At 37.4% G+C, this 50,475-nt stretch overlaps 1 protein-coding gene across 1 annotated transcript; it reads left to right on the top strand.

The window, feature by feature from the left end:
• Positions 1-4,368: 4,368 nt before the first annotated feature.
• LOC146164321 (ciliary microtubule inner protein 2B-like) lies at positions 4,369-36,858 on the top strand. Its single transcript, XM_083382066.1, has 8 exons — positions 4,369-4,474; positions 4,655-4,761; positions 9,972-10,143; positions 14,632-14,731; positions 26,841-27,016; positions 29,790-29,928; positions 32,436-32,678; positions 36,454-36,858. Exons 2-8 carry the CDS (start codon positions 4,679-4,681, stop codon positions 36,534-36,536), a joined length of 996 nt encoding a protein of 331 aa, XP_083238192.1. The 5' UTR covers positions 4,369-4,474; positions 4,655-4,678; the 3' UTR covers positions 36,537-36,858.
• The last annotated feature ends 13,617 nt before the right edge of the window (positions 36,859-50,475 follow it).

The raw sequence follows: 50,475 nt of genomic DNA, 5'->3' as shown, positions 1-50,475 counted from the left end.
ACCCCAACCCTAACCCTAACAGCTTCGTTCATCTCATTCCGACAGTTCATTCTGTTCCCACAGCTTTCATTCATTTCATTCCGACAGTTCATTCTGTTCCTATAGCTTCGTTCATTTCATTCCGACAGTTCATTCTGCTCCTACAGCGTCATTCATTCCATCCCGACAGTTCATTCTATTCCGACAGTTCATTCTGTTCCTACAGCTTCGTTCATTTCATTCCGACAGTTCATTCTGCTCCTACAGCGTCATTCATTCCATTCCGACAGTTCATTCTATTCCGACAGTTCATTCTGTTCCTACAGCTTCGTTCATTTCATTCCGAGAGTTCATTCTGCTTCTACAGCGTCATTCATTCCATTCCGACAGTTCATTCCGTTCCGACCATTCATCAAATTAGTTTTGGCCCTATTCATTCCATTCCGACAATTCCGACCATTCCGTAAATTAGTGAGCGTTCCGACTATTCCGACCATTCATCATTCCGTAAATTAGTGTTACCCGATGTGCTTTAGTTTCCTTGTATGATTCTAGTCTGATGAGAAAACAATAACTGCATGTATGAAATAAATCCAGCAATGTCGTTCGATAATGAAATGAGAGAGAGAGAGAGAGAGAGAGAGAGAGAGAGAGAGAGAGAGAGAGAGAGAGAGAGAGAGAGAGAGAGAGAGAGAGAAAGAGGGAAAGAGAAAGAGAGACTATCCACTTTATATATAATTTTATATCTATGATAAGGTACATGTGCTACAATTGACCCAGTCTTAAAGTATTTTGCACCAAAACATCCCCTTAAGACTTACCATTCCTGTTACAGGGGCATATAAAGTTTCTTTCACCCAGTTTCATTAATGTACTCGAAAGGATATTTAAACGTGACATGGTGACCCCATAAAGGGTGGTCTTAAATGGGTTTTGCACCATTTCCCGCACTTAAGACGAGCCATTTATTGACCACTGATATGTGGCGCAACATTTAAGATAGGTTTGATCGATGTACTCGACATGATATTTAAACCGAAATTTTGGGTTTTTTTCCACAGCCTCCCATTCTAAACGCACCAAATTCATAACTTACACTGGCCTTTTGGGGGTCCATGTGGGACCCTTAAATGCTCCAAACAGTCAAACCTTTTGTACTCGACATGCTATTTAAATCTCTGCTAGCTCCCGGACTATTACTGCACCTAAGTGTCCGTCGGTGAACTGACTTTTGCTTCTTCACACCAATAGCTATTTAAAATTTTAAATATGTGAATGGTAGCCTTCACTACAGTAGGCTATAATACTATAATATCAGAAGTAATTGTTAGTTGTAGTAATTTTTGGTTTGTTGTTTTTGTGTCAGTTTTTGTAACTTTTGATTTAAACTACCAAGGTAATGTGAAATATCATCAGACTCAAACTGTTCTACTTTCGTTTTACTTGCTGGCAAAAAAAGTCACATTTTGGGTGCTGAAAATATGGTAGCCCTAATTTTAACTGTTTACAGAACATTTTTCTAAAATACCAGTGTTTTGTCTTTCGTGGGCCTGGTGCATAGTATAACCAACTAGACGGGTTTGCGTGCGTTGTATATTTGCCAGAGGTTATATTTTAAGTGTTTTGTTTTTCTTTTGCATTTTTAAAGTTGTTTGTTATTTTAAAATTACAAAAGTATTAACTGATTATTTTATGAGTCTTGCATAATACCGTAAAAAACTGATTTGTGTCCCACCGTGTGGTTAACGACTTTAAACAACAATATATTGTTTAAATTTAAATCAATGTATTTCTAATTGGTCAATATTTGTCAAAAAAATATTTTATATACCGGTATGCTTTTTTTTAAATATTTTTTTAGGTCAAAATTTGTAAAAATTTTAATTTGTTATGTAAAAATTTTTCATTTTTAAGGTAAAAAAATAATCGCCCTAGTAATGAGACATCTAACCAAAAAAAGATTAAGCCACGAGGACAAACTTAAGGAAAGACAAAGCCGCAACATACCACTTTATGTATTTAAATGAGAAGTATTTGTTAGGCAAAAACGCATTTTTTTTATTCATTTTTTTTTATAACTTTAGAAAAAAGAAATATTAGAAGAAGAAATCTGCAGTAATAACCTGAACAGTTTGAAGACCCTGCAGACCAGGGGTGGACAACTTACGGCCAGCGGGCCAGATCTAGCCCACCAACGCAAATTATCCAGACCGTGGATTTAAGTAAGGCTTCTCAGCTTGCCGAAAGCTTGTAAAAAGCGCAGCACCCTTCTGCTTTTATGGGCAAAACGTTTACCTCTGTCGCATCTGTTCCTAAAGGTAAAGACCTGAAAGGAGGCGGGAAAGAAAGTTTCTCCACTTCTGCCGAATCTATTTCTTTAGCAGCTGTCGACAGAAGCTTGAAAGCTAGAGGTAACCTGTGCTATTTCTGCGGAGGTGGACAGCACAGCAGCCGCGCGACGTGTCCTGCACGTAACGATACTTGTTACAAATGTGGAAAATAGGGACATTTTTCGCGAATCTGCCAAAGGCGCTCTCCTATAATTTCTCTAGCCGAGTAAATCCAAAATCCACGTCTCCGACCGCCGTTGGTTCTTCCATGATTTCCGGTCAACTTCCGCCCTCATTTCTGGCGGGTGGTCCTTCCTGTCTGGGTCGTGCGTTAGTCGATGCGACTCTAAAATCGGCTCCGGTCCAAGTTTTGTTCACTGCGGGGCTTCCACTTTGTCAACAAAAAGTTAGCCACAAAGCTTCGTCTGAAGACTTTCGGACCCCAACATGCACAACAGGTGGTAACAGAGAGGCGCACACTGCCTCCAGATTTCGCATTTAAATTTGCGGCGGTAAATATGTTGTGTTGTAAGAACAATAAATGTTTATACTAAGAGAAGCCTCTTTCTAAAAGGCAAGTCGCGCGCGTGGCTTATTTCCCCAGTCACAATAAAACACGCAGCATGGTGCCAAGTCGTTTCGCGAGCTGAACAAAGCAATCGAATGTGGACGAATTCTGTATTGAAATTTTTCAACCGCTAGATGGGAGTCGATAGCTACAGCGAAAAACGATGACGTCACAGTATTTTAGGTTTTTTGTCCCCTAATCGAAGGTTCATAGGGGTATAGACTCATAAACCTCTTATGTACACTTACATACCACTCTATGTCTTGTCTGAAATTTTGATAATTCTATACGATGTATACTTTTTCTATAAAGCTTCGGACAAAAATCGGTCTGAAACATTTTTGGGCAAAAACAAGATATGTCCCGAAAACAAATTTTTGGCTCATATAATACGAGGAAAAACAAGATATGTCCCGAAAATAAATTTTCGGCCCATATAACAAGATAGGTCCCAAAAATAAATTTTCGACAGAAATAGTTTGAAGGCAAATGGCAGCATGTTAAAAGTAAACAAACAAACAAATATAAATCAAAAAAACAATATCAGTAGCTAGTTTTAAACAGGGAGTCGAACCGTTTGACTTTTCCAGTTAGGAATACGGTTCAGTTCCGGTTTCGGTTCGGAGCAATTCAAAAGTTCCTGCTGCGGTTCGAACATTGTTTTTTCGAAACCGGTTTATAAAGGGGGTTGAAATACAATTAAGGTTGCGTTAAATCCAAAAATGTGGGTCCATAAATGTAAAAAATATATAAATTATTGAATTGTACCTTGTATGGAATCAAGTTTTGTAAAATATTAAAAAGCAAAAGTTCGAAGATGGCATAAGCCTATATGACCTGACTCTGTAAAATATAAGTTGTTACGTAATGCTGGAGTGAACCGATTTAGAGGTTTGGTTAAGGTTCAGGCTCTTTCAAAATATTCGGTTCAGTTCCGGTTCAGTTCTTCAAAATTTTAGAAAAAACGGTCCAGGTTCGGTAACAGCTCGGGAAAATATAGCCCAAAACCAGTTTATAAAGTTCCGGTTCGGGTTTGGTTCGACTCCCTGGTTTTAACGCATTATTTATTTTGAGGTACAATACGAACTTGTTTAAAAGGCGCTACATAATCGTTAACCGTAATAACAATTCCACTTGGCGCCAGCCTCCTATGGGATTAGGATTATCGACATATCTGTCTTCTGTAATCCTTTGGCAATACCAACATTCTCTTCTCTTCGTGGTGTTTGTTCTTTTGATAGAATGTTATACCAAATTTATGTTTAAATTGAGAAATGGCCTAACGCTGGAATAAATTCGAATATGGTTAGAGATTTACGTGATGTGGTTATAGTTGCGTTTCCAAGGTACATGAATTGAACAATAGAACAACACATAAAAGGCGGAGTGTACACTGAATAGGCGGAGAAATTGTTAATTGAGAACCTTTCAGGCGTGAAAGAGTATCGTCTAACGCGGACAGTAGTTATTTAAGAAACAAAGGGGGCGAAATAACAATGAAATGCCGTGTCTGGGTCAGCAGCTTCGCAATAGCGCCACAAAACAGGTTTCGTAACGTTTTATAGACAAGCATAGTATTTCGTCAATAAAATACCAGGTTTGTTTACTTTCAAGGGTGACGAGGTCGCTCGCATAGTGTATCAACAGTTTTTTTTATAATTATAAACTTTATTGTCAACCAGCTGTGTACAGTTTTTTAATTTGGAACCCAATGTCATAGCTTGTCCTTTGGAATACTTAGCCCTCCATGCGTATAGCCCTTATTTTTGGTTCCTAGTGATCACTGCATAACCTGTCGAAGATGCCGGCTTTACTACCAGAAAACTCTCAACCGGATATAAGAAACAGCAATCTGTCACCAAAGGAGCCGTACCACATTCCAGGGTGAGTTTATTACCAACCTCTATTACATTTACCACAGGATGAAGCTTGTGCAACATTGTAACGAACAAGCAAAGCTACGGTTACTGGATTGTCAGTATATGTTGGCACAAAGCGTATCAACTGGACTTTTTTGTTTTTCTTTTTTTATCAAAATTACAGGTTACTGAAGATAAATACCATAGATTCGCCAAACACCAACGAGGAATCCGTTTTTAACCTATAATAAAAACAGATTCGGACCCTATTGTAGGAACAAAAAATAGCATAGAATAGTTTAGATCTTTAAATAAAATACAAAGGCCGTATAAGATTTGAGCGGACCACATATAGGTCCACCCTTAGATTACGTCCACGCTTAAATTAACAAAACAGCCTAATTTTGAAGCATGAAACTATGGCGAGGACCGTGGTTGTTTTTTGTGCAAAGCGTGTAAATTGTTTATAAGAAATGAACTGTTCGCAGTAGCCTAATATGGATCTGGGGAAGTATGACCACCTAACAGGGCTGTAACTTGGTCAGCAGGGCCTGGGCAAACTTCACTATCCGGTTTTATTTTTTCAGCATAATATCAATTAAGTACAATCTTCCCATCACGAAAACAAAGTTTTTGTTACTAAATATGTTTCAGAAAATACAGTTAATTGGTATTACAAGTTAACCGCAAAAAGTAATAATTACGAAGACTAAAAATTATACATTTTTGTTAAAGCCATGTGTTTTTAAAGAAGTGTAAACATTTGATTTTGCCAATTTAACTTTCATGTTAACGAAAATTAGCTAATATTATGTATAGCATAATCACTTCATTATAGTGTGATAAATAATGCGAAGATGTAAAATGATATTGTACTTTTATTTTTCCTAAACATTGCATTAACCTATACGTGGCGCTACACGAGCGGTAAAAATGCATTTTATATTTGACTCCTTTCTTTTCGTAAGTGATATTATCGTTTTTTGTTTGCTTTTTTTCAGGGTTTAACTTACCGTCCGAAGCGGCAATGTTTCTAATGTAATTGGGTCACGCGCAGTACGTTGCCTTCAAGGTGCGCAATTGCGCGGCCACACCACACAATTTGCGCAGTAAAATTTGCTTTAGCGCATTTACATGATTTTCAAATTAACGCGCATTACGTTGCCTTCACGGTGCGCAATTGCGCAGGCACACCAGACAAATTGCGCAGTAAAATTTGCTTTAGCGCAATTACATGATTCTCAAATTAAAATTAAAATATATTCACTTTTTTGCTACAACAGTTTGAGCTTTCCGCATGGCCTTTTTTCGTTGATGTTTGTAGCTAAAAGCAAGTAAACAAATCAAATCCGAATTGACGATTGTGACCTAATAAATTACTTTGTCTAATCCAGGGGTTCCCCAACTTTTTTTGGCTGTGGCCCAAGAGTCTATTTAATAACGATTCGTGGTTCACCACGTGCTATAAATTAGGACACAAACATTTTCTATGAAAATTTAACTCAAAAACAGGCGAAATAGTTTCTATCCATTTATTTTTTAATGAGATACATGCTTCTGGAATCTCCCACACAGCAGCTAAAACCCTTTGTTAGGAGACAATGACCTTTCTTGCTAAATAATTATTGCTTTTTAAAACAAAGCGCATAATATCTACACTCTACAGCAGAGGTTCCCAACGTGGGCGGTACCGCCCCCTTGTGGGCGTTGGCGAGTTGCAAGGGGGCGTTTTCAGTCTTTTCATGATTTGGGGGGCGCTGAACGCACATAATGGGGGCGTTAAATGAAAGTACTTATATCAAAATTTTATAAAAAGTTCACATAAAAATAGTAACAAACAGCATTGTAGGACGTAGGTAACTTTTAACCTTAAATGGCAACTTCCGTACTGCGAACTTGTAGTAGTTTCCCGACCATTGTTACCTAATAATTGGCTTTCGTATGTAAAGCTGTTAGTTGCTGTTGCGTTTCACCGTTTTATACGCGGCAAAATGTTTGTAGATTTAAAGCAGGGGTCGCCAACCTACGGCCCTCGACCCGACGCCTCTTTGACAGCTAGACATAAGTCCATTTTAAATACTTTTTGACTATTTTAACTCAGTACGGGCAAACAATTTTCGCGCTTGGCGCGAATGATCTTTCTACGTCCAGTTTGTTTACGTTTTGATGCTGTCTTTGAACTAGATCAGCGCTTCTCTACCGTTGGGACGTGGAAGGCTACCAAGTGTGTCGCGGACAAACGGAAAACGTATTCAAAAATATTAGATATATATATTTTTTTGAAATTTTTTATTTTTTTCGCCAATGTAATAAAAACTAGCAGGAAATTTAAAAGAAATGCCGTTATATACCCCCCAAAAAATCGCGCTCGTTTCGCTCGCCAGGTGGGCCCGGACTTAACAAGATTAACAAACACGGCCTAGTTTATCGCATTAGATTAGGCCCCGCTCGAACTTCGTTTTTGCTTTTTATAGTTGTGTATCTCTGATTTGGACAAATGTTTGAACAGTATTTACTTTTTATTTCTCGTGCGATTTGCCATTAACCGATTTCCTATTTCGATAACTAAAAATCTTCTGCAAATATTTTTACATCGTATTTTACCACCAATCGTCAGTAGAAAATCTAAAACGTGTGGTCGACACGGCTAGACATTAATACGGTACTTCAAACAACATCATGTTGTTTAAAACTTCTGCCAAAGTATCTAGTTATCGCAATGTTTGCTGTTTGCGCAAATCCGTGTTTGCCATGTGGCCATTATATCACGAGTAGCACCTTTCCAAAATTCTGAAACAAGATTAACACAATGGATGCCTTTTTCGATTCGTGCATACTTTTACGTGATTTCGGTGCAGCCATTTAGTTGTTCAGCCAACATATTATTAATCATTATCTGTTCTTAATGCGCCAAGTCTCCCATAAAACCTCTTGCCTTGCCATCGAAAAAAAACTGCGCGATTTACTTTACTTCAGTTGCAATTACAAACTAACTTTTCAAAAACAGCCTAAGAGCTTAAGATTAATCTATTGCTTTAAGAAGATTTACCATTTTACCATAACTTAAGTTTAAATTGCCTAATTGCAAAACGCTAAAATTTATGACACAAATTCATATTATCTCATCATCTAGTACAGGCTAGTATAGCCTATTATTATTAGGGCGCCAGACTACGGAAGTCTCTAAAAAGGGGCTCAAGGGAAAAAAAGGTTAAAACCACTGGTGTAATCCAACCAAGTTTTCTGTTGGGAAAATGGGAAGAAAAAGGCAGCTTGTAACAACTTTGGTGCAGTGGGTTTAAATGAACAATAGCGTTATTTTAAACTCATAAGGTTGATAAGTCTATATAATAGTGATCTTAGCGTTTTTATTTGTTTCTCGAAACTAAAAAAATAGGCTGCTCTAAAATACAAAAAATAATTGAAAGGCATACGATTTTGTATGTTAGATTACACATTTTCGCACTAAATCTGCAGTAAAAAAATGATTCTTCTATTCACAAACGCTTAAAAAAATTACACAAGTTTTCGGTTGTTTCTAGAGTCTAGACCTATCCAATCAGGACACTTATAAGCTGGGAACAAACTATGAAACAAACTCCAGCCATCAGTCCGAAATAAGAACAACATCAATTCGGAATATAACACAGTTCAGAATAAGATTAAAATAGGACTAATAATACCTAACAGTCGCAATGACGTCTAAATAGAAATAAGTCCAACATACGTCGAAATAAGGCCTAAGCAAAAATAATAAGGCCCATAAAACATTTTACATAACCCCCAAAACCACCCCTACTTTCATCACTTACTGCCATAAAATTTTTACCCTTACCCAATTTCTTAACCCACCCATTACCCGAGCCTAACCCCCAAAAGGGGCAAATTATCCGGTACCAAAACAGCGGCGCTTCAATAGCGTCGTTCAACCTAGGGCGCCTAAACGTCCGCTCCAAAACGACCGACAGGTGTCCCCCACTAGCCACAACCCTCTCCCCACAGTTTTAGAATTTACTTTGTCCATTTAGGCCTTATTCCAACAGGTGTAGGTCTCATTCACACGATTTTAATTTAACTTTATTATTAAGTTGGTCTTAATACTATGATATTATAGATTATAGTACTTAGATCTTTTCAGAGCGATTGAAGACCCACTACGTAAAACCACCACAAAACTGTGGCGGATTCAGGATATTTGATTTTAATTTGAATATTAGACGGCGCCTTGATGCCCAAAACACTCTCATGGCATCAAACGAAGAATATACTCGGTTACATAAAGTTAAAGTTGGCAAAAAATATAGCTCGACAGGCACTCTCAGGGTCACATTGACACGTGGGCCTTTACAAGCTGAGCAAATTTAACATTTTTTTGCCACATCAACTGTTAAAAGTACATCGAATATACCGCCAACACGCGGCCCCAACTACCGAGCATGATAACACTAAGCTATTCAAAAGTAACTCGCGGCCAACTAAAAATGGCTCTGCGGCCCACATTTGGGCCGCGGCCCACAGTTTGCCGACCACTTCTTTATAGATGTTAAGCTTCGTAGGTTTTACTGTGTGTTCCCCCTTTAACGAACTTATGTACAAATATGCAGAAAAACACATGACGTATGAGCACATGAAAAAGATTGCACATTGCTAGGTTAAAGACATTTATCAAAAGGATTTGTCAAATATTTTATGTGGGCTATAAGTTTGGGCGAAGCCTAAAAAGTATATTTTCGGGATAGCAGGACATCTCGCCCTCCCTTGATCCTAATTTGGTATTGTATTTTATTAGTTTTGCAATTGCTTATCATTGGTCAAAATAAATGTTTATAGGTGTAGGCTGCTGAGTGAAATTGATTGTGCAGGGCGTACAAATTTGTTTGAGAGGACATAGCCCCGACTAAGTTTTTTCACATATCCCTAACTATCTTTTTTTACCTCGGTTTATGTGGTGGATTAACTAATTTCATTTGTTGTCTAGTCAGAAAATTCTACCTAAACCATATTGCCTATTACTATTCCAGTGGGTCCATATTTTGGCTATCACGCACAGATGTAATCATAGTACAAGTGCCAATTTAAATTATTTGTATATTGTATGCCATTTTTGTACGAGAAAGATTTTTACGGAGCACGTCTAATATATGACATTATTGTTGAACAAAAACTAAAATACGCAGGTATGACATGATTAACAAGCTTCGTCCCACGGGAGTTTATATATACTTTACTTTTTAGCTATGCAGGCAACAAGCCGCAATTCAAGTATCAGTGTAGCGAAACTTTTGGACAGTGCACCCATCGCCTGCTGAGCTCATCGGAAATCAATCAGTCAGGGAACACAGTTTTGCGGCCCATCGTAATCCCACGTTCCCAAACTGTCCCTTTGGGATATCACGACATTCCGAAGGTTTGTACAATGCTCAGTGTTTAACATATTGCATTTTGTATTAGTTCATTTCAATGTGTTAAATATACAAAAATATCGCTAACAAAGAATGTGCTAGAGGTAGAAAAACGTAAAGTTTATTGCAACGAAAGGCTTTTTAGCACTACATGCACAGATTAGTAAATGTGCTGGAAAATAATTACCAAAGCCAAATAGGTCAAGTAAGTCGACATCATCTTAAAATACAAGAATTGCGTTCCATCTTTTACAAGTGACCTTTGAATTGATCTCAGTTATTCCAACTGAAAATGATGCAAGTAGGCCTACATACGAAAACGAAGTCGATTAACGCGACATATTTAGTTTTGTTGAGTATATTTAAAAGGTCTTTTTTATTCCAGGTAAATGCACGGAACTTCCAAAGTTTTGGGAAATGTTTTGTGTCTAACACGTTATAATAGGATATCCGATACTTGTAATTTATTACCATACTTGATATTTTTTTACTCAAAAGTAAAGCCGTACTTTCTAATGCCAAAATATCGTTATTGTAACAAATTTACTCATCTCAGCCTTTTTGTCTCGAACTATAAAATGTAAGGTTTGATGGTGTGAAGATCGGTCGCCCGCCGACTTCTTTAACTGCGGATATCGTGTTGTTAGGATTTTCTAACCTCGGTTTTTGGGAGCTGCGTTATATATTTGTGCGCGGTTCAGCTGCTTTTACATTTTGTTGTTGGCCTTAGTCTGGTTGATATCTATCCAATCGGACGCATTCGAGCATAGCTTGCAATCTTGTGGTTACAGACAAGCTGTGGCCTAGCCCTAATGCAATTAGTTGATGTGTATTTGTCTTTACTGTTAACTGACTGTTCTCTTGTCCAATAAACGTCTTACTCAAAAAGTAACGTCAAACCTTACCCTTAGCAGCATTTGGGGACAGTTTACCGAGTAGCCTGCGATATTTGGGGCTCGTCCTAGAAAAAGTATTGTTTCCGAGAGCTCAAGACACAGACGTTTAGATAGTCGAGGCAGGAAAGAGTATTGACATTTCGTGCAGCTGCAGCAGACCAAACGCTATCGTTTGGCTGGCGAGGTGGTAGACGAAAAAACAAAGTAAAGACATCGTTGCAGCGGTAGCCCACAAGAAAAGGTGAACCGAAGATGCACAGAAATAGGGGTAATATCAGCATGAATTGAAGAGTTGAAGTTAATTGGCTATACTTCACTATCGGAGATCAATCGAAACAAACTGACCCGAGTTGTTAAATATACTAAATTGTTGAACTACTTTCGACGACAGTCAAGAGGGACGAAAGTGGCAAGATTGACCAAGATTGACAAACGATGTGGTGGCAAGATTTAACAACCGATGTGAATTAACGCACCAAGCATGGAAATCTCCGATAGCTTAAGTGAAATATTAGTTTAAGTGACTGTACATGCTACTTTAAATTGTGTCTTGTAGAACCAAACGCACTTTTTTGTTTATTTGTGCTCTATCTCAGATCGGCCGCCTTCCGTTCCCTGGTGCTGTTTGGCTTTTTAAACCTTTGTAAGTGTTAGGGTCAGGAAATTTATCAGAGTTCACAAAATATTGTAGCGGGTTTACCAGTAAGCAATTCTCACGGCAAACAAGTAACGATTTTTTTTCGGACGCCTTTTGGTACCGGTATTCCGTGTTGATTCAAAATCATGCAACTACAATTACTGCTACCAGACGGACCGTATCCTTATCAGCAGGATTGCTATCTGCTAGGACTTAAAAATAAGCAAACTGCTCTGTGATGACGAGGTAGTTTACTAACAGTAATTATATTTAACGCAAGCTTTTAAGATTGACTTATATGGGCGTATTTATGCTACACATCAAGCCGAGGCGCAACCATGATTTTTTTTAACTAGAAGTAAATGCCAAACTTTTTGGCGTTTCTAGCGAATCGAGGTTCGGTTTATAGTATGGTTTAGTCCATTTTAATAAAATCGTTTTTGCCGAACGGCGTCGTGCGTCTCGCAGAACCTCTAAAATGCAAGCTTGGCCGACCTAAACAATAACAGAAATTTTGCGCTTTGAGCGAATCGATATCATTAATCGTAATGTAACTTTTGTTTCAAAAGTAACACCTCACCGACCTTAAACATTACCAAAATAAACCACTTGTGTATAGTGTCTTATAAGGTTAGTTTTTAAAAACGTCACGATTATATGTTACGTAGTGACGTCAAATTTTGACAAAACTTTGTGACGTCACGATAACGTAACTTTGTTACGTCTAACAAATTTCATGGCGTCATAAGTGGTTTTCCCGGAGTTTTTGTTGGCAGCGCAGCTATAATACTAACCTGGGCTTAATTAACCAAATAGTTGCTAAACTAAGACAAGATTTGTTGAGTAGGCAAGTATAAAGCTGAAGAGTTCAGTAAATAGGTTAGTAGAGTATCACAGCTGCTAATAAAGCTTGATAGTAGCATGAGAGTCCAGCTACGTAGAAATAAATTGTTGAAACATAATGTGAAGTAAACTTTAAAATTGATCAAGAAGTGTTTTAGTTTATTGCACAATAGCAAATTACAAGGAATGCAGTACTTTTTTAAACTGACGCTGAAGGCTCTGAACCAGCCAATCTGCGCGTAAATTAGCATGGAATTACTCAGTAACGTTGTTCTTCTCCCACACTAACTAATGTAGCTATTGGAATGCTGTGGGTGCGGAATATCCACTTAATTCAGTTTATATTAACCACTCAATACCAAGAGATTTTTTGATGTAATTTCCATAGTGCAACATCTCTTCTAAAAAACAACATTAACGACTCAGATGCTCAGCGAAATAAATATGTCCGACTTCAACTAGAGGCCGACTCAATTGTTTATCTTTATCACAATACTGGATGCGCTAGACCAGTGGTTCTCAACATTTTATGCTTCGTGGCCCCTTTGAAATGTTCTCAACCCTCGTGGCCCCCTGCTTAAAAATGCCTAGCATTGTGTTTAACGTCTTTTCACGTGTTTTACTTCTTCACGTTATTAGCCAATACAGCCATTTATCAACAAACGCATGCACTTACTTGCTAAAAATTTAACAAATGAGTCATTTTAATTTTAATTAACTTAGTTAGTAATTACAAAGCTTGGTCTTACAATGACATTTTTTTAATTCGGCTCTATTTTGTACTGAGCCAAGCTTTACTATTCTTGGCAAATAAGCTGTGCATAACCTAGCTGAATATTGGCCTAAAATTGACCTTGAGTACCCTGTAGCTTATACTTCATGCGTTTTACGGTGAATTGTTTCAGCTTTTGCCGGACATTTAATGCTTAGGCGAAGGGTATCGGGCTATCGGCAAGTAACATGCCACTAGAAAACACGATGACGCCGCACTACATGACTACGTATAAAGCAGCCCAGTAATTGTTTCACCACAGCGACAGACCTTTAACCAAACTTGCCACTCGCCTACGTGCGGCGTAACTTTAAGCGATAAAACGAATAAAATGATCCAATATTCTACTTTGAACATCCCTACTGACGAGTTAAAGCAGGTATCAGAAAAATGTGTTACATAACGTTACAAGAAAGTTTTACAGTCATAATAAAAGTTATATGACATATTAAAAAAATTACACTTTGTTTTCGCAATATCTATAGCTAGAGAGTTATGCCCGTGGCCCCCCAATGACCGCTCCGTGGCCCCCAGAGGGTGGCGAAGGCCACGGTTGAGAAACCCTGCGCTAGACTAAACATATCAGTTGTGCAATGGACCAATGGTGTATCTTAAGGGAGTGAAATAATTGGCCTTAAGGTCGTTGAAGTTCAATTAAATTTGTCACAGATTAACATTTTAAGGCTGCCGATAGGTCATATAACAACAATGAATGTAACACTCGCTAGTCGGGCGGAGTGGGTGTCAATCAGCACACACCCGAAGCGAATTGCGAATTGCACTTGCATAGTAAATTTTTTTGACATATTTTGGGAGCAAAGTCTGTCCTCATGTCCACATGGATTCGCCTCTGGTAGGTAAAGGGTACCTTACCCTTGCAGTTGAAATCTTATTCTGATGAGTTTAGTCTTGCCAGTACTCGAACTAAGTTGTTATTGTAATTTTTGTTTTTTATGTCTAATTGCCTTTGTTGTGACCTTGATATTATTCCGCTTTCTATTTTTAAACCTTGGTAGAATGTAATACAATTTATCGCGTTCGAAAGTTTTTTAGTACACATTTCTATTTGAATATCGAGTTATACTTCCTTAAAATTAAAAATTAAAATAAGTAGTTATTGCATTTTGTTCACGCTTTGCATGAATCGAATATAGCCATTTTATAATCATCAACATTTGCCCAACTTATAAAAGAATTTAGCAAGATAAAACATTGTAAGTTTTTTTGGCGCTTTTGGAGGAAACTTCGCCTTGTACTAAACGCTTTGCCTTTTTGGTCGTAATTGCGCACGGCCGACCGAGGATAATTTTCACATTTCGAATTATAACGAACGGTTATCTTATAGATTAACATCGATGCGTGCAATGTTGAAAAGTTGTTGGAAGAACGGTGTCTACAGAGTGGAGATCAACTCTACAAACGAAATATGAGATCTGGATATATGGGTGATATATTCAATAGATTTTGCAAACGTTATTTTTTTACAGTTGTCTAGTTTTAGTGAGTCAATTACTACCAAGTACTACTATATTATTGTTTTTAACATCAATAAACAATAAGGTGAAATCATAAACTACAGTCTAAGGTTAAAAATTTTTCTATTACTTTTGTAATATACTCTCAAAACAAGCAGTTTTTAAAGTGAGATCCGGAGTTTTCGATCGAAAGTGGTTGGATTCCATTTAGTTATCAGTCGGATAATTCCTTTACCAAGTTTTAAGGTAAACTTTGCACGGGTTTAAAGATTATATGATTTAGGTAACATTCGATGCATGTAGATTGGCCCATTTGCGTACAAGCCGTACAACAAACTACACCTCGTAAGACTACATAAAGTGACCATGTTAGCATAATTCGGTGACTCTGAAAAAGTTGACCCAGAAACCACATCGGCAAACTTTTTCTCTTTTAGGAATGGTTTGTGCGAAGCGGTGCGATTAAGTCCCACTACTGCCCTAAGGGGGTTCCAACCTGTGTAACGAAGGGGAACTTCCCAGTCATTCTTTATAGATACGCTTGAAACCATTGAATACCTCTTACGTCGCCCGATACTTAATGGCGTGGCTTAATGGCACCGCCAACCTTACAATTTTTATGATTGTTGACTCAAAGCTATGAGCTAGAACTGTTAGCCCTACCAGCTACTACAGCAATTGTTCCAAGGTTGCTTAAAAACAAAAGAACAACGAAAAGCTATCGTTTAAGGCTAATTTAATGGTGGAAGAATTTTTTTACGTTCAAAATGACCGTTGGCGGTAATTTAAAGTAAGTCGCTTCCTACCTCATACTGTGGTTATTTTATTCAACTAATGAATTACATGCTAAATTTTGACCTAGACTTGAGAAAAAATTAATAAGTTTCAATATTCTAATAATTACCTAAGCGGAGATATAAACCATTAAAACTCAAAAAACGTCAAAATGGCCGCACCGGTAATTTTAGTGTTTAAAAGTGCATATATGTGAAGAAATGGATTACGTCATTCACAAAATGGTTGTTTAGCAAAACCTGGCCTCAGTGGCCTGGTTAGGGGCCAATTGTCAACATCATACGAGATTGAATGGCCTAACAAACGTCAAACGTTAAGCAAACCACAGCGTAAGCGTTTACAGGCCATCGCCCTAATACGCGCCTCTTGGCCATTACAACCTCATGCGTTTAGGCTTGGGACTTCTAACATACGGTGCATATTAAGCATCAGATTTCAACAGCTTCTCGTCAACTCCAATCCCGTCTTGGCATTTGGCGTGACCGCCAGTGGCTTGCCATTCCCAGATCGATGTTCTGGTGAAATTTTTCTCTGCATATTATCGAACGTCATTGATCACTATAAGCAACATCGTGACTTTGGTCACCAGTAAGCTTGTAAAGCAGTAAAAGCGAATTTGCCTGATCACAAACGACATTCAGAATCATTTAGGCACAAACTTGGCAACAGCACCGACTCGAATCAGGCTTAACAGGACATCGGTGACCTTATTATAGGGTCGACTAAAAGCATCATTTTACGTAACTGAGATCTATACGCCATTTAGAATAAAAAGTGTACCAGCCTCTACAGCGCCTATTTGGCGCCACCCCTTGTGTTCCGAACAAACCCCTACCCCCCACCCATCCCCTTGTGGTCAGAACAAGAATTCAGCACCCAGACTACTACTCGTTCATCTTGAAGCAGGCGTTGTTGATTACAAGTCTCAGTAAACTAATTTGCCTCGACCAATTAACCACACTATTGCTTCAATAAGTATTGTTGTAGTCTGATTACAAATCCACACAGTTTTTGTTGGCTGGTGTTGAGCTGGCCAGCCAGAAGCCGGCAATCAACACAACCGCTTACTGTATTAACTAGGCAAGACTGGTTATATATTGATATAAGTTTCGCATATAAAAATTGAAAGTTTGCATGAAAGAGAGAAGGCGACACGAAAAAGCGGAAATGATTTACAACCCGAAGCCTTTTTGGCAGCCGGGAACTGCAACAATAACGCGTTCACACAGGTGAAATACTTTTATCTATAACGGAAATATGTGTCACGATATAACATTATTCATGTGGAAACAGCCGAATGCTCTGTTCTCAGAATGACAGCGAGTGTTTGGTAAAAGGAGTGAAAAAGTAACAAATCATAAATCGTAAAATATTTGATAAATACACAATACAATAAATTCCAAATTATCCACTAATTATTACTTATGACGCTACAATCTCAACCAACAACTCTATACCCGATAGAAAAAGGCATCGACTCCGCCATCTCAAATCGTGGCCAAGGATGTGTTGGCAAGACCTTAAACATCTTAAGATAGATAAAGCTTCATATCCGACCTTTTTTTGGTTCATGCAGGCACAGCACGACAGTGATCACGATAGGTACTTAAATAAATCCATTATTTACACTATCTTCTAGGCCAGTGTTTCCCAAACTTTTTTTCTCGCGTACCATTTTGAGCTTTTGTACAGTGTTCATGTACCACCTAAGTTACATCTGACTAGAATATCTCAAACTATACCTATTTTAGCATATAGATAAGAAAATGAGCATGTAGCTGTATTAGAGTTTAACAACTATCATTCCAGGAAGACTTAAAAGCCATAAATTAAGCAAAACACAGCAAATAGTTTTAATGCGATGGATGTAGTTGTTTTTTTCGCGACCAGCTGGTTGAGATGTCTTTGGGAGTATGCTTGGTTTCATAGCTGAATTAGCAAGCGCCTTCATACAAACAACATATTGCGGAACAGCTTCTCTATTGTGTTCAATAGCTATAAACCCGTAGTTTATGTAGCCTAAGTCTGGCTGTACTTTCGTTTAGACATGTTCCTAGTATAGTTAAATTAAACAAAATTAAATTCTCACACTATTCCTCTATTTTAAAAGAAATTACAGTAGTTCAATATGATTGAAATATCATTATACATATGGCAATACTACACTGCTGCTCTTCAGTTTATTACTACATACATATTAAACCAGCTAACAATTAACGTTTTATTATCTTCAACAAGCTAAGTGTTACGTCATAAACGTGCGAAACCTCAAATTAAAGGTAATTAAAACGCAACATTGCAAATACCCAATCTGAAAGTTTTAAAAGTTGAAAGTTTTCGCAAGTTTATACATATGCTTCAAATTTTTTTTTTTTTTAAGTTTTCGCAGATTTATACGTAGTCGCGTACCACCTGAAAGACTCTCGCGTACCACCGGTGGTACGCGTACCACAGTTTGGGAACCACTGTTCTAGGCGGACCACATAATCTTTTTTAAATTCTGTATGAACACACCCCAAGATTAGATACTGTTTTATTACTAATTTTAACAAAAAAATAAGAGTCTGTCCATTCGTTCTGGAACAACATATAGGCCTACCTTCATCAAAAAACTATCTTTTTTTAAAGACATTTTCTAAGATTGCATTTAAATAACAATATAAGGATCTAACAAATTTGAAATTTCAAGGAAATATTTGTAGATAAACATTTTTTGATGCCTTGTTCTTAACTTAAACCAAATTGTGACGGTAAACACATTAAGTTGGCAAGAGGGACCCCATCGCTGCTTTAGTACGCCGGCGTCTATCCAGTATTTGACAAATGCTACCGTTGATCAAGGCACTCTTTTCACTGAAGATCCCAAAAATCGCTTTGAGGCACTGTCTACGTTTCCCTCAGGTGAAAGAACTACTCATTATTGCAACCATCAAGCCACTGAGCTTCGTTACATGGGAGCCTCATTATCTATAGGTCGTCTATAGCAGTGGTTCTCAACCTTTTTTAGCTTACGGACCGGTGAAATTTCAAAACAAATTTTGCGGACCGAATCAAAATCAACCCAAAATGCAATTAGGACAAATGTATGCAACTTAAAAGCAAAGACTGGAAACACCAATTAAATTAGCAATTTTCTGCTGTCTTTCTTATATCATACGTGGTATACCAAAGTTTTTCACGTACAACTATCTTAAAGAAGAAGACTTCAACGACGTGTAGCCTACTTATAAACAGCTGGGCACAACACTGCTCATTGTAACGTACGGTAAGTCCTAAGTAGACAATTAACTTTATGTTACGTCACAATGCTGCAAATTACGGAACTGGCGAAGTTCTTAATTTGGTGAACAAGCTTTTAACATCTTGCATTTCGCAATTGAGATATAACATTGTAAATATTTGGCGGACCGGCACCGGCGGTTGAGAACCACTAATCTATAGGTCGAGCAACAATCGAGGAAATAATTATAGCCTAAGCTTTTGCCAGATTTGTCAACATTTCATAAACTTAAATGCAACATAAGCTACTGTATAGCAAGCAAATTGTTTTACGTGCAAATTTTTTTTTAATTTAAAAAGATTATAAAAGAAAATTGCTTGAGGAACAACTTTATTTTAACCCGAGTCATTTGTCGAAAGATTTAAGACAAGTCAAGTCATTTGAACATTTGACTGAAGTTCACTTAAGTCAAGTCATTGAAGTCGTAACAGCTTTGTTGCGATTTAAGTAAGAGTCATACGTTTGTGTTTTATTCTCTAATATTTAAAATATCATGTACAAAATTTGTTAAAGTTGCCCTTGCTTTACATTGACACTCAACTGTATTGAGTTGAGTTTTTAATTTGACATTTCACCCTATTGAGCACTCGTCCTACAAGAGAATGTCGATTCAGCTTATGGTGTTGACCCATAAGTTTAGATTTGTTAGCTTAACAGTTGTCGCTAACTTAAAAAAACAAAAAAAATGGAAGCATTTTGTTCAGAATGTTTACACATTTCAAACTGCCTTAAAAAATGAGGTCTCATTAAAGTCTTTGCCTCGGTGAATTACCTAACTTCTTCTAGATGGGGGCAGATTGTAGAAAATTGTTCATTCGGCTGTTTTTCTTATTCTGACATAGATTCAGTCGAGTTTTGTTGGCTATATGTGAGCAAGCAAGCAAGCAAGCAACCCTATAAGCGATATGTTAGCCTCTGAACGATCCGAGCTATCTGTTTTATTCATATAAAGTTCTTGCTTACATAGAAGTTGAGAATTTGCATGAAAAAAGCAACACGGAAATATATTTCTATCCTAATGTGGTAACAGTATACAGCGGCCTACTTTTCAAGGTGCGGATATTTGACATAGCGATTACTCATATCGCTTGTTTACAGTAAATCTTGGATGACAGCAAAATCTCAAAGCAAAATGAACTAAGTCAGCTTTTTAGCTCAGTGGATGTGAATTATCATCAAACGGCGCATTCAAAGTGGCATACAGCGCCAAAGGGAAAACAGCAACACATCAGAAATTACGCAATACAATAAATATTCCATTACATGTGAAATTATTAATCAATTATTGCCTATGATGCTACAGATTCGCAGAAAGAGTTGGTTGGAGAGTCGGAGTCGGAGGAAGGGTTGGTGGAATAGGCTGAGAAAGAGGTGAAGGAAAAGTTAGAAGAAGAGTTAGAAGGAGAGTTTAGAGGAAGAAGTTAGAAGAAACGAGAAAAAGATTTAAATGGATAATTCCGGGAAGAGATAGAGAAGAAGATTTAACGACGAAGAATTGAGAAAAAGAGTTATAAAGGACTAAACTTAGAAGAGAATAGTTAGAGTACCGGTGGAAGAATAAAAGAAGAATATTTAGAAAGAAGAATTAGTGGAGAATAGTTAAGAGAAAAGAGCTAGTTAGAGTGTTCTTACCATCTCTTAATGTGTTTTTCGTACTCCAGCCGTAAGACCGGAATAAGAAATAAAACACAGTTTAATAAGACTAAAATAGGACTAATATAGGCTAATAGTTGTAATAGTTTGGGGAGGGCCATGCAATTTTTGAGATATGACGTCACAATTTTTTTAGATATGACGTCACAAAGTATGTCATTGACGTCATAATTCAGGTAAAAATAACATCGGCTGTCCGAACAAATGAACTCGTGCAAAATAACATTATTCAGGTTGTTAAACAAATCGTCCGCGTAGCGCGAAAAACAGACCTTTTGAAAGAACGAAAAAGTAATTAGGTTAACCTGCACAGTTGGCCGGTTTCCTAGTGTGACCCGGTATGAGGAATATCGCTGAAAGACGCTACCATGTCTATTGTCTACACATCCTGCTTTTTCTCGAAAGGAGAGCAACCTCACATGCCTTATGGCGAATTTGACAGGAAAAAGGGGCCATCTTCCCGTCGCCAACAGAGCTAAGCCTGGTTGCGAGGAAGACATTCGGTCATTTATTGATAACAAAAACAGGATAAACAAAAACAGGAGACAAGAAGAAATTTCTAAAAACAGAGCAGCATTAAAACCTATTATTGTTACGATACTTACATGCGTCAGGCAAAATATCGCAATCAAAATATCGGTCATCAGGACGTTGGCCCTATAGATTGTAAAGGAACAGAACCATCACAAAATGATGGAAACTTTAAAGCATTATTTTGCTTCAGGCTGAGAGGAGGGGATAACGAATTGCAAAATCACGTAAATAATTGCACAAGTAACTCTACCTTAGTAAGCAAAACCACACAAAATGATTTAATTACGTGTGCAGGAGAAATTGTCCAAACAAAAAGAGTGATGTAAAACAAGCGAAATTCTGAACAATTATGGCGGACGAAACACAGGATGGTGCCAAAAAAGAACAGCTTGGTATTGTCATCCGCTATGTTGAAACAAGTTCTGCTACAACAATTAATAAAGAAGACCCAGTTGCCATTTTAGATTTGGTGAGTGATATCGCAATTAAAGATGATATGTGTTAATCACAACGAAATAAAACTCAATGGAAAGGCAATAGGAGAGGCTATAGTTTGTAATGTACACAAGCTTGGGCTAGAACTACGATATCTTATCGGACAATGTCCAGTTAGCGAGTTGGCGTCTGTTCTGTAGTAAAAAATATCGCTCCTCTTGCCGATTACTTTTATTGCTGTATGCATGCCCTTAATCTGAGTCTTTGCAAATGCCACCAAGATAACTGCGATCCAAAACTGCATGGATGATATAAAAGACCTTTAATTATTTTTTTGCTAAGAGAAACATCAGTCACCTAAAACGAATAATTGAAAAAGAATCCCCTAACAAAGGGCTGGGCAACCTTTTTAACACAAGGGCCAGTTAGGAATTGTAGGCCTAATGCTTACAAGAGGGCGCATATCAAATAAACACCAATTCATATTTATAGCTTTTACTAGAAAAACTAATGAGCTACTAGGTTGCAACTAAGGCAGTTTTGTCAGTGCTGTCTACTTTCGGAAAATAAAATTTTGAATTCGGAAATAAATTTAATTCCAATGACGCCTTTCTCGTACGGATCGGCTCAGTACAATTTAATTAACAGCCTTAATTCAAAACCAGCTGTTAAACATAACATCTCCGTCAATATGCGTGCCAAAAGTCTGTTACACCTTGACCGTACTAGACAAGTGTAAATGTTGCAAAAAAACTCTTTATCATGACACAAATACCGGTAAAACTTCAAGAATGAAGATTGTTTTGTAATAGATGGTTCCAATTATAGTTCAATGCATTAGTGTAGCTGTGCAGCCTATGGGTTACATCGCACTTCAAACAGGAAACTGATAGAGCAAAAGTTCCAACATGTTGCACGCTCATAGCCTTATTTAGGTAAAAATAGCTGGAAGAAGGTGAAAGGCCGCACAAAAAATTAAAAAGGGCCGCATGCGGCCCGCACGTTGCCCACCCCCTGCCCTAACAGTATGCAACACAAGCAATTGGCAGGCTTTGTGAAACTCGGTTCGTAGAAAGGCACAAATCTCTACTTGTTACAAGAGAGCTGCTACCACATATCGTTCCTTGTCTTTCTGAAATGCTCACCTGGTACTCAACTGAAACAAGAACATGTGCTAGAAAATTGTTAAAAAATTTGCAGGACCCACAATTTATAATTTCTCTCACTACAGCCGAAAGGGTGTCTGCTATCCTACAGCCAGTCTCTCGTTCTTTGCAGCATGTCGGGAACGATCTTGCCAATGCGATGTCAACTATTGGAACAACACAGTCAACCATTGAAATGTAACGCAATGACGATGGCCACGCATTTACATCAATTGAAGCGGAAGTTCTTGCAGAAAAACTTGGCGTATGTGAGAATGAGGTGAATATACGACATACGTCCACGCGCTGCTGGCAGTTCAACGTTCCGACCAAATGCTGGCGAATCACGTCAGAGTGCTGCAGATTATTATCGCGCGTAAACGTATACTTTTTATTTTTGGATAAAATACTGCAGGATATGCGAGCAAGGTTTGGCTCACACCAAAAAAGATGAGCACTCTTCCACGGTTAATGTCGTGTTTTGTATTAGGGTCCACTTGGCCTGATGTTTTACCTGCGGCAACTAAATACGCAAGTTTTCTACATCCAGTAATTATTGTCGAGGGAGAGTATATAGTGCGGAAACGGAAGTGGACAGAAAGCAAGCATTTCGAGAAATAAAATCGGCCATCGATCTATCAATGTTTTAAAGAAACTGCCCGCAAACCCTTTTTCCAAATGTTTATCAACTCCTTAACGTTCTCTGTACTTTACCTGTTTCCACTGCTGAGCCTGAAAGGGTATTTTCAAAGTTAAATACCGTACCACTTTGACAGCAAATAATTCGTTCCACAATGTTAGAGGAAAGGCTGGAATCCTTGTTGTTGCTACAAACACACCGCATTAGAGTTCCAAAGCCGGAAGAAATTATTAATGCATTTACGAATAAGTCAAGAAGAAAGAATCTTTTCTTGTGAAAGGCGACTTAATTCTCTTTTTGGGCATTGCTTCTCATTGTATAACACCTAAATATGTTTATTTCCTAATATTTGCATACGTTTCGTTCATCAATTTAATTAAAAGCATTTATTATTCAATGTTTTGGTGTCTTTTAATTGACATTGGATTTAAGTTCGTTTATTATATAGTCGAGGTCAGCGTATACCACTTAAGCCGTCGCTGCAAAATCTGAAAAACGCCGCTTTGCGCGAAACGAATATTACCATTTTAAAAAAAATATATACTATATGGCGCCTTAACCACTAAAATGGCCATATCGCGCCCCTCTAGATCCGCCCCTGAAAAGGCTGATGCTAAAACAGTGCCACCCTAACGGCGCTACTTAAAGTAGTTCTTTCCGACTGGTTTATGACTTATTCCGATTAATGCAATAAAACATAAAAAGAAAGGAAAAAAATGACAAAATCAGCAGAAAAAATGCGATGTATGGGTCACCTACCTTTTTCTAGATAGGCTATTAAAAATATATGAAGGTGCCGAGGATGTAACGATGTTTAGGTTTGTTCTGGTTTGTGATGTTGTATCATCAGAGACTCCAGCAAATTCACACGCGTCTTTAGGTTGCGTTGCGTTTGGCCGATGTATGTCTGATTGCAGCTGCATCACCGTCGGTACACCACGTTGTTTTTGTGAAGTAGCGATGACTGGAAACTGTCTGAGGGCCAAATCCCGTTGGGGCCGGGTCCGTATGTTGCCCGCCCCTGGTGTACGCTCTGAAGGCACCTATAACAATGTTAACCAATAAGAACGCCGCATTGTGCCAAACATTTAACTAATCGGAATTGTACAATAAGCTGTTAAGTGGAATCATTTTTTTTTTCTATATAGGACAATATCGAGATCCTGGCAAAAGATATGACAAACTTTTATATTTACAAGCGCAGCTGGTTTGTGTCATTTATTTGGCGATTGTGATCCTTTTCTTTTTATGTCACTAGTAGTCTGGGATGTGCTTAAACCATACCTTAATGCAAACAATTATTTCAACCTGAAAAATTAAAATAAAAAGGCAACCCAAGTTTTAACATGGTACAAAAACAAACTTACTATTGTTATGACATTAGAATCAGAAATAATAACCACGTTTCACAGTAAACTATATTCTTACACCACCACTGTTCCCTCGAAACACCCAAATGTTAGTGTAGCATTATCAAACTTAAGAGCAGCATTTTCCACTAGAGATTGTTAAATGCCGTTTCAAAGCAAAATACATCTTGGTGCTAGTTTTTATTTGCAACCCTAAAGCTCAAAGTTCAAATAATTTGCCAGTAAATAACATGGTTAAACAATAAAAGTCAATTATAAGTTTATAACTTTAGCCACATGAACCATAAAGCTTAAATTGGCTTAGAAAACATATGGAGTTTAATTTAATGGGCTTTTTGTTCAATATTTTAATGTTTTGAAACAGATTTCTTGTTTTTTTACACAACGTTTTTTAGTTAATGATCCTGGTTTGCTTCTCTTATAGAAGCCCCAGGAGGCCTTTCCTGTAATGTAGTTGGTTGGCATAATATTTCGGTATGCCCTCACTTCGTTTTGCAAGCACAGGAGTTATTTTTACCTCGTGCATAAAAGTGATAATTTGTGATAAAGTTTTTATTTTAGGTAGAGTCTCAGTAAAACTCTCCAGTGCTTTTTGAAGTTGCTCGGTTTTAAATAATAGATTTTCTTTTACTATATCAAATGCAATCGTAAATAATTTAATATCGACTTCCTTTTGTATACTGGAACATTTATTCACATAGGATGTTTTAAATATTTTTGTTTTGTTCTTCACAAAATATCTTCAATCAAAGAATAAATATGAGCATGCAGTTAAGGTGATTTGGGTTGAAGGCTTAAAAAACATCTACTACTCTACCATTTAACTATCGTATACCATATATAGTTTCATTATCACATTTATTATTTTTAGACAAAGGCAAAAAAGTTTTTAAATGAATAATGTAGGGTTAATTGACAATGTATGACAGCATATACCACATACTTACCAACCCTAGTTTCATTATGGATATCTTTATCATCTGGAAAAGTGGTCATATTTTCAAAAAAATTAACATTCGGAGCATGTTCTGGCCCAAGTGCCAAACGCACATAAAAAATATTTTGTTGTGTTGACTGATCAAGGTAACTTTATGTCAGTTGTTTGTTTAAAATAACTGATTTTAGATGTTTTCACATTTTACCCATCCTTCAACACATGGGCACAATCCTGTTTGTAATGTATATTCCTCATTTTCTGATTTTTCACTTTTTTCAATAAATTGAGGTTTATTAATTTATGTAATTAATGCAGATGGAATAGGGGACTGGAGCAGCATTACTGTTTTTAATTGACTATACTACTCAAAATTATATTGGAAAGTATGGACTGTAAATTTCTGTAATGAAGTGTATTAGTTGACAAGAATTGTTAACCTTGCACCTGGAAAGTGTAAATGAAATATACTACATTATTGTTAGAATATGCTAGCACCAGCTGGTTTATTTACCACATTATACCAACTTAGAAAATGTTAGAAGTTTAGCAATAGGTTTACAATTGTTATTTATAAATTCATTTACCTTACTAGTACATAAATATGACATGGGCTATAAAAGCATATATACAATACAATGTCACCTTAAATTGAATTGAAACAAACAGTTAAAAAGGATATGTAATTAAAATTGATATATCCACACCTGTTACAGTAAAAATACAGATGCACAAAAACAAACAGTGGCTGTTCGTTTGGTTTGCTGTTTGGGGCAATACCGCATTCCTATATTAGTTAAACTGTTATAGGTGCCATCAGAGCCTACATTATGTAAATATGCATGCAGTGAAATGCTTGATAAGGCTACAAAAGTAAAAACAAAAAAGAACAGTTTATGAACTAAAACAGAAACAAATGTTATTCATGATCATCATACAAGTTTACTATAGTTCCATAAAGGCTTTTCTGCCCTGTTTTTCTTTATACCAACCAAAAACACTTTCCAATCCTAAGATTTTATTGTCACAATATATACCCAAATCTATTTGTGTTACTCTCCATTCATATTAGATTTAATTATATACAAACATTTTTATATTTTGCATTACTTAACTAAACTTTACCACCCTAGGTTTACCATCCTATGTTACACATGTGAACAAAAATTTAGTATATTTTAATATCCCAATTGAAGGCTAACTTAGTAAATGTCATATTTTATACATGGTGCTTTCCGTAACAGTTTACTGTAAATCTGTACATCCATCACAAATAGATTTATGTTATCTTAGGATTTGTCCCAAAAGCTCACTTTTCCTCATACCATTCAAAAACGTTTTCTGAAAACTGCAATGAAGCTCTAAGCCATTTTCAAGCGGAACAAATTCAACTTCAGAAAAAACGTCAGCAGCTGAGGAAAATACTGAGGTCACAGCAATCAGATAATTTGACAAACGATGAGCGGAAGGTAAATAAATATGTGTGGAATTGTTTCTGTCATTTGTATGACTTCTAAAACGTTTGTCAATTTGGGTATTACATTCATATTTGTAAAGAAAGTTGAAATAGACTGAAGCAGCGATTCTAAAACTGTCAGCTGTGGCACACTGGTATCCACATGGTAGGTGTTTAAAGTACACCCACAGTCCCGCACCCTCATATTTTGCAAGATTTTATTTCACTTTAATTAAAACTTCATACAAGCAAGGTTTAGATGCATGATTCAACTTATTTATGTTATGATATTTTGTGTCGTTCAGCATTTCAGGGGTATGTCACATTCCAAAATTATAAATATCCCTTTTAAAATAAATTTTATCTGGAAAAAAAAAATTGTTTCAAAATGATAGATACTTGCTTTTGGGGGTTGCAGTTGTCATTTATATTAAAAAAAGTTGTATGTAATTCAAAACTAAATTTAAGAAAACTTTAACCTAATCGACAGTTTTAAAAACCTCACCACAGTTTTTGTTGTTAACAATTTTTATACATTTTATAAACAATTTTACCTTGAAATTATTTTGACCTAATATGCAAATTTTAACTTCTTTGACAAGTCAAACAACAATCAGTCTAGTTATTACATATCATATATAGCATGAATTTACTAAATGTTATTCTTGATTTGCAAATTGCAAAAATTCCATTTATTTAGTTTAAATAAGCTAAACAAAAATTTGGAGGACATGGGCCATGAGGTTCTCAAAAAATAGTGCATTTTATCCAGCTGATTTTGATAACATGTTTTTAGAGTCATTGACTGAGCTGTAAGACTGCATTAAAATCACAAAGAAATCCAAGCGCAGCTCAAAACTAATGAATTGTGTTCATGTTAAAAATACTAAGGGTTTGCAAAAAACATTAAGGATGGCACAATGGCAAAAATATCTTTAAGTCCCCCAGTTTTACTTTTTCAGGGAAGCAAAATTTAAGATTGTAAAATTGTATTATAACTAGAACTAAATTAATTTTGCTATACAAAATGCCCAATAATACATGTAGTTTTAATAATCAAAACAAAAGAGAAAAAACAAACAAATTAGAAACAAAAGATACATTTGAAGCAGTGGCGTATCCAGGGGGGGGGGGGGGGGGGGTTTGGGGGGTTCGGACCCCCCCCCCTTTTCGGAAGTGACATTAACGTTTATTGTTCGTTTTTGTCAGGGTTTACCTCACCGTCCGAAGCTGCGTGTTCTTTTCAGTGTAATTGGGTCACACGTCTTGCTAATGCGAAACCAAAATCAAAGGCAAAACGCCTTTTTCGTTTCTTGTTTGGTCGACCGTAAACGCAGGATATTTTTTTGTCTTTCGCCTTTCGTTATTCGTTCGGGTTGGTTGATGAACAAGTGGGTGTTCGACAATTAATAACAGTCAATCAAGCGGTCGCTGTAATTAATCGGGCCCGCTGCTTTTTTAAATACTTTTTGAGTATTTTAACTACGTAAGTGCGAAAAATTTTCGCGCTTCGCGCGAATGTTCTTTTTACGTCCGGTTTTTACGTTTTGATGCTGTCTATTGAACTAGATTAACGCTTCTCTACCGTTGCGCCGTGGAAGGCTGCCAAGTGCCTCGCGGCCAAACGGAAAACGTATTCAAAAATATTGCACATATATTTTTCAACATTTCTTTTATTTTTATTTTCGGCAATGTAATAAAAACTTGCAAGAAATTTTAAACAATGCCATTTTCCCCCCAAAAAAAATCGCGCTCGCTTCGCACGCCAGGTGTGTACTCAGTTAAAAAGGTTAAAAACACTGAACTAGATTAACTATTGAAGTGGCGTTTTTGCAGATGTTGCGCTAATGAAATAACACCGGGGAAAAGCGATCTTCGTTTAGTATTGCAGGTGGCGAAAGACGTGCTTTTAATTTAGCGTAGTCCCGTAAATGGATTTACCAAAATCGATCACATATATTTCACGGAATTGTTTTCGTTTTTCTTCTGAAGTTAACGATTGTACACTAAGCGGTTTCGCAGCTGGCGCCTGGCAGGAGTGTCAACGATGTACGTGTGACGTTGTGTTTTGCGTCTAAAAGTTTGCTTTTGCCGGACGTTAATTGGCTGTTTCTGATGATTTTTTTATTATTTATGTCGTCATTACAATCGCTGTTTTATGACGTCATATCTGTCAATATTTTATGACGTCATTTACGTCAGACGGAAAAACGGGGAATTCCCGAAAAAAAAAATTCGGGACCCCCCCCTTTTTGGATTTCTGGATACGCCCCTGATTTGAAGTGCAAAATGATGCAGTTACACAATCTTGGCTTTCATTTTTTTTTATGACCTAGTGTGTGTAATTTGGAGGTAAAGAAAAGTTTAAGACAGCCTAAAAGCAGAACTACCAGCAAGCATAGTATGGAATCATTGGTTTAGGTTAAATATTGCATGTTTACCTTGCCTTGACTTGATCCTGAAAAAAAGAAATATTGCTGAAAATTTCACATCAAACCTATGACATTGTAAATGCATAGTGGTTTTGCCGGGTGATGAATTTCCAGTGAGGGTCTTTTGGTAAAACATATGCATAATTAATCAATTAAAAATTACGTCAAAATTTTAAAACAATACATTTTACCAAAATGAATTTTAGCATATATAATTCATTATAGAACTGCGTGCATCATTAAATGCCCTAGTAAAAATACAAAATTTCAATGCATTTTTTTCTTTAACTGTAACTTTAAGAATTATATCAGTAGTGGGGTAACCATTAAGCAGGTATAAACTTTTTATTGCAGATAATAGGAACAGCAAATTCTCTTCCTTTGCGTTCCATGAGGACCAGCATCCCTTACTTTGTTTCTTCTAAAACCTACCAACAACCGGAGTCTCCTTATTTCTTATCCAATGAACATTCAATGAAAAACTTCAAATCAGGTTTAATTTTTAACTTAGTGTCTTACAATAGCTGAAATTAGGCCACAACTGTAAAAGACATTAGATTTAAATACATTATGTTGGCAGTTTGATACAGTTTTGTAAAACAAACTTAAGGCTGGTTCACACTAGACGCGTCTAGCGTTAACGTAAAGCGTTTTTAAAAAACGCTTTCGGTTGCGCAAAAGTTGAAATATTTTAACTTTGACACTTTGGGTTAGAAGCGAGGAAATTTGCCGTTAACGCTGGCGCCAGCCTTTACACTGCAGCATTGATAAATCACCCTGAAAATCTCACGCAAACGTTAATAACTATGGTTTCGTCATCACACTTGCTTAACCAAAGAAATATTTTTTACACTCTGCCTGTGTACAAAAATAAAAACATATATTGACAATCACTATGCTGTGCTGAGATAGATGAAAAATATGCAGGCGCGTAGCGTGACCGTTTCAAACGGGGGTGTCCCGAAATTTAAACTTGGGGAATTCCCCTATTTTCCGACTGCCGGTCATGAATATTGACGTCATAAAAAACTAACCAGAAACAATTAACGTCCAGCAAAAGCGAACATGTGCGTCGTTGACACTCGAAGTCACTCATGCCAAGCGCCAGCTGTGAAATCGCTTAGTGTGCAATCGTTAGTTTAGACAAAAACTAAACGAAGACCGTGAAATATGTGTGTATAATTTTGGAAGAATCATAATTCGACTATCAGCAGCGCAGTGTTCTAAGTTTCATATACGGGACTACGTTAAATTACAAGCACGCCTTTCACCACCTGCAAAATTAACGGGTGTAATTATGCCATGATTAGCGCAATATCTGCGTGATCTGTGTGCAAAGTCAGCAAAAAAAAACATTTGCGCCTAACTCGATGATTTTAGCAAGAAAAAAGAAAGAAGGCTTGTCTTAGCGTTGTCAATTGCCGAATACACACTTGCTAATCCAACCTGAACGAATAACAAAAGAGAAAAAATATTCTGCGTTTACGGTTGACCAAACAAAAGACGAAAAACAGTGTTTTGCGTTTTATTTTGGTTTCGCATAAGCTTAATACGCGTGAACGTAATTACATTACAAACATTGCCGCTAATGACAGTTTGTAAACCCTGACAAAAACGAACAAAAAACGATAATATCACTTACAAAAAGGTAGGCCCGACCTGCCCTTAAAATGCCAGTGATAATCAGCAACCCAAATAACTTAGGGGTCTCAGGGTATGGTATGAACACCCCTAGCTGGTACAGGTGGAGCCCAAATAAATTTTACGTTTTGTGTATTTTAGACGCTGAAAACGGCGATTTGTAGGAGCTTACGCCTGTTTAAAATTGACTGTTCGACGCTAGAAAAACACGACACCTCGTTGACTCATTCACATCCGAATGTCACGTGATTTCAATTTTGGGCGAAAAACTATTGAAGCGTGGTGTCAGAACAGCCTCTGTGACGTATTAATCACAAACTGTTGCACTTCGTTGTCAGCAAAATTAAAGATGGTTATCAACGAATTTGGTGATTTGTAGTTTAATTTTGCCGATTGTATGAAGCGTGCAATGACTCTGCCTGCAGCCTGCTACAACTACTACGCCTGAGCGCTCCTTTTCGAGATTGAGGCTAATAAAAACGTTCAATAGAGCGATCTGCGACGAAGAGCGCTTAACCGGCCTAACGCTAATGAATGTACATCAGGATATTAACTACTCCGTGGATGATATTATACAGGAGATCATATAAAAAATCGAAAAGAAAAAAATAATTTTGTTTAAAATGCACATTGTTGTAGCTTGCAAGCCTGTTTTCTCTAGGTCGTTGAGAAGTCTTACCAAAAATATATATATTCGGTACCAGGCCTGCTTGAGATTACTGGAGTCGGTGACAGGCGAACTGCTAAATGAAACAACGATAACGAGCGGTGATTAGGTGGTGGCCGCCATAAGCACGGACGACTAATGTGGTTTAGATGCCAGGTTCAATGTTGCCGACGTAACATTGCAGCAATCACGGTTTTAGTTTTGTGATCATTGTTTACTGAGATTTCAAAGGGGGGCAACCATAAACCTAAAAAACAAGAAGCCAGATTTTTACTCTTATTAATTGGTGAAAATAAAGCTATCTTACTGTTTGATACAAATAACTCATTTCAATGTATTCAAAAACACTTAAATTTGAGTAAAGTCATTTGCGTAATTTACTTAAGTTCAAGTAAAATAACTTTTCCATTTGACTATAGCCAAATTATTCCCGAAAATAGTGACTTAAGTCGAAGCTTTTTTCCCAGCATACAAATTTGGTAAACCTATATATTTCTTTTTTTAACCGTGGCATCTAGTAGACACGTTTTCTGAAAGTACCTAAATAAACTTAATTCCTTGAAACTGTTTCTACACCCTTTTTTCCATTAGTTATGTGTTTTTTTTTGGTTTGTTAAATCTAAAAACATACGATTCGTATTGTTAAAAAAACATACGATTCGTATTGTTTAAATGTACATATGTATTCACAGGTTTTGCCGGACACGTTCCCTTTTATAAAGATTTTGGAGGCCATAGTTTTCCAAAAATCTCAAACCAGGCATTGAACCAATTTACTCAAGAGCGTGAGCGGCATTTAACTTTAAGTGACAAACCAATTCTGCCAACTTCCCTGATTGAAGCAAAGTATGCAAACTCAGCAGCAAGACTACAACAAAATAAAATATTTTTGGTAGATTCTGGAATCATTCCACGGTATGGTGGTTATGTGCCAGGTATGCATATTTTATTGATTTGGCATTTTTTTTAACAAATTTAAGTTTTTTTTAACACATTCACCTAGTGGTTCTCATTTTCCTTCAATGCTTTTGGAAAAGTTTGTTAAATACACCCTGCGATATAAATTTTAATAATGTTTAATAAAAATTTTAAACCAATGCCAATGTTTTTTTGTTTTTTTTTTGTGTGTTTTAGAAAAGCATAATTAATTTCTGCATTGTTTAATGTTAGGGGATTATAATATCTGTGGATATTTAATTATATAAAGATATGAAACTAAATTATTGTGTCACGCCCTTAAAAAGGTAGTGATGCACCAGAGCGTCGCAATGCACAGTTTGAACCACTGCATTTACCCGTATAATCTTAGGGGCTAGCCTTGATTAATTTTTACCACACAACTAAGGTGACCCTTTTAAAAGAGAGAATGTATTATACAAATATATATATGTATATATATATATATATTGACAACAGGCCTTTTTTAGGGTTTTTTTTTTTTTTGTTTGGGCGTATTTCGTTTTAGATGTTTTTTTTTCTTTGATTCGGCATCTTCTAGCACAGGGTGGTCCAAACCCTGGCACGCGGGCCGCATGCGGCCCGCAGACTAATTTTAGTTTACATAGAAAAATTTCAGTTTCGTTCATTAATTGCCGAACGATCGCCATGTTTTCTAGAGATACGATTCGTTACATCATGATAATGCAGTACTGTAAACAGCTGTTTTTGGCATGTATGACGTAACAGTGCTATAAAATGAGTTTTCATTAGAAGTTGGGTAAGGTAGTGTACTTGAACACAGTTAGCTACAATCACATGTGACAGCAATCGCAACTTACGCAGGATTTGTTGTTGTTTGACGACAGTAATAGGCCTACTTACGCTGAAAGTTATAAAATTAGCGTACAACAATAGAAGTACAACAAATTCCTAATAAAATGAGTCTTAAAAGAAAGGTGACAGAGGAAAACAGAGTGTTTAATTCTAACTGGGAGGAAACGTATTTATTTGGCGACAACAATGGTAAACCACAGTGTTTGGTGTGCTTTCAAGTATTATCTGTTCCGAAAGAGTTAAATTTGAAACGACATTACAACACCAAACATGAGGAAAAATTCGGAAAATACCACGGGACTTCTCGGGAAGCAATTTTTTTTTAAAGGGTAACTTCTTCAAACAAAAAATAAGATTTCCAATTTTGCCAAAAATGATTCAACCGCAAACATGAAAGCATCATATGAAGTTACATTAACGCTCGCTAAGCATGGTAAGGCTTTTCGTGACGGTGAGATCATAAAAGAATGTGCAATTAAGATGGCTCTTGCATTTGGAGATAAAAAATTGCCAAAATAATTGAAAATGTGTCTTTATCCCATCAAACCATTGCGAGAAAAGTGGTTGAGTTAAGCGACAATGTAACTTCACAATTAAAAGAATTTGTTCAGCAGTGCAAGTTCTTCTCTCTGGCCTTAGATGAAAGTACTGATATCAGTGACATTAGTCAACTCCTAATTTTCATCCGCACTATTGATAAAAACTTTGTTGTTTGCGAAGAACTGCTCAAGACAGTTCCACTTCATGGGACTACAAAAGGCTTGGACATTTATAACAGCCTCGCCTCTGTCGTTGATGCATATGGAGGTTTTGAGAAATGTTCATGTGTTGCAACAGATGGTGCCAGGGCAATGACAGGAAGGAGAAATGGCCTGGTTGGCATTCTTAAAAGTCATGGTGTGGACTGCCTAACATTTCATTGCATCCTTCACCAAGAAGCACTATTCTCCCACATCCGATGGTTAAGTGCAGGCAAAACACTGAAATGCTTTTTTTCTTTGAGAAAAGAAATTTTGACTTTTATCCAGAATGAAATAGGAGGGTTTCCTGAATACGCGATTCAATTGAATGATGATCAGTTTATAGGTTCACTGGCATTCTTGACTGATATTACTAATCACTTGAACATCTTAAACATGAAGTTGCAAGGTAAGAAACAAAACATATCTCAAATGGTGGGATGCGTTGAAGGTTTTCGCAAGAAACTTCTATTATTCAAGACTTCTTTGCAAAGAAATGATGCTACTCATTTTCCTTCATGCTGTGAATTACTTGGTGAAGAAAAAATATTGATTTCGTCATATTTTCCGAGAAAATACGTGACATTATTGACGAGTTTAGCAGCAGATTCGCTGACTTTGATTCACTGAAAGCAGAATTGGAGCTTTTCAATAATCCACTGGAAGTAGATACTAAGTCTCAACCGTCTTATGTCCAACAAGAATTATGTGAACTGCAATCTGATCCTTTTCTTTTGTCAAGAAAAAAGTAGCGTTACGACACCTTTTGGAAACTTGTAAGCTACGAGCAGTTTCCACGCTTAAGAGAACTTGCACTGAAGATGTGTTCCATATTTGATAGTACCTACATTTGCGAAAGTACTGTCTCAGTTATGAAGCGGATAAAAAGTGATGTACGAAACAGAATAGCTGATAAAACGCTGGATGCCTGCTTACGATTGTCGACAACTGAAATCAATGCTGACATTGAAGCAGTAATCAAAAAATAGAAATAATATTGTTTGGTTATTTTGTTTGTGCCTTATCTATATTTCCCTAATGTAAAAAAACACCGCTCTTGGCTAATTAGTTCGGTAAACTCGCTTATTTAATATAGAGTAAAACTTGCAGTTTATTGATTACTTTGGAGTTTCCCCGACTGCGGCCCGCAAGGCTTTCTCAATTTTTTTTGCGGCCCTTCATTCTGTCAACTTTGGACCACCCTGTTCTAGCACATCACATTTTTAAAATATCATCAAACTTGAGTTTCAGACTAATTTAAAACAATCCACGTCTTTGTACATGGCCCATACAAATATATAGCATAAGACTTTTTTACAAATTACTCAAATCATCACAATTTAACATCTATCAGGTGTCTTTAAATTTTTTATTCATCCATTTTTACCTTGGTGACATGACTATATCGTTCACACTGTTTGTTTCTAACAGCATTTTCAGTTACATGCAGTAACTCATCTATTTGGTCTGTCTATTGTAGGATTTTTACTTCATTTTCTTACACTGTGGTTCTTAACCGCGGCTCCGAAAGCCGCATGCGGCTCCCAATCATCTTTTTAGCGGCTCCCTTTAGAGTTCAAAAAGAATATTAGACATTTTTTTATTGTTTAACCTCGTGGCATTTGCCTATGTCACGAACACAATAATGTACCCTCTATTTTATGTTACTACGACGCTTTTTAGCCTATACCCACTAATGTTAACTATCAGTTCCCTTGATTTTTGCCAGTCGCTAAAACACACAAAAAAACAAAAACACGTGTTTTCCTTGCCGCTTTTAATGTAAATTGTGCCCTGTTTGAACGCAGTAAACAACTCGACACTTTAAGAGCATTGTGAGGTAATACGAGCGGTTAGTCGTAAACAACATGTCAAACGCCCGCAGAAAATAATGTTAAATACAACAGTTAGATATTAATTTTCCGAGCTGATTTATATTTTCTTGGTGTCATAAATAAATTATAAAGTGCCTTGGAAATTTCCATTTTGTTTAAGATATTTATTCAAAGAATTACCCGCCCTTAATAGTACTAAACCAATTTATTTTTATCGTATATTACGGTACTTAGAAAGTTCTATTTGTCCATAATTCATAAAATTGCTGTCTGGTATATGTTGTTATTTGTATCGTCAAAATCCATAAATTGTATTCGAGGAACATAATTAGTCATTAATACGTCATTTTTCCATGTTTCAGGACAAAAGTTTCGATTTGGACACACGTTTGGAACTGCTACACAAAATCCACTCAATTTCAAGAATAGCGTAGCAGTTTTCTAAATTATTCGATTGTTAGTTTTTTTGTAGCTTTGTGTATTACTTAATGCTGTTGCGTATTCCTTTACATGTTAGTCTGTTGGCATGGGTTTTTAAACATAGGCATAGTGTTCCGTATTTTATATTATCTGCAAATAGAAGCTATTTGTATTTTAACTCGTCAAGTATCAACATAAACCTTGACATTTCGTGATGATAATTTAGTAAAATACCATTATTTTTTTAATTTTACTTTTTGCTTTCAAAATGTGTTGTAATCTTAAAATGATATTGATTATAGCAATTTTTAGTTTCAAATTTGGTAAACAAAAAATCATTGTTTCGATTTTGTTGTATCACGTGACCATATATGACCTAAGAAAACCACATTGGGTTATGTCTAGTCTAACATAGAACTAGGGAGATGATGACTGTAACTGGCGACGGGTATAATACAAAACACCCGAAGTTGACAAAGACAGATAAAAACAGGAACACACAATAAAACCTAGAAAGCAAAAATACCTAAAGCAGAAAAATCTATAAAACCATAGTATTAAGACTAGGGATGTTCAAAGTAGAATCCCAAGGTATTCTAGAATAATAGGTTTCGAATCTAGAATAACGAATCCAGAATATTTGTATTAAATTATCTAACCTTGGCTTTGTTTGGGGAAGGGATTAATCTTAATCTACCCTACAGGGCCCATAATCACAGCAATAAATCGCCCAAACAATTTTCTAACATGTGTATATTATAATAAAAAAACTCTCTCATATGTTTAACATTCTTAACAACTGTCATCTGAAGCCGTTTTGTAAACCGGATTATGTCAACTGTCCAGGTTGTGTCCAAAACTTATATTTTTGCCAATAGTGAGAAAATGCAACACTGCACACAGAAGTCATAAGCAATTCGGTCCTGATTTTGAAAGCGTTGTTAAGTCTTATTGCTTCTTTTTTGACTAACATGATCTGTTATGCAGCAAAATGATGTACTGCAAAGAATACAAAGTTATTATTGACATAACGAATTCTTGACAATTACGTTGTGCATAACTGCATCGCTGAATATTGGCCTAAAGTTGACCTTAAGTAACCCCATAGCGCATTTTGTGCACGGCCAGCACGTTTTGCAACGCTATGTTACTTTTGCAACTTAACGCATTTAGGGAAATTGCGAACTCCACACCAAACATTACCCGTTAGCCGCTCGCCCAATAACGCTTGATTGACACTTAATTATTAGACGAACGTTATCGCGAGACGCGGTAATTGGTCGCCCGAAAAAACGCTGACACTGCACTACCAGGTTACATTTAAAGCAAGCACTATAAATTGGTCGCCGCGGCGACAGGCCAACTTACCACACGCGTTTGTGCAATTAGGCGCAACAATCCGCGGTAAAACATTAAATTATATCGGTTCCAATTACCCGAAATAAACGGCAGAATTGGATTCGATATTCTACTTTGAGCATCCCTAATTAAGACCAACGACATAATACAGCTAAATACGCAGTAATATCCCGTACAGCATAAGATCGAATCGTCTGAATAAGACCTAAATCTGTCGGAATAAAGTCTTAATTCATCGGAGCATGGCCTAAATTCATCGGAATAAAGCCTAAATTCGTCGGAATTAGTCCTAAATTCATCGGAATAAGGCCTAAATTCATTGGAATATATCCTAAATTCATTGGAATATATCGTAAATTCATCGGAAGAAGACCTAAATAGCCAGAATAACGCCCGAAACTGTGGGTGGAGGATATGGAACGATCGGGGGCCATCGGTCTGGCACCGGCCGTTTCGGTGCCAAGGTTTGGACGCCATAGTCTGACCGGCGCCTTCAGGGCGCCGCTGTTTTGGCAACGGATTTTTGGTCCTGTGTGGGGTTATTGGTGGGAAATGGGTGGGGTTAGAAAATGGTTTAGTGTTGAAATTATTAGGGGAGTTAGTGATGTACTTAGGGGTGGGGTTTGGGGTTAGTTAAAGTGTTGTTTAGGCCTGATTCTGACCTTTTAGGTCTTATTCCGACGGATTTATGACTTATTCCGATTTAGACGGTAGTAATACCATAAGGTATTAGTCCTATTTTGGCCTTATTCCGAATTGTGTTTTATTCTGACGTTGATGTTGTTCTTATCTCGGTCTTATGGCTGGAGTCAAATTAAAGCAGAACAAAACTACACGGTTGCGGTTGTTATATAATTTGTCGGACTCCAGCCATAAGACCAAAATAAGAACAACATCAACGTCAGAATAAAAAACACTTCGGAATAAGACCAACATAGCACTAACAAAAAAATCGCATTAAGACCTAAACCCGTCGGAATAACACCTAAATGTCCAGAATCAGGCCTATAAAACATTTTAGCTAGCCCCAAACTCCACCCCTAAGTACATCACTAACTTCCCTAATAATTTCAACCCCAACCCATTTTCTAAACCAACCGATAACCCCAAACAGCAAAAAAAACCTGGTGCCAAAACAGCGGCGCCAATCGAACTAGGGCGCCCAAACGTCGACACCATAACGGCCAATGCTAGGGTGTAGCGTCTACTTCCGCGTCCAGGCCTACGCAGACGCCCAATCGGGTACTTCAGGTTTGACAATTCGAAAAAGCGCTCTCCTACACAGCTCTCTCCTCGAAAAACTCCACAAAAGGTAGCCAACCAAAACTCTTAGGCGACTGAGCGTTTTTCTAAAATCAACGAAATAGGCACATTATATATACATTTCACAACAGCAAACAACAAATAGTACAAATCTCACCGAAACGTCTGTGTCTGGGTCTTCAATTAAGTATGTGTCGGTTCGAAGCCACACTGTAACTATAACATTATATTTAGGCCAGTTATTTTTGGCACAATAAAAACAATTGCCGTAACAATGAACAATAATGGCGATTCTTAAAATTACTACACACTGAGTTATGCTTACATGTACATTTACAACAGTCAACACAACACTTACCAAAATATTAGCTTGGGTTCAAATAACTTTCAACAAACACAGGAAACGTAACTTTACACAGTCAAAAAGCAGCTTCAGTAGGGCTAGATTTCAGTTGTAAACACACATGTGTGTTCATGTTTCTTTACACAGTTAAGCTTTTAAATTACTTCTGTAAAGACATTAGCAGCTTAAAAATTAAAAAAAATGCAAACAAAACGGCTACGTTTCCAACAAAAAACGAGGCGACATCGTGACTGCATGAGGCGGTGTATTTAACCAATTAAATTACACAAAAAGGGGAACAGTTTACAATAAAGTAGATTTGCGATGTAACATCCTCCCTTCTAAATGTACGACACAGGACAGTACATTTCAATTGACATCAAAAAAACGGCACAAATCAACGCAAAGTCGAAAGGCCGAAGCTTTCTGTATGAACATTCGCAATCGCGATAGTCACGCCAGTAAATGAGCAAGCGTGAACCAGCGTAGCGTTCGTTTCCATATCTTCCTTCTTTTGTGCACCACACTCCGATCTAGTAATCGACGATTTTGCTTCGATTGCGTTTTAAGATCCACATGTCGGACAATTCCATGTTTGTCCGGATAGGTTTAGATCACACGACCCATGTCCCAGCCACGGCGGGGCAAGGATTCGTTTACGGTGAGAACGATATATGCTTCTTCGAGGTTTCTTCTTTTGTCGGGCCACTTCTGTCGCAAAGCGATGGTGGGCAGGTACTCTTTCGTCCACCTCCTCCAAAACTCGTCAGCTAGAAACTGGAATTGGCGCCAGCGGCGTCGATTGTAATTATCCTTTTTACCGAACTGCCCAGGTGACATAACAGGACCGGGCCTTTGCAGTAGAAGGAGATTTGGTGTCAGCGGTTCTACGTTACTGGGGGTAAACGCAGGGCCGGATTAAGGTTTTCATGGACCTGGGGCTGTATGGTAGTCAGAGGCCTATTGGTCTATTTTCAATTTGTTTATTGTTCCAACCACAATTCATAGGCGTAGTCACAGGGGGCACAGGGGCCATGTCCCCCCAAAAATGTATAAATATTTTACTCCTAATAGGCTAATTTGTTTTGTAGGATTTATGAGCAGTACCACAATAGTCGATCACAGACATGCCACACCTTTAATTGTCATGCATTGTTACGTCACAAACTATGTAGTTATTATTACGTTTGCTATACATTAATGTAGTTTTACTACTTTTAGTCAGTTTTTGCTCTTTGAATGGTTTTTGAGTATTGCGTTAACACTCAGTCAGTTGCCGCTCGAAACGGTTTCCAAGCATTGTTATTTGGGTTCGTAATGGCAGTTGATACGCTGGTAAAATTAAGCTAAACAAAAAAGTTCAAAAAAAAAAAAAAAAACGTTCTTTTTGGCGCCCCGAAAAAACAATTCGGCTGGCTATGCCACTACCACAATTACAATAAAATAACATTGCTTTATTCACTTATCAAACTGATCCAATTAACGTATATTTCGAGCTGTTTATAACGTCATCGCTGTATATTTTTTCTCCAAATTTCGTTTTTTATACAAAAGTAGAGCTAAGAAATGCAACCTATTTTGGTCCATAGACTAACGCATTATATTCAAACATCAGACACAGATACATTCCTAATACAAAAAATACCTCATTTTCATTATTAAATATAACTTTCTTTAATGGTTTAGACGTGGTATCTGAAATCAGTCCAACTTTTATACTACATCACATTCTTACATGTTGTTTTGTATTCTTCTTCGAATGTATAGGCCAGGGGCCGATGGAATTCATCCGGCCCGCCGCCTCTTTGACAAACTTAGACAAGTCCATTTCGCATACTTGACTATTTTACTACGTAATTGCAAAAAATTTTAGCGCTTCGCGTGAATGTTCCTTCTACGTCCGGTTTGTTTACGGTTTGATCCTGCGTTTTCAACTAGATCAGCGCTTCTTTACCTTTGCGCCGTGGAAGGCTGCAAAGTGCGTTGCGAAAAAAACGGAAAACGTATTTAAAAATATTAGACATCACATTTTTTATTTTTATTTTCGGCAATAATAAAAACTCTAAAAAAAAAAAAAACGCTTTTTTTCGCGCTTTGCGCAACACTTTACTGCGTCTGTAAATGTAATTAAACACGTCTTTAAGTGCAAAAAATATCCAAGGCCCGCCTGATTTACAGTTGTTCTGACATTTCAAAAACACAATTCTTAGTTAACATTTTGTGCGGCCCGCAGAGACCTTTCTGAGTTTGGTTTTGTCCCGCGACTAGAAAAAGGTTGCCGACCCCTGGTATAGGCTATCAATGCTTGCTATACCTTTTGCTGACACAGCACCGCAATTATTAATCGAAACATTCACGAATTTTAGATACAATCTGGCTGAGCTAATGCAGTGTCTTAAACGTAAGTCAATGTAGCTTGTTGTGATTTGTTTTAGCGTAGTATTCTTATAGTAGCTTCATTTTGTAAAGTAACAAACACGCATAGACGTCAAAAGCTAATCGTCTTATAAAAGCCTCAAAATAAACATAATGGATATTTTACTTTAAAACAGGGGTCGGCAACCTACGGCCCGGATCTTGCCCGACCATGAAAATCGTTCGGGATGACTTGTTTACAACACTGCAACATTCCACTCAAAATATTTTTAATCGAACGGATCGTCCTTTCCCATAATCCGCCCATATGGCTGGCTGCAGGCGGATTGAACGACCACTTGATTCCTTGTTGCTGAAGGTGCGTTTCCAGCCTTTTTTGATCTATTTGTTCCAGTAGTTCGCGCAAAACACGTTCAGCGCTAATAAAATTGGTTCCATTGTCGCTGTATATCTCAATTGGCTTTCCACGTCTTGCAATGAATCTTCGTAAGGCATTAATAAATGCGTCGGTTGATAAATCCTCAGCGATTTCAATGTGCACTGCGCGCATAGTCCTACACGTGAAAATACAGCCGTATCTTTTCACGTCGCTGCGGCCACGTTTTACAATAAACGGGCCAAAATAATCAATTCCAGTGTGTGCGAACGGTGGTTCCCTATACTTCAAACGAGCCACGGGTAGTTCTGCCATCAGTTGCTGGCTGCGCGGCGCATTGCGCTTGCGAAATAGTATGCAATGGGCCAGAGTGCGCCGAACTGCGGCACCGCCTTTGATAAACCAATACCTTTGGCGAATTAACGTCCAAGCGTGCGCAGTTCCGGAATGACAAGCTTCTTTATGATAATGAGTAGGGCCCGCAAAAGTTAATAAAGTTAAAAAATTTGAAGGACCTCGTCTGTCCACGAATCAAAGAATAAAGTTGTTTTCAGCACCAAATCGACAAAATATTATGTTTGGGTAACTGGCATCAGTTCTAAGAAGAAATGTGGCCTCTACAAACAATCAATTTCGTTAGGTTAAAATAAATTTAAAATTTGATAAAAATAAAGTTAAAATTTTTTTTTTTTAGGTTAAAATAAAAATTGCCCTAATAATGAGTTATTATCAGCTTCGTAAGGTGATGGTAGCTAGACAGAATTATCGGATGCTTGGACTCAAATGGTATAGGTACATTGTCCAATCTTAAGTCTTATGACACCATTCATTAGTAGGGAATTCAGTTTATTTAAACACTTCGTTTGGTCGCACTTCGTAAGACAGCGACGGGTCTGCCGATCAGTGTTTGAATTTGACTTCGATAGTGCTTTGAATGCAGCTAGAAAGGCGGAGCGTTGAACAAACTTCACAATTTTCAACTCTGCTTCATTAATCTCTTGAACTGTAAGTCTTCCTTGTGGAACTCCTTCTTTCATGAAACGTAGGAAACGTTTGTAGCGCAACAGCCACGCTACAGCCTTTTTAAGGCGATTCAGAGACGAATATCGTTGAACAAAGGTTTCCAATAGGCTTATAGAGCCGCAACAATCGCCATTGACGTTTTTGCTGCTATGGGCTTGAATTCGTCCGGTATCTTTTCTTCTGAGCTAGGAGTGCATGGCCAAAACTCCTTAATTTTCCATAAATATGCTGGACCTTTTAGCCATGTACTGGATCCTAGCAACCTCTTTGTTTTCTTAACCACTTGTCAGCTTTTTTTGCAAGAACAGCTGCAACAAGTTCCAACCTTGGAATGCTTTCACTCTTTGGTGGCGTGACCTTGGCTTTTCCATACAGAAAAGAACAATAAAGATCATGAGCATAATTTTCTTGACGAAGGTAAGCAACAAAACCATATCCGTTCACAGATGCGTCGCAGAAGTAATGTATTTGACGGTTTATCACTTTGCCAAAATTAGGTTGAGTAAAGCACCTTGGCAATGTCAGGTGTTTTAGCTCTGGAATTTGGCAACACCATTCCGTCCACTTCACTAAGAGCGGCGTTGGGATTGCATCATCCCAGTCTAGTTTCAACTGAATGACCTCTTGCTGTATTTTCTTGGCGACAAGAATAACAGGTGCTGCAAATCCAAGTGGGTCATACAGCGAATTGATGACTGATAGCATTATCCTTCGGGTAAGCGTAGTTTCCTCTTTAGCACGTTTACTGAATTTCCAAACTTTGGTTGTTTTCTTGTGTTGCGATTACCTTCAACTTTCTGTACCGCTAGCTGCCGCCAGAGGTTTGACGCCAAATTTTGTCGACATGTTTTCTTCATTTAAGGAGTTCTTTCAGACTTAAATCGTTTGGACACCGGTGGGTCAAATCGCATTAAACACAAACTATATTGTAGCCAGTGCGATTTGACCCACCGGTTGGTCGCATAATTTTAAGCAACGTATAGAGCAGGAGTGGGCAATTATTTTGAACCGAGGGCCACATGAGAAATTTAAAATGTTGTCGCGGGCCAGGTCAAAAAAGAGGATCTCAAATGCACGTAATATGACGTCATACTACGACGCTAAAAAAATAAATAAGCTAACGAACTTGTTATTACGTTAGGAGTTGTGCGCAAATGTGCAATTTACGTCGAATTTAAAACAAAGGAAAAAATGTGACTATAGGCTAATTCAGTGTTTCTTAACCTTTTTTACTTGGCGCGCACCTAGAGACATATGCAAATAGGGCGGCCCACCTTGCGAGCGAAGCGAGCGCGAATTTTTTTTAGGTGTACCGGTATTTCTCTTAAATTGCCTGCATATATAGGTTTTATATAGTTGCATATCTTTAAAGGGACTCCAGCCTTTAAGACTAAAAACCTTATTTTGTCCATTTAAGTCTTGTTCCGATTAATTTTGAACAAGAAATGTGCTTGACTGCAAAACAAACATCTTGTTACTGGCCTAGCAAAAACGGGATGGGCTGGCGCTCTGTTCACCTTTGTTACAACGGTGTGAACACAGCACTTTTTCGTTTGTCTTTCTGTCTGCTTCTTTTCTGCTCTTTTGCGAGGGACCAACAGCTTTCCAAAAACAGTATTGGCAACCTCGGATTCTTCTTCAACAAATTCTACCAGATGCTGGAAGTTTGCTTCTTTACCGGACTCCCTGAGGATGGTAGCCACACGTCGCTTCCACAGATTCTGTGAACTGCAGGGTAGTTTGAGTACTAACTCTACTAGGCGATCAGTAGTATAGGTCACTAAAATTCCCCAAACTTTTCAAAATTAAAAGGCATTTTCGCAATGAGGTAGCAAAATACTGCAAGCCATCTGAATCATCAGGTTTAAGGTTTGGCCCACTGGTAAGTTGGCGAACAAACGCCCTCGATACAATATATGGTTTACAAAAGTTATCATATAATATGGATCGAGCTTCATTGTATCCAGCAGTTGGGGGTAAAACTGTACAATGTTCTATAAGAGAGTATGCCTTTCCTTTACAATGGCCCAACAGATAATTCAATTTCACCTGGTCAGATGGTGCCTTCTTCTCTATCATTGTTTTAAAGCATATTCCATTGGTTCTCCATGAAACTTTACGGCATCAGTTTTTGGGGTGTACATTGCCTCTCCAACTGCAGTCATAATTCCACGAACTACAGCATTACTCACCGTTTGTGTCACTTCCTCCTTAGCTGGAGTATCATAATCCTTTATGTGCTCCTGTGTAAGGGTAGACTGAGGCAGCACCAGTTTAAACGGAGAACGGACATCATCTTCAGAAACGATTTTATTAGGTGATTTTGGAACAAGAGGATCACAGGTATTGTTACGTACAAAATAACAATGTTTATATAAGTTTTCTATGTTTCTCTGTCAATTGCAACCATGCGTTACGATATGATTCCTTTGTGTATTTCTGCTTTGTTTTCGCACCCCTTTTGAGTAAAGTCTTTGTGTACTTTCTGTTGCAGTCTTTGTATGGCAGTTATCTATTGGAATCGGCTAGGTTTAGTTGTTTATATGCTCGTTAATGTAAGCTAATTGCAATTTAGTAAATGTCTAGTGTGGGTTTTGAGCACAATGAAAAAATGTTCATTACCAATAAACAAACGACAAACAGTACTTACAGGTACTTACGATATACGTACAATAATTACCTCCGTAACGTACGCGATCTGACTCCAGCTAAGTGAACAGTGGGGACTGCTAGTTTTAGTATAAAACAAAACCCCTTTAATACTTAATACCAGATAGCGTTAATTACAATTCATAACAGTTCGATTCAGCGACGCATCGAAAAAAGAGGAAACTCGGACAATCGAAGAAAACACGATCGGGCAATATGTTGTCCATTTGATGAATTCACAGAGGCTGGTGTGACGACGTCAAGCCGGTAATAATATGGAGCAGCGCAAGCTGCTACATGCACTCCCCTTGTCCTTGAAACAATAGGCCCGGAGAGACTCCCGTTGGACTTCTTCCTCCAGGAAGCAAAACATTGTTCATGGGATGATCATGTCCTCCTTGTCGAGCGGCTCTTTGTTGCACAAGTCAGGAGCGGTGGCCACATCCAAGACATATAGATGTCTGTGTCTGGCGATGAAAAGATCACTTCGTACCAACGCGTTGGCAAACGAGAAGCTGAAGGTGAATACCTCAATCGAGAAAAGGCTGAACAGCTTCCTTATGTGTTCGAGAATCCCTCCGTTCTCGAGCTGGTTCGTTGTTGCTCAACGATCTGTGTAAAAATACTTACACCGGCGATTAACAACATGCGAATGTACTAAAATGTAGCCTACAATGCAGAAATAGAGCCGTAAAAATCGTAATTTTAATGTAGAAAGACAAAAACCATCAGTCAAATGCCTAGAATCTATCGTCCTAGAATACCGAAATTAAGAAAGTAAAAGGTGCTAAACTCTGAAACTCGAAAACAAACTTAACGCCTTGTCCATTTTTAAAGTAATCCCTAAATGACAGACATTTTAACCTTGGCGTAAAGATAAAACTAAAAAGTTACACTATGCAAGCTTATAACCCAAATGGACATGTGACGGTACCTCAGCCGTCGGTAAGGTAAAAGAGGCATCACGGCATCACGTGGCCTTGAGAACATCGGAAACTTTGCCGGGAATACAAACAAATTGGTCAGGTTATTTTAGGTGTGATATCTCTGATCAAACACCGTAAACCATCTAGGACCAGACTGCAGGTTAGCTGCAAACGGAAATGCACTTCAGAAGGGCGCAACTTCTATAAGTGTGAGAGATAAATGTATCTGTTTATAGGCTTAGAGAATAGTTTACGAGAGAAGAATATTCTCTTACGTAAAGTTTCACCTTTTACTAAACCTAAGGGACGTAATTTTGCAAATTGACTGAACAGCTATGCCGTAAATTTAGTTAGCTTAAACGCGGTTTTAAATCTGCATTGTTCGACCGACATGACAACATTAAAACGTGCTCAAAATTCAGCGATCACATACTTACAACGGCGGCGGATTAGAAAGAAAGAGGCGTGGTGCGTAAAAATTATAAACAAAGCATGTATCAATATCTGGCAATGCATAGCGCGCAAAAATCACGAATAAACTATAGCTGCGAACCTACGTAATGAACCTATTAGTAAAATTCAATTTGATGTATGCAAGGCCCATCCCTTCGTTAACGGTAACTTTAAGCCATAGGCGCTAAAAATTACCCAAAAACGTTAACAAAACGTCTATCATAAAAACTAGCAAGAGGCTGAGAATAAGGGGAAACGAAGTTTAGGAAAGTCGAAGGTTAGAATAGTAAGAGGCCGTAGATGGATAAGGTAAAGTAAAGTTATGAAAGCTTACTATGCTATCATCAGGTGTGAACGTCGTAGGAAAGTGTGACTTCTGTCGCAACAGATTCGAAAAGTTTCCTTGAAAGCTGTTAGGTCCGGCGGACGATACCAGTCATCGAGATACTTAAAATCATCAATCGATCGACAAGAATTCCTGTCTGATAAGATTAGGTAAAGAGAAAGTTGATAAAGATAGGTTAAAAGTACCTTTTGAATAAGGTCTGGCTTTAAATAGCATGTCGTCATAGATGTTTTGAACGTCGTAGATGCAGTAAACTCACGTTGTTGACGAGGCGTCGCTTCTACAGACGAAAGTTCGCTGCTGGGCGTTGCTGCAACAGGCTGCAAAGATTGAAACGAACCAATAATAGGTTTTGCCGTGCTGCAAAACGACGAAGAAGCGGCTTCGAAAGTTGAATTTGGTTGGTCGTTGTCAAACTGCGGCTCAGCTGAAAGAGAAGCTGCAGGTTGAGAAACAGAATTGTTAGACGAGATTGGCACTGCAATCGGTGGAACGAATGGAGCCGATGGCAAAATAACATCAATTTCTGTTAACTTGTCTTTAGAGAAAGAAAAATTAGGTTTAGGAAAGGAGCCTATTTGCGGTCGCCGTAGCTTAGAAATGGGAAAGTTCGAATTATTTAGAAATGGTAAAGTTCGAATTGAAGTTGCAATATACATAGCTGAGCAATTTGCTGCTAAAAAAACAAACTATTTTTGCAATGCATCATTCAGAGCTAAAACGAAAGCTACTACTGTTATAATGAGCGAAACGCCAAGTGTTGTATACCAACCAAAGGCCACTTAGATGAATCTTGAAAATTTGTTTTTGATTAAATATTTAAAGTTGAGTAGACTGTATTTCAAGTGCACAGAATGGCATATATGGACACTTCAGCAACATATATTAGTCAAAATACAGCACTGTTTTTCAACGACTCATTCAAAGCTGAAAGAAAATATAATACAGTTATTGCAGGAAATAGACGCACATATTGAGTAACGGTCACTTACATCAATAATTCAACTTTAATTTTGATTAAATGTTACAGTTGAGTAGACTGTATTTCAAGTGCACAGAATGGCATATATGGACACTTCAGCAACATGAATTAGTCAAAATACAGCACTCTTTTTCAACGACTCATTCAAAGCTGAAAGCAAATAAATTATAGTTATTGCAGGAAATAAACGCACATACCAATTAATGGTCACTTACATGAAAATTAAACTTTGATTTTGATTAAATGTTACAGTTGAGTAGACCGTATTTCAACATTAAAAGATTTCCAAACAAATTGTAAGCCCTCATCAGAACCAAAAAACAAGTGATAAGAGAATGTTTTAAAGAAGAATAAGTGTTTCTAAAAGATTTTAATAAAAAACAATTAGAGAATATTTTAAAGAAAAATAAATGATTAGAAAAAAATTGTTTGAAAAACAAGTGATTAGACAATGTTTTAAAGAAGAATAAGTGATTGAAAAAGATTTGTTTCAAAAACAAGTGATTAGAGAATATTTTAAAGAATAAGTGATTGAAAAAGAAAGAAGAGGTGGACGTGACGCATTGAGCACAGATAAACAATGTGCATTGCTTGATATATTTTCGATAATTAAATTGTTGGGTGCGTTGACCTAAAAGTTAAGGTGAAAATACTTAAAAATTTCGCATAAATAAGTTACAATGGTTTTATGCTTTTTGGGGCTTTAGGTTACGTATGTTGCAAAAAAATATAATTCGGGAGAAACTCACAGCATGGCATTAAGCCAAGTAGGTTGACAAAATTGATTCGGTATTCAGAAAACGGTCAGTATTTCTTTCATATTTAAAAAAGCTCAATACATTAAACCGAAGCGCAAAAAATATATAAATATTTGGCTAAGTTTGTTAAATTCTCTATTAAGAGGTTGCCACAGTGCAGAGGACTTTTTTTGTTTGTAAATGCCAAAATATCGCGAGAAACATGCGAGAAACACAGAAGAAATTCGTGTAAAGCCCCAAGACAATTTTCATTTTACTATTAAAAACAAGCTAACCGCGGGTCGGATTAAATTGGTTGGCGGGCCGCGGGTCGAATGTTGTCCAGGTCTGGTATAGCTGATGCTATTTCAAAATTAATTGTGGAGCATAAACAGAAAAGCATGCAGAAAGTAAGCCATGACACCAACGGAACGAACAATGTATGATAACACTACATCGGACCCTTACCCGGTAACAAATATTAGTATTGGCATGCCTCCGATACGAATGTGGTCGCGAAGCCGAACCAATATAAACAGATCTGGGCCTGAAAATCTCGTGAAAAGAACTTGACCTCTTTCAATTTCATAAACTTTGCTTATTCGACCATAGTTATGACGTGTTTTGATAACAGCTAGGGTCCACATAGGCGTTTTAACCAACGCCTATCTATATAACACGCTTGGACACGGCGATTGTCTCCCGCAGCTTCAGGCTTGGTCGCATTACCTAGAACAGTCGGTGAATGGCGGGAAAAGGGATAAGCAAGTACGTTTTAGAGGGCAAATTTAGGTGTTTGTTAAATTTTAGTCGCTAAGACCAAGACTTAAGTGACAAAATGTAAATGAGTTGTTTTCACATCTCTCAGAACTGTTTATTACTAATGATAAAACTAATCATTTATATTATAACAGGGTATGTTTTTTAGTCGCTGACAGTCTGATACGAGGCTGAATTTTAAAACGTTTTGGTGATAAACTCTGATGTTGACAATTTTAGGCGCTGGTCTAGAATCGTACCACAACGCACATTATTTGGGTTAGGGTGCGGGTTAGCGTTTGGGGTTAGGGTGGGTCAAGTATTATTATTAAATAATAAGTATAATAATACTTGACCCAGCCAATCCGAAAC

The sequence above is a fragment of the Ascidiella aspersa genome, chromosome 2 (genome assembly GCF_963924565.1).
Source record: "Ascidiella aspersa chromosome 2, kaAscAspe10.2, whole genome shotgun sequence".
Classification (NCBI taxonomy): domain Eukaryota; kingdom Metazoa; phylum Chordata; class Ascidiacea; order Phlebobranchia; family Ascidiidae; genus Ascidiella; species Ascidiella aspersa.
Note: the sequence above shows the minus strand (reverse complement) of the source record. Positions and strands in the feature narration are given on the sequence as shown.

Coding starts and splice junctions, on each gene's coding strand:
- LOC146164321 (XM_083382066.1), top strand. CDS start 4,679: ATGCCGGCTTTACTACCAGAAAACTCTCAACCGGATATAAGAAACAGC. Junction 4,762..9,971: donor GAGCCGTACCACATTCCAGG/GTGAGTTTATTA, acceptor TTTACTTTTTAG/CTATGCAGGCAACAAGCCGC. Junction 29,929..32,435: donor AATGAAAAACTTCAAATCAG/GTTTAATTTTTA, acceptor ATGTATTCACAG/GTTTTGCCGGACACGTTCCC.